Source organism: Talpa europaea, assembly GCF_964194135.1.
Source record: "Talpa europaea genome assembly, chromosome: 7".
NCBI classification, from domain to species: Eukaryota; Metazoa; Chordata; class Mammalia; order Eulipotyphla; family Talpidae; genus Talpa; species Talpa europaea.
In genome coordinates, this window is record NC_140074.1 from 7,743,746 (window position 1) to 7,814,632 (window position 70,887).

The window sequence follows — 70,887 nt, forward strand, 5'->3', positions numbered from 1 at the left end:
TGCACTGTTTTTAAAAGAATGGAGCAGTTTTCTATTTCCAATGTGGAAAAAATCTCTGTGATAAGTAGTTAAGGGTGGGGGGGAGGGAGAAGCAAAGTACAGAACAAAAGGGTTAATACAACACCCCTTGTGTAAAAATTATTTTATGGGCATATGTTCATGGGCAGAGAATGTCTTTGGAAAGACACAAGTGAGTAGCAGAGACTGCCTGTAAGGAAGGAGCTAGGATGCTGGAGTAAGAAAACTACATACTTTATACCTTCATATACTATGTGCAAGTGTTAATCATCAAAAAAAAGAAAAAGATATATTCAACCAAAAAAATCACAAAGTGAAAAAGCAAAATTTTCATCTGATATCTGAGTTTAAACGTCAACTCCTTCACTTTCGTGGCAAGTTCAATTCCTCCACCTCAGTTTCTCCATCTGTAAAATGGGAGGAAGAAGAAGAAGAGTATAATAAGGAGCAGCAACCAAGGACATGTGGGTGTGGGTGTGGAGCAGGAGAGGAAGCAAACACAAAAGGTTAACAAGGGGCGAACCCAGGAAGGGTGTATGGGAGTTGGCTGTAGATTGTTCTGTTACCTTTACTGTGATCTTGACTTTTTTTTCCCCCAAATAAAATTTTTTTGCAAAAAATTGCTGATTCCTGGTTTCCCACCCCAGACCTGTTAAATCAGAACGCGCGAGGTGCGGCTGGTAAGCCAGGCTCGCCCCCCAAGCTTGCTGACTCGACTGGAGCAGAGCTGGGGTCTGGGGTCCGGAGCCAAGCGAACCCCAAACAGGCCTCCAGCATCTCACCTCAGGCAGCTTCTCGCCCTCTTTGGGGCGCAGGTAGAGAGGACCCTTCTCCTGGCAGCACGTGCCGGTAGGGCCCTGGGATGAGAGGGCAGGGGTGGGGTCCCCTGGGTGGTCCTGGGGGAGACCAGCCCGGCACTTCCCCGAGTGGGGCTGAGCAAGAGCCGCGGAGCCGGGGGTGCCAAGCCCCGCCCCCCACCCACCGCCCGGCGCTCTTGGCGGGGCCTGTGCCGGGACACGCAGGGAACCCCAGCCCTGGCCGAGCCCCCATCAGATAAAACCTCCGCCCCCGCGCTGGCAGCCCGGGCCGGCGAGCAGTTTACGTAAGCCCGTTGTGGATGGAAAAACAAAAGCGCCAGCAGGCGGTTCCCGGCCTGCTCAGAGCCGCGGGGGCCCCAGACGCTGGCTCACCCCGGCGAGGCTCCGTCCTGACAGCGCCCCCGAGGGCTCGAGCGAAACTCTGGGGGACCCGCGTGCTGGAAGACGGGCTCTCGGGCCCGCCCCGGGCCCCGCCGCGCCCAGGCCACCCCGCGCGCCGCCCGCAGGCCGGGGCGCTGCTGCAGCGGGTCCTGCACCTCCCTCCGCGGGGGCTCGCGCCGGCCCGGCCGCCCTGGCCCCATCCCCGCCCGGCCTGGGCCCGGGAGCGGCCGTTCCAGGCGTTCGGGGGCCGCGGGGGTGATGGAGGTTTGGGAACCCGGCGGGACTCGGGCTGCGCATGGGCCGGGAGGAGATGAGGCGCCTCGCCTCCACGTGGCGCCTCCTTTCCAGCTCTTGAAGCTCAAGAAGCGCTGAGACAGCCCCCCACAGAGCTGCTGGGGAGCAACGGGAAGCCCCTTGCACAGGCCGGTTCCCGTCGCTGTCTGGCCGAGGCCAGGGTTCAAGTCCCAGTTCTGCCGGCTGCAGGACCTCATCCCTCAGGCCTCAGGCTCTGTATCTGTGCAGTGGGGCTAGCCTTAAGTTTTAAAAATGAAACGAGACATTGTGAATTAAATGCAAGAGTTAAATGCAATCTGACACGCTTACATCACACCGATCGTGATGTCTGGTGGAGAATATCACACGGGGACCTGTCACTCTAGACAGAAATGTGTCATGCCCACCTGCCCCTTCCATCTCCGCATGCACATGGGCCTTTCAGGGGGACCTTTCCGGACTCCCCTCTCATGGGTGAGTGTCGGGGTTACATTCCCTCCAAGTGCTCCTTTGTCCGCTCCTCCTGCCAGGCCTCCTCCCTTGTGTCACTACCCCGACTGGGTGTCTCCCTCATCAGATTATGTATGGCTCCCATCAGATCCCCCAGTTCCCTACAGTCTCAGGCGAGGCCCTGGGCACCCAGAGTCTGGCCTTTCCTCTACAGGGTCCCCAGCCTGGGGGTCAGGGAAATAGACAGAGATGTCTATGCAGACCAAGGATCAATGAAGAAACCCAGTGGATTTGGGAATCACTATGAGACCATTTTAAGAATGACAAAGGATCATGAGGGCACAGGCTGGCATTCAGCCTGATGCATGGTAGGTACACGCCAAACCATCATTACATAAAATGACATTATTTAATAGTGGAAAGACCTGGAATCAAATGCTGGCTCTGTCATTGACTTGCTATGTAACCTTGGGGAAGGGACTTTCTCTGGGCCTCAATGTCTCCATTTATCAAGGGAGACCCTAATGTTAAATGCCCATTCTAAAGCTCTGGTGAGAGACAAACAAGTCAATGCATGTGGAAGCACTTTCTAGACTATTCAAGGGCTAACCCCATCAGCTACAAACTATTCTATCAATGTTGGGGAGCTTCATGGGGGGGGGGTTATAGCCTCTGACACAGCTTTGGTAGCAAGCCTGATCTCAGGACCCAGTCTGGATACCCGCTTGTTTTGAGAACTGTGACAAATAGTTCTGCCTCAGTTTCCTCATCTGTAAAATGGAGGTAAAATACCTTCCTCCTATGTTGCCATGAGGAACCAAGCAGATCAGCAGAAGTAAGAGCAAAGACTTATTGTGCACTAATTCAATACCAGACAGAGGGTCTAAGTCATTTCTATACTCAGTAACCCCTCTATCTGCAGGGGGTACATTGCAAGACCTCCAGTGGATGCCTGGAGCCAGGGATAGTGATGATAGTATGTTTTTCCTACACATACATACCTATGATAAAGTTTAATTTACAAAGTAGGGATAGTAAGAAATTAACAATAACTAATGAAATGATGGAACAATTCTAACAATACGTTATAATAAAAGTTATGTGGATGTGGTCTCTCTCAAAATATCTCATTGTACTTACTATCTTCAGACTGTGGTTGATGGCAGGTAACTGAAACTATGGAAAGCAAAACAGTGGATAATTGTATTAATTCATCTACTGTCAGCTTACTAAAACTGGGGAAATTGAAGCAGAGAGATATCAAGCAACTTATTCAAGGTCACACAATTGGGAAGATTTGCTGGGAAATAATCCTGGCAATCCAGCTGGCACTGGAGCCTCAGGTCCCAAGTACCCTGGATCACTGCTCCCCAGAACCTGTATAAAGAGCTTGGCCATGGCGCACAGTCGGCCCTCAGCAAACAGTAGCCATTATTATGCTTCTATTAATATAGTGTCTTGATATCATCATGATCTTAATTACTCATCAATCCCTTTGCAGCAGGGCAAGCTGAAGCGCTCTGGGCCTGGGTGGGTGCCAGCTGAGAGCTGGCGCCAGGAGCCCGAATTTGGGCAAAGCTTTGTTTCCTCATCACACCCAAGGAGAGTCAGCACACAGGGTGGTTGGCAGGTGAGTCCAGCACTGGGACTGGCACTCAGGTGAGCACGGGTGTCACAGGTGGCCTTCTTTGCCCGGTCTGGCTCTGGACACCCACCCGGCTCCTGGAGCAGGGCACGGCTGGGAGAGGAAGGCGGGGGCAGACACTGGGCCTTTTGTGCCCTGCTCCCCACACGGCCCAGCCCAGAAACCCGTCCCCACCCCCGCCCCGGGCTGGGTGCAGGGTGCAGTGCCCTTCTGGGATAGAGAAGATTCCAGGCTGGAGTCGGGAGTCTGGCCAGAATCCTGGCTCCACTGCGTTCTGGCCGGGTGTCCTGGGCCAGTCCCTCCTGGCTCTAGGCCTGGTTTCCTCACCTCAGCACTGAGGCTTTGAGAGCTGGACCCAGAAGGGGCAAGGGTTTGGAAAGGGAGAGGAGAGGAAAATGGTGGTCCTGGGGGCTGGAGTGAGGGAGCGGAACAGGTGCCCGGCCCCCTCCACTGGGAAGACACATGGTGAAGGATTTTCACCTCCTCCTCGCCAGGTCACAATCACCCTTTCGTCCCATCCACCTCCCCCCAGCTGGCATCACACAGCTTAAACACGTGTACATCCAAACACTTGCCCATGTGTGAACACACGTCCCTGGACACACACACCCTCCTGATCACAACACACACGGACACACACTCCTAGTCATAGACATCACAGGGACACACACCCCTGAACACAGAGACACACCTCAACATGATCACAGTCACACACCTCAACAAACACCTCTCGGCACCCCATATGAATACCCACACAACAGGACAGCACAGAGATACAGCAGCGCAGAAAGCACACACACACACACCCCCACACAGACCTCACCATCCACCCCCATCACACACCACACCTTGGGCTCCAATCCTTCTGGAGGCCACTGGGGGGCAGAGCGAGCCCCTTGGGGAGCCCAGGATGGGTGCCTGGACAGGCACCTCCTCATCCTTTCCCGTACCTGGGGATCCCCTCGGGCTGGAGCACACCACTGCCCAGAGGTCCGCAGGGGTGAACCTAAAGGAAAGGGGAGCATCTCGGAGCACCCCCTGGGTGCCCGTCCTGAGCGCGAGCTTGCCATTGCGCTCTGGACTCCGCGCCTGGCACACACCTGGGGCTCAGAAGATCGCTCTGACTTTGACGCTGAGGAAAGCGCCCAGAACCTGGTGGGCGGGACGCCGCGCCCGGGAATTTCACCCCTCAGACCCCACCGGGGCGAGGAGGGAGAGGGGGGACCCCTCAGGGCAGGGCCGTGGCGCGCCGCCAGGGGGCACCCTCCGCCCGGCCCCTGCGGATGGGGGGCGGCGCGGGCTCGGTCGCCCCAACGCAGCGTCCCTCCTGCAACGTCCACGGTGCCCCCGCCGGGTCCCCGGGGAGCTCCCCGAGGTCCCGGCCCGCCCCCGCAGGATGTATCTGCTCACCACCCCGCCGGATCCCAGCTCGGCTCCGGCTTCCGCCCCCTCCAGGTCCCCAGGGGCCACCCCCACAGCTCCAGGCCCGCAGCCACCTGCCGGCCCGGAACCGCCCCTCGGCCCACCCCCACCCCAGACTCCAGACTCTGAGCACCTGTGAGGCCATCCCACAGTGGGGCGTCCCATCACCTCCTCCCGGGGAGCAGAGACGCCTCACGGGCGCCTGAATCAAGTGGCTACCAGAGAGGTGTCATCGGTGCTCACAACACTCCGCCAAGCAGGTGTTATGTTGCCCCTTCTGCAGCCTTAAAATATCAGCTCAGAGAGATCAAGCACTTGGCCCAGGAGCCCAGCAGCCGTCAGTGGCAGGAGAGGGTCTAGTGCCCATGCTGTGGCCTGGCCTCGCCCACCGTGGTGCCCACGCCCCGGGCTCGGGCTGTGCAGGTAGGACACACCGCCTGCCCAGACCCCACATTCCTGCTCACCTTCCCCCATCCTCCTCCTCATGGCTGTTTCCGTCACAGTGAAGGGACCCACCATCCAATCACACATGGTCTGACCCTCTCTCTGCTCCCCGGCTGGCTCTCTGTAGCCAGTCTTACTCCTCCTGCCCCTACCCATCACCCCGTTTCCTGGTGCTCAGGGAATAAAGACCCTTCACACTGCCTGGAAAGCTGCTGGTCATGTCTCCAGACCCACCTCCTACCACTCTGGCCCCTGCTTGGAGACCTCCAGCCACACCGGCCACCTGGACCTGCTAGGCCCCAGGGCCTTTGCACATGCTGCAGCTCCTTTTGCTGCATCCCCCCCGCGCCCCCTCCCCCCCAGCTTGCTGAGATAATTCTCACTTATCTGATCTCTCAGTGGTATCTTTCTCCGGGAAGCCTTCCGTTCCCTCGCCTATGTCTAAGTCCCCATGGTCCCACATAGGACTCTCACCAACACGAAATATTTACTTCTGAGGCTGTTGTACATTTGCCACCCACACTAGACTCTGAGTTCCATGAAGACAGACCATCTTGTTCACTGGTATCTCCAGTGACCAACACAGCAGGAACCTAGCCCTGTTGCTCCCTTGCTGGGTGTCCTTAGGTAAGTGTCTTTCCCTCTCTGAGTTTACCTTGCTCATCTCCAAAATGAAGAAGCCGGATGGGCAGTCTCCAACTCGGTTGCCTATCAGAATCCTGGAGGGACTTGTGGAAAATGTATAGGTGATCGTGATCGTCATCAGTGCATTGGGGGTGGGGAGTGGGGGAGGGTAAAAATGGTGCAAAGATGGGTGTTTATTGCATTGGCAATGATGGAAGCGGGCAGCGAGTACCTGGGGGTTCTGGGGGCTCGTGAGACTCCTGTTCACATTGCATCTATTCAAACTTTTTCATAATAAAAAGTTTTTCCTAAGAGAGCCCAACGTGGGCTCCTCCCTGGTCAGAGGCGGGGCCGCCGGAGCGGTTCTGATGCCCAGCCCTGGCTAGAGGCTCCGGAGACTGCGTCCATCCCCCAAGAATCCGCAGTGATCCTCTCCTACCCACACGAGTGCTCTGCAGGAGACAGACTATACCCTGAGCGTGTGCTCCTGCCCGCTCCCTCGTCCTCCCACCACCTCAAACGCTTTGAGGTCACTTGCCCGATCTCCCAACTCCAAAAGTCACCCCAAAGCACTGATCCTGTGAACAGCTTCCCTGCCTCAGCTGCACTCATGTCGGCTTCTGCAAGACCCTGGTGGGCCCACATGACCTAGGTGCCCCAAGACCTAGGTGCCCCCAGGGCCCGGCTGTGGTAGGGGAAGGACGGGAACAGGCTAGCTGAAATGAACTGAATTACAGTGAGATTATCTTTGTGGGCCCCGCGCCGTGTGATCCTGGGAATACCCTCCTCCCCTTGCTTCCTTGTCTGTGACGTGGAACATGAATCCCTGCTTCCCAGAGCCGGGAAGGACTCAGTGAGAGAGCAAATGTGCAGGAATTGCAAGGTGCAGGACTTTACCCCATGAGCAGGCAGACTTGCCCTAGGGCCCTGGGGCTCCTGTGGCCCCTGGGCTTCCTTCTGCTGTGGCCGCCCGTTGGTGCATCTGTCTCCCAGGAGTCAGGAGCCAGAGGAGGGGCTGGCAGCCCTCATTTCTGTGCCCCCTGTGCCCCTAGTCCACAGTGCCCAGCCCCGGGCCAAGGACAGAGGAAGGGACAGAGGTGGGGGAGCGGAAGATCTGAAGGGTATTCTTAGAGTCCCCAGGGACCAGAGGGGCCAGAGTGGCCCTCCCAGGGGCCTCAGCTGGTTGATGTAAACTGGCATGTCTACTCTTGCCAGCAAACACAGGGAGGCCACAGCAGCAGACACTTCCTCTCCAACCTGAGTATAGGGCCAGGCAGGGGGGCTGCTCAGCTGACCCCATCACTTCCCCTGATCACAGTCTCATTCACCAAAGGAGTCTCCCCGCCTCACTCTCTCCCCTGTCCAACTGGTCAGAGGCAGCTCCCCAGGGCCCCCAGGACCAAGACTGAATGGGTCGTCAATGAGACGAACATCACCCACCTCCCCAGGGACACCCAGGTCCTTTGCCTCCTCTCCTCTTCTGTGCATCCTCTGGCCTGTGCCCTGGCTGCTTCCTCTGCTGCATCCTCCCCTAGCACCCTCTGCCCAGTCACCTTTGCTTAGCTCAAGATCCCAGCCCAAGTATCATCTCCTCCTTAGAGGCTCTCCCCACATCTCGAGGCCATTCCTCACCCCTCCTCTGCAGCTCCCCTCCTGTCTCACCAAACCGGGGGCAGTGCAGGCCCATCTTCTCTGGTGGAACCCCAGGAATCCCCTTGGGGTGGACGCCATTGGCCCCATCAGATGGATAAGACACTGGGGCTCAGGTTGGCTAAGCGCCTCGCCAACATTCTTTCCTTCCAGACTGGCCCACTCTGGGGAAAGGAGAGTTGGCAGGGCGGAACAGGACAGAGGAGGTGCACGGCCGAGCCCCCGGCCCTGCAGACTCCCTAATGCCAGGCCTGAGTATGGGCCCCCAGAAGCAGGAGGCTCCCACACTCCCAGCAGGTGGAGCTCAGAGGGCCACAAATGTGGCCCTTTGGTGTCTGTCGCCAGGGTGCAGGGAGGTGGGGACAGGGCCCCAGAGCTGCAGGGAGCAATGGCGACAGCTCCTCCTGTCCCTCCCACCACCGATGGACATTGCTGGGCTGGCAGCCTCGGCGGCAGCACCTGCTTCTCTTATAGTTTCCTCTTCCCCTCACTGAGTGTCTCTCCGGACAGCAGAGGAAACATCTCTTTCTCCTGTTGTCTCTCTGTGTTGGTCTCGCTCAGTCTCTGGGTCTCCCTTTGTCACTGAGGCTCCCCTTCGCCATCTTGCGCTGTCTCAGCACCTCTCCCGTGTCTGCGACGCTGTCTCTTCCTCTTTCTGTCTCTCTGCCTCTTCGCCGTCTCTGTTATTGTTCTTTCTCTTTCCATCACTCTACCTGCTACCCGTCTCCCCCTCTGCCTCTCTTGCTCCCACCCCCGCCCCTCCTGTGTCTTTTCTCTGCTGTCTCGGCCTGGGTGTATGTCACTATCCCTTTCTGTCCCTCTCCCCCAGCTGTCTCTGCCTCCCTCCAGCTCCTTGTCTCCACCACCATCTTTCTGAGTCTCTTGCTGTGTCTCTCTCAGTCTCTGACTGGGGGGAGTGCACTGCTTCCTCCACAGCACCCCCACCCCCTGGCCCAACAGCAGGCCCTGCTGCTAAAGCTGCTCCCAAGTAGGGGGTGGGGGACCCCCGGGCGTCATTCCAGGGCCTGCTCCATCTGGGTGGCAGTGCTGACAGATGAGATAGGGATCGGGCTTGGCTCTGTCCGGGCCTGAGCTCGGGGCACAGCCTGGTGATGCGGGGGCGTCAGGGTGCCTGCAAACGTTTTGCATGTATGCACGTCTGGGATTGTGTGCGGGGCTCCCTGTGTGGGGTGGTCTGGGTGTCTGTCTGGATATATATTTGTGAGCACCTGGGCCTGTTTATGTCTGTCTGTGTGTCTTTGTGTGGGGCTGTCTGGGGCTGAGCGCCTGGGCCTGTGGGTCTGTGCATCCATGAGCGCCTCAAGAACGGACATGTGTGGGTGTCTGCAGGCACCCTGGGTGTCCCTGCGGTTGCAGTGTAGCCGTGTGGCTCATGGGAAGGGGCTTCTGCTCGCATTCTCTCAATGGCCATTGGTGAAGTACAGATTCTGTTACCCTATTTAGCAGGTAGGAAAGTTGAGGCTCTTCACGCCTATGCTTAGATGATTCAGTATGTCAGTGTCTGCCTGAGGTTGGGAACTTGGGGTCCGGCGGCAGACAAACCTGGTTAAATCCTGGCTCCTCCCCATGAGCTGCCTGCCCTCAGGCAAGTCTGCTAAGCTTGGGTAACCTGGAATTCATTCAGCAAAAAATGTCTATTGATCAAGAAAGATAAAACTAATCCATGGTGCTTGGAGTGAGGAGTGACCTTGGGAGGGGTTGACAGGGAGGGGGCCCATAGGAGACAGCTGGGTGCTATAAAGATCCTCGATCTAGTTTTGGGTGGAGGTTACATGGGTGTGTTCACTTAGAAACCAGTAATCAAGCTGCTCATTTCAGATGTGTGCACGCTATGCGCTCATACAGCAGGATAAAAGCGCACCAAGACATGGGGCGCTCCTGCTACTGGCCACGTATTAAACCACAGTAACCACAACGGTGTGTGTATCACTGACATTTCACAAAGTGAGTCAGTTCAGGTTTTAAGCACTCAGTCCATTCCAGCCCTAATCCCTCCCTCCACCCCTGTCCCGACCATGATGGCAGAGAAAGGGAGGCTGGGAGACCCCAGTCCTGGGAGGGAGCGCTCCCCCTGCCTAATATTGCCTGGCTGTTTTCTCCTCCAGGCGGCTATGATTTTCCTTCCAGGTTTTCAAATTGGTGGGTCATGGAGGGAGCGCAGGGCATTTTGCTAGGTGATTGCTGGCCTTCAAGAAGCTGGTAAGAGTAGACGGCAGTGGGCTGCCCCAGTGGCGCAGGGGTTGAGCGCTGGGTTGCGAAGCTGCCCGCAGCCTCTGCAGCGCTGGTTCGATCCCCAGCTGCTCCCCGGCCATTGGAGCAGGGTCCCACATGGCGCGCAGACCTCTCCTGCCGCCCGCTGCTCCCCTCAGCAGTGTACTTCGGTCCTTCTACCTGCTCTGCTCCCCGCTCTGGCTCTGGTGAATTCTCTCACCCTCCCGCGCTTCTGACTGTACCCAGTGCTTGTATAAATAAATAAATAAATCTTTAAAAAAAAAAAAAAAAAAGAGTACACAGCAGCAGGGCTCAGAGCAAGAAGAGAAGGGTGTGAGATGCCTGGTGGACAGACACCACATCTGTGGGTGCATTCAGCTCTGACAGGCAAGGCCTGGATACACACATGCCTACTCTCCACCTGTGAAGTCCTCACCGGTCACCTGTGATTCCATGAAATATATTGAGTCCCTACTCTGTGCCAGCCCATCTGCTGCGCCCTTTGCCACGCCTTACTTTGCCCACACTACAACTGGCAGGTGAGGATATTACCTTCACCTTCCAACCGAGGAAACTGAGGCTCAGAGAGGTGAAATGACTTTCCTTGGCCCACACTGTTCAACAGGAACGATCCCAACCTTGTCTGCTCCTCTCTAGATGTGCCTTTATTCTGGATCCCTGAGGTTTCCTGAAGCTTTAATAAAAGAACCAAATTTGTTTACTTTCTTCCTCTTGGGATTGAAAATTTGTGTATTGTTCATTAGGAAAACCAGAGTTTAAGCTGCCCTTTGGTGTCAGCGTTCATTCCCTGATGGGGAAAAGGCCCCCTGGGGCCTGACACATCTTCTGGTCCAGAGAAGAGCAGAAAAGGCAGGTGAGATGACCTCTGTGTCACAGGTATCCTGCAGGGCCTGCTTAGTTAATATCTGAAAGAACAAAGGAATTAATGGCATCTTGCTTACCTACCTGCCACCTAACATGTATCACATTATGATTCCTTCTTGTCTCTTCCTCCTTTCTAGATTCCTCCAGGGCAGGGACTGTATCCATTTCATCTCTGAATTTTGACAACCAGCCCGAATCTGACACAGAAGGAGCCCCACAGACATTATAAATAAACGTTCATAAATTCTTACATAGCAGGATTGCAGATAAATACTAGGCTTCGGTAAGATGAAGGCTGGTGAGTTTCACACCCTACTAAACTGCAGTGCCATCAACTAGTTTCAATAAGTGGTTTTATTACTGGTTAGATTTTACAAATTCTGATATTCGAACAGACTTCCACCTTAAAATTCTAAAACAACAAAGCGACCGTTGGAGGGGGTTTGATTTTTTTCCTTTTTTTTTTTTTCCTTTTTTCTTTTTTAGGACTATTCAAAGTAACAAACTTTTTTTCTTTTTTTTTTTCTTTTTTTTTTTTTTTACCTTTTTGCTCTGGTCATAAATATACAGAGAGAAAAAGAGGGAGAGAAAAATGAACAAGTCATCCAAAGTATGGAGATAAAACAGTATTCCTAAGGCACGTGGCAGTCTTTGAAAATACAGAAGCTCTAGCCAACTTAAATTATCTGTTGTTTTTCCTCACTCAGTCCACAAAACTGTACAGTGACACAAATGTTGTGTGGCAGGTAGGTCTTCCAAGTAATTCCTCAGGCCCCGCCGCTGCGGTGGCCAGACCGTCGGGCAAATTATTTTCTTCCTCTGTCTCCAGGCGAGATCCTAAAATGTGGTTAGTTAGTTGCTCAAAGCCTCTATTTTTAAAATACACTTGGAATTCAACTAAAGATAATTTCTTTTTTAAAGAAATTGTGGGGTGGGGGTGGAGGGGGTCACGAGTCATTAGAAAAGGTTGGTAAGAGTCGTTTGTGAGGGGCTGTGGGGCTCGTGGCCCTCCAGGTTGCCAGGCACAGAAGTTAAGACGGACGTCACAGTTGGCAGGGCCGGGCTCGTCAAGTCTGTGAGGGTGGTGGGCGTGCTGGAGGGGCTCAGCGAGGCGTTGGAGAGCTCCGAGGCCGGCCCCGAGGGCGTCCCGGTCTGCAGCGCCGCCTCCGATGACTTGTCCACACCGGTGTTTTCCTGCCGTAAGAGGTTGCGCCTGAACTTGGCCCGGGCGTTCTGAAACCAGACCTGCGGGAGAGGGGGGTGCTGGTGAGGGACCGGCAGGCGGGCAGGCCGGGGCCCAGACGGGCTGGCCGGCAGTCCCTGCCAGGATCAGCTCAGAGATGCTAATGGATGGGGTGCAGAGGGGCGGGGGAAATCAAAAGGTCGGGCTGGCATTATTTTGTTGTTAATAAAATAAAAATTTCCTTTTTGCTAATTGGCTATTTATTAATGGGTCTCTCTTCCTGTTAGAAGGTTCCAGAGCTGAGTAATGCTGTAGTATCCTAGCCACATGCAGCACTGGGACCCTTCAAGGTGACTGTCCCCAAAGGGGCTAGTGTGGAGGTGAGAACACACAACAGGTTGGAGGACTTAGTGTGGAAAAAGAAAAGGACTGGTTACTTGTTAAAATGACATGTTGCATCTATATAGGGCCTAAACAAAATAGATTCTTAAAATTCACTTGACCTGTTCCCTTTTGTTTTTTAAGGTAGTGACTGGAAATCTTTAAATGTAGATGATAAATGTGGCTCATTTCTACTGGACGGCACTGTTCTGGGAGAGGCACACCTAGCAAATCTTGGCCATTTTCCACAAAGGTTGAGATTCGCTTTTCCACCATCACCTTTAAGTGGGCAGTAGATCCCACTTACAAGATTTATTTATTTATGCATACAAGAGCTGGGGTACAGGCCAGAGATGCGGGGGTTGAGGGGATTCACAAGAGACAAGAGTGGGGAACAGAACAGGCAAACTGACTGAAATACACTGCTGAGGGGAGCAGCGGGCGAGTCAGGAGAGGTCTGCTGGGCCTTGTAGGTAGCTCCCTGGCTGGGGATTGAACTCGTGCTGCAGTGGCTGCAGGTAGCTTCATAGGTTGCATCTCAACCCCTTGTGCCACGAAGGAGGCCCAGATCCCACCAGTTCTTGTCGGTACAGTTTGTAAAGTGCTTCATGGGCAGTGTGGGGAAAACTGTTCTTACTAGAGTAAGATCATGCAGAACTTGGTCAATAAAGAGTCATGAGGAGGAGGGGAAAGGCTGGAGAGCCCCGTGGCAGCCAAGGCCACTGGGTTCCAGGCCTCAGGAATGGCAGAGCAGAGTGGGGACCCCCGAGGCAGAGCCGAGGAGGTGTGGCCTGTGGATTTCCCCTCTTGACCTGTCCCAAAACAGTTCAAGAGGAAGGTGTGGCAGTGGCTGGGAAAGGTGACCAGGGAGAATCAGGGTTTCCTTTCATTTTCCCTTGGGTGTTGATGCCTGTAGATACCCACACCTTGCACAGGAGCTGGTGCACACGCATGAAGACACACCTAGAAACTCATCTGACAGCCCCCCCAACACGTATGCTGCTATTTAACTGCCCAATCATACAGATGTGGCTGTACCCAGGTGCCCCTGAGGTACTTTGGGGGAGGCCTAAGATATCCAACCCATTGTGGAGACTTGAGAGGGGCGGGGAAAGGAGGCAGGGTGGCGGGTGTCTGTCTCCCAAACTAAAAAGCCCAAAAGGCAGGCCCCTTCACTTCCCTTTGCGTGAGGAAAACGCCCTGCCAGAAGCCTTCCCATAAAACAAAGGGCCTTGGGGAAGTCTACAGATTCTGGGGTGTCCAGTTGTATGTTTCCAGATGTGCCTGCATCTGCCTATCTTCCCAGTGCCTCAGACAAGGATGGGGAGGGCCAACGCCTGGCCCCACCCTCCCTTGGGGACCACCCCAGCTACAGGGGCCTGTGGCCTCAAACCCGCCTTTTTGGTGGCCTGATACAATTTGGGCTCAATTAAAAAGGCAGCCGCAAGAATCCGGAGTAAGGAAGGAGACAAGGACCCTGGGAAGTCAGGAAACAAAGCTCTCTCCCCACACGCTGCATCTTCCAGGAAGAAAGCACATTCTCCCTGGCTTCCAGCCCAAGCCAGCCCATCACCTCTTCTGGGGACTTGCAAAAACAGTACAGTGCTGCCCAGACCACCCTCAACGGCCTTCCCTGCCTGGTCTGCAGAATCTGCAGGGATGAGTCTCCATCCATCCAGCCCAGTGGGTGGCTGATGGGGAAAATGGGTAGGAAAAGGCCCCAGGGGCCCCCAGGGAAAAGAAGCAGCTCCTCAATGTCTCATGGCAGGTGGGGGCTGAGCAGGGCTGGAGACTCAGTGCCACCCTTTGCCACTGTCCTGCCTGAGTGCACGTCACCCCGTGAGCACCCGGTGTGCCCGACTCTCTGAGCGGTGGCTGGAGGGGGGAAGCCCCGGGGCGGGGGGGGGGGGGCGCTCGGCTCCTCTGCCAGGGCTCCAGGCCCTTGGGAAGGGCTGGAACCAGTTAGCTGCTGTTTGCTTTTTCTCTGGCGTTGCCCCTAACAGTGATTTGTAAACAATGACACCATCTTCCACAACTGCCTTTGCTGCTTTGCTGGGTCTGAGGCACTGGGAATCTGATGGACGGAAATCAAGAACGTAACTGCAAGCCAGGCCACTGGGGGGGTTGTGGACCTCTGCTCTTCACCTTAAGCAGGGCTGCACTGGAATTCTCTCCCACACATTTCAAAAAGTCCCCTCCCAAGAGGTTGTTAACGGGTGGGGGCCCTGTGTAAGTCATCTTCATGCCCCTGGGGACATGGCACCGGGCCTGCCAAAGATTAAGAATCCGTAATACGTTGAATTAATAGTAGTTAGAGCAGGTAGTGTGTGGGGGCCTCTTACTACGTGCCAGACCTCATGCCACCCTCTAACACGCACAGTCACAGGTCATCTCCATGGTGAGCCAAGTGCCGGGAGGGGGCCTATTTTTATCCCCCTTTTATAGAATTAAGAACCTGACAGACTGAGAGAGTGAAGTCACTCGCCCAGGTCATACACAGGCCAGACTGAGACTAGAATCCAGGAACCCAGGATTATCTGCCATAAAAAAAAAGTTCACACTCTCACTACCACATGATCCTGGTGAGGCAGCGAGTGAGAGGATGGATGGATGGGTGGACGGGTGCATGGGTGGCTGCGTGGGTAGGTAGGTGGATGGGTAAATAAACACATTAGCAACTGTGGTACAGTAGAAACACTTCTACGAGCTTCCAAGCCTGGTTCGGCTACCAACCAGCCAAGTAAGCCCTTACCTCTGGACCTGCCTCAGTTTCCCCACCTGTACAAGAGGGTTGGACCACACCACGAGATTTCTCTACCCTCTGGGGACTCTGCCAGGCTGAAATTCTAGGGCAGCTGCAAGAAGGAAGAAGACAGTTGCTCTTCCTACCCATTTTGATAACTCACGGCCTTTTCTTTCATTTGTGGGGGGCGCCTTAGGCGGGTGCACCAGGGTTCCCCAGGAAGTCCAAGGTGAATGAGGAAACCCACACTGTGATATGCTGTGTCCTCAAGTACCAACTGGCCCTGCAGGTTAGATTTGACTCACAGACCCTCTTCCCCAGATTTAATCATCAAGGAGACCAGGAGGACCCATGGGAAACCCACTTTGCCCCTCCCCCAAGCCCCTCAAGGAAAATAGTCAAAAAGGGGGGAAAAAAGCTTCATGCGCAAAGATTTCCACTGTGGCATTAAAAAAAGTCCAATAAATGGTGTCTCCAAAGTGTCCAACCAGACGGGGCAAGTGGAAGGGAAGACAGCCATGCCGTGCTGCCCCAGGGAAGTGTGACAAATGTCATGTGAGGAAAAAATGAGTGGCCTCTGGGACTGCAACTTTGTAAAGAAAATAATATTCACTCATAAGCACCAGGCATTGTCTCAGCCAAGTTCAAAGCGTTGTACACCTCCGATTTCATATTAGTGCCTTCCGAGGTAGACACTGATTTCCCTGCCAGGTGCAGAGACGGAGGCACAGGGCCCAGCCCTTGCTCTAACCCTAAACTGCACATCTGGATCGCTGCTTTCCTGTGTTCTTATTCAAGCCATTTTTGCCCAGTTCTTCTATTCATAGGGTAGTTCTATTATTTTATAAATTAAAAAAAAAAGTTTTCTGTAAAGAAGCAAAACTAATAAGCATCAGACGGGACATCACGAACCCTTAGTTCCAGCTCCAGAACTGCAGCTACTTTGCTGTGGGGCCTTGGGCAAGTCACTCCACCTCTCTGGGCTGCAATTTCTGCTAAAAAGAAAGGTTCATGCCAAGTCATCTATGATGCTCCATCCTGCTTAGACTGCCCATGACTAGCTGGGCTACCACCCACCCCCCTCACAGGCCTGTGAAAATGACAGAACAATGCTCATTCTCCCCAGGTGACAGGTGGGGAAACAGACACTGTAAGCACTGAAGAGAATGGCCCTTTAAATCTTACCTCCCCTGGGAAACCATCCCTGACTCCCTCTTTGTGTTATGCGCTCTCATTGCACCCCTGGGTTTTTCCTTCCTAGCATTTCTTCCATTTTATTTCTGTCAAGTTTTAAGTAAGGGTTCTGCAGCCAAGTTCTGGGAAATATCAGATTAGACACAGTTGAGTCTCTCCAAGATTTCTCGATGCTGGTATTAATGCTAATATGTTCTGCTCTCTAAGAGAAAGACATGGCTAATCTTTAGCATTTCCCAAACTCCTTTGCTCCTGAATTGTTGAAAAAATGTTTATAATGAGACATTTCAAACACACGGAAAAACAGAGATTAATGTAATTACCATTATTTATACAACGCCTTGTTGTATGTCTGTCTCCCCTTTTGGAGTCCGTGATCTGGTGGGGGCTGGTCACTGGCTCATCTCTGAAACCTTAGTGTCATGTGTCCCACCCAGCACATGGCAGAGGGTCGTCTGATGAATTAGCCAATGAACAGAGGAAGCTAGAGTTCTGGGCTCCTGAGTTCTCTTGCAGGTTGGTGACACTAATTAGTCATCTGAAGAATCTTTTTAAATTGTTGGTGGTCAAAATATATTTTCTTTCTAAGTCTCACCAGGAATGCTATGGAGACCCTCACCCATCCAAATCAATCAGCTCACTACTTCCCTCTCCAAGCACAGGGCACCTCAATATTCTGCCTTCCCAGGAAGAGATGACTCAGAGGAGACCTACGTGCTGAGGAACAGTCCCCACGTACTTGCAATGTCTCAACAGATCTCTGTCCAAGGGCTCATGCTGGCCACATTGCCCATTAGTGGAAAGTGAGCATTATAAAGTCTTGCTGTTGAGGGTGACAAATTTGAGCACTGTATGTGCCTAGGATTTTCCAGCAGAATTCCTGCTTTCCTGTCAGGACTGGCATCAATGACCACGCCTTCACCTCTCTCCTGTATTTTCTGCTGCATTCTGTCCCGAGACCCAAGGGCTGAGGGTCACAACCACTGTGCTGGGCTAAACCGGAAAGAACTTTGCAATCAGACCCATCTGGCTGGCATCACTTTCTAGCTGGGAAGCCTCAGGGCAAAGGTCTCAGCCTCTCTATGCCTCTGTGTCCTCATTTGCACAATAAAGATAATTTTTAAATTATCACCTACTCTGTGCAAAAGAGGTTGGTCAACTGAGCCCCACTATGTCAATTTGTGTGAGAGACGAATGTGCACTCATCTCTAAAATATATTTTATAAATTACTCTTATGGTCATTGTATCCCAGTACCTAGCGAAGTGCTGTGATCATCCCCATTTTGCAGTTGAGACCACTGTAGCTCAGAGAGGTTATGTCACTTTCTCGGGATCAGTCAGCAAGAAAGTGGAAGAGCTGAGTCTGGACCTCACATCAAAGTGACGCCAAATTCCACAGGGATGTTGCATCCCAGGGCTACCGTGTTGTTGTGCTCGTAACTCTCAGACTCAGTAAAAGCCTAGAACCCTCCCTACACACATAAACGCACTCTATAGCTTCTACCTGAACCTGCCCCTACAGGGTTGACAGGACCACAGTCTGCAGCGGGCACCCCAGGCCTAGTACCATTAAGCTGGTGCAGACAAGTGATGAGTAACTATTTTACCAGCACGCACCACGCTGGAGATTTCCCACTCATTGTCTCAATCCTTAGGAATTCTCAAGGTCAAAACTATTATCATCCCTGTTTCACAGATAAACTGGGCTCAGAGAGGAAACATTAAAGAGCCCAAATAGGGCCTCCCTGGTGGTGCAAGGGATTAAGACGCAACCGATGAAGCTGTCCACAGCCACTGCTGCACAAGTTCAATCCCTGGCCAGCCAGGGAACTACCTACATGGCGCAGCAGACCTCTCTTGACTCGCCCGCTGCTCCCCTCAGCAGTGTACTTCGGTCCATCTGCCTGTTCTGCTCCCCACTCTGTCTCTGGTGAATCCTTCCATTCCCCCACACCTCTGGCCTGTACCCCAGCTCTTGTATGCATATATAAATAAATCTTCAAAAAAATAAAGAGCCCAAATAACACTGCCGCTGAGGCACAGAGGATTTCAATCAGTCTGTTACCTTCCAAAACCACACCACCAGCTGCCTGGCCCAAGCTGCTTCCACCCCAACTTTCCCAGCTGGTCCCTCAGCAGCTTGGGAGAGAACCAACCCTGCCAATGCCTGGCTCCGGGGCCCTGGGGCTGCTGGACCCACTTCATCTCACTACTGTTTAAGTTTCGCATCTGTAAAATGGGCAGGAAAATGTTAGGGTATATGAGTGGGAACGATAATGCTTTGCAGACTGCTGCATAATCATGAGTGGCCGTGCTACTAGGGAACAGTAAGGATTTGTGCGGTAGAGCTGGAGGTGTGGGAGGAGGGAGAACAGGGGTCCTGAAGGCCCAGGGCTATGGCCATTCCCTCCGACCCAACAATATACAGGCCTAAATAACAGAGACAGCACTGGGCTGGCATAGGGGAGAAAGAGCAGTGTGCTTTCATCACCTGGGCCTGGACTAGGAGCCAGCTCTGCTGCTCACTAGCAGAGAGTGCCAAGTGGAAACCATTTGGACTCAGTTTTCTCATCCGTGCAGTGGGCGAGGAGAGAGCATCAGTTCGGACAAGAAGGACTCAGCCAGAAAATGCTTCTCAGGCCTTTCCAAATGCCTGACGCACAGACACCCAAACAGTCATTGGTTGGAGACACACTGTAACAGCCAGTGTGTTACCCCCTTGCCTGGCCCCCAATCCTGGCTTTCCTGAGTCCCCAGGGTAGACGGGGACATGCAGGGTGAGCAGCCTGGCCAGGATTCTAGGGGAGGAGGGGACAGGGCAAGCATTCTCTGAGGGCCCTCAGGCAAACCTATAGGGTAGGGAATCCCTCCCCTGGACTCCCAGACACCCTCAACCCACACACATACTGATCACACTCTGGGGAAGCTGACTGTGGGTCTGTCTCCACACCTAACAGGTGCATTTCTTCAGGGCCAGGACTGTGGTTCATTCACCTCCATGTCCTCAGGAACTGGTGCCAATAGACATTTGCTCAGAGGAGAGATAACGGTGCTGGACATCAAGCAACCGAGGCCAGCGGGGCCCGGCTCCTGCCTCAGACTCAGACTCCACAATGGGCACTTCCTCCTGGTTTCATTTAATCTGGCTGGTTGGAAGAGCTCTGTGCCCATATTCCAAATGACAAAATTATGGCTCAGAGAATGTAACTAATTTATTCAAGACACTGCCAGTGCAGAACAGAAACAAATCCACGTCCTGCTCAGTCCAGCTCTTCCTAACCCCAAGTCCCCACACACCATAGGGGCATGGTGCGGGAGGAGACAAAGTAGCCAGAAACAAGCCTGCTGGCCCTGAAGGCTCAGCCCAAATGTACCCGGGGGTGAGGGACTGAGGGGCCACCAAGGAGGAAAAGTCCCAGGGAAACAGATGAGGGTAGCCCGAGACCCCAAGCCCAGGCTGTGGGATAGGTAAAAGGGACTCCAACGGGCAGGGCAGGCATGTGGGGAGTGAAGGGGGCGGGCTCAGAGCCCAGCTTCAGTGCCCAATCGGCCAGCTCTCCCACACACCCTCCCACCCTGCCAGGTTACTTCACTGGACCTGAGAGACTAGGTTGCCTTGTACCCCTCAGTGATACACAGGGGTGCAAGCTGCAGGGCCAAGTTTCCTGGGTGGACTTCGGGGTCCCCAGGGGACTTGCCAACTTGCACCCGAGTCCCATCCAGCCACTGCTTCCATCCAGAAAGTGGTTTTTGTTTCCTGATTAGCTGACAGGAAAACTTCAGGCTGCCAGGCAGCCCTCCCTGTCCACCACTTCGCCCTCACCCCCTCGGGGTTGCCCTCAATCCCTGAAGACCTGGGGGTTGGACTGGAACCCAGCACCTGCCAGTCCTGTCCCGAGACTACCAACAGTCCCTTCATCTCTGTTTTCTAAGCCAAAACCACACATTTCGTCCCTATAATCATACTTTCTGAGGTACAAACTGCAAACTTGCTACACAGGGAGATATTCTCCTGCCTTATCTTGGCACAGATGGGGAAATTGAAGTCCAGCAACCAGAATTATCATTCTTGCCAGTTATTATTAGTTAATTAAGCTAGTTAATATTATTGGCTACCATCCACTGTGGACACTTACAGCATCTCAGTCGCCTGCAGTCTAGATCATTTATTATGTCCATTTTACATGTGAGGAAAGCGAAGCTCACATGAGTTAAGTGACTTGCCCAGGACCATGAAATGAGGAAGAGAAGAAGCTGAAGATTAAGAACTCGCAAGGGGGTACCGGGAGTTTGGGTTATTCAGGAGTCTCAGATTCCCCAAACTAGGGCTAACATCCGTCTTGGAGGTGATAGCGAGCCCTTTGGGAATGTGTTGGGAGCTCCGAGTCTTCTCCAACAAGTAGGACTCTGCTTAGTTTCAAAGACACCCATCTACTTTCTCCAGTACCCCGGAGCAGCCCTGAGCAAGATCCTGGGCTCTCCGGGGACTCTGCTACAATCCCTTCCTCCTCCTGTCCCCCACCACACCTCGCTGCTGGGACAGCCTGGGAGACTACAAAAAGGAAGAAGAAAAATCTAGGGAGTGACAGAAAGAAACTGGAGCTAGGGGCCTCCCTGGTGGCACAACGGGTTAAGCCAGCACTATGAAGCGATCCGCAGCCCCTGCAGCAGGAGTTCGATCCGCAGCCCCTGCAGCAGGAGTTCGACCCCCAGCCGGCCAGGCAGCAACCCACATAGCTCAGCAGACGTCTCCTGTCTCGCCCGCTGCTCCCCTCAGCAGTGTGTTTCAGTCAATCTGCCTGTTCTGCTCCCCACTCTGTCTCTAGTTAATCCCTTTACCCCTTGCATCTCTGGCCTGTACCCCAGCTCTCGTATGCATAAATAAATAAAATTAAAAAAAAAAAAAAAGAAACTGGAGCTAGAAAGAGGTTAAAGCAGTTGCCTTGGATAGGCGTCCTGGGCTAAGGGGCCAAGGTGCGGGTGGTGGACTCTCAATTTATCTAAAATACATAACCCTTTTGCAACAGGAACCTATTTGCCTGTCACTGGAGGAATAAATAGCAACTGAGAATCGTTTACAAAAAAGAGACAGTGTGGAGACAGGGACGGAAGGAAATACACAGAACAAAAATCGAGGAGCAAGAGTCGTGATGACATCAAGTTGGGGAAAAACTGAAACACAGATACAGATGAGATGGGGAAAGAGAACAGAGAAAAACAAATAAAAAAGGGAGACACAGGGCAGAAGGTGGTTCCAAGGCCCTCGGTGGCCGTGGGGTTCCACCCCAAGCCCGGGGAAGCCGCCAACGCCCCCACCCTGAGCCTGGCCCCGGCTGACCTGGAGGACCCGCTTGGTGAGGCCTGTCTTTTGCGCAAGCTGCTTCAAGTCCTTGGCGTCGGGGTTGTGGTTAATGGCAAAGTAAGACTTCATGGTCCGAAGCTGGTGGTGCTTGAAGGAGGTGCGCATGCGCTTGGTCTTCTGGCTGCTCGGGTAGGGCTGGTCGCGGTCCAGGTGCTCCGCGTCGTTCTCATTGCAGCTCAGCGCTGGGGAGGGGACCAGAGGCGGCAGGTGAACCTCCAGACCCACCCGCCGCCGCCCAGGCTGCCAGTCCACGCCCACCGCACCGGCCCTAAATGTTTCCAGCCCAGGGACCACACTGCCTGCTGCGCCCTTAACTAGGACGAAGATATTATCCCCATTTTGTGGATTTATAGGGGAATCTGAAACTCCAGGGACAACCCGCCCAGGGCCCCTCCATTAGAAAATGCTGGATTCAAATCCAGCCGGAGGGTAATACAAAAAGTATTCTAAGCCATCATGTTACAACAACAACAATAATAACAGCTACAACTTGCTGGTGGCTTTTTCAACTCTAGATGATGTGCTAAAGGAGTTTACATGCACGTTTGCATTGAATCCTCCAAACAACCTGCGAGCCAGGCTTTATTCTTTACAGATGTTGAAATGGAGACTCCGAAAGGGAAGTCTCTCCACTGCAGACGCAGCTGGGGGACCTCCAAGTCCACGCTCTTCCTGTTTCCCCCAGTCTCCCTGAGGAGGGGGGCTGTTCCCATGTCTCCCCACCCCCCAGGGTCTGAGGCAGGCACCTAGAAGTCGCTGTTGGCATCTCTGGACTCACTTTCACTTCACCCCCAACAGTTCCCACACCCCAGAGTACTGCATAGCCCCTGACACGGCACTGGGCTGACAGAAAAATCGTACTTTTACAGTTGAATCCTCACCACTGCCCTGTGCGGCAGTTGTTTCTCAGCTTTACCAATGGGACCAGCGAGGAAGTTACGTGACAGAACTCTAACTGGAAAGGGAAGGGAGCTGGAGGAAGAAATTAATACATTTTAGACACCAAGGCTGCGCCTCTGATTTACAGACATCGCAGGACCGGCCCTATGCTGCAAGGGGTGACTCCTGCCATTCACCCCACTTTAGATGAGGAAACCAATGGAAGAGAAATGAAGTCAGGTACACCCAGCCCAACACTGGCAACCACTGAGCCTACATTCAACACTGAAGCCCTCTGCGCTTCCTTCCACTCCACCACAAAGGCAGGCACAAATGAAGCGCGACTCTCTATGGGGACACCATTTCCATCCAGAAGGGGCCCAGCTGGGACCTGGCTGCCAACGCAGGGGAGGCACTGGGGTGAGGGGGCAGGGGCAGAAACCTGGGGCCTCGGAATGTTGCTTGGCAACCTGGGGACTAATGGGGGGAGGATGCAGGACCCCTCTCCTAGATCCCCCCATCACATCCCCAGCCAGCCCATACAGCAGGTCTGACTTGGGGAAAAGCCTCGTGGGAGATGAATTCAGTCCCCCTAAAGTGGGCAACTGGGAATATATTTGCTGTTCCATCACATGCCCATAATAGAGCTGCCAGAGTTAGCAAATAAAAATCCAGGTTGTCTGGTTACATTTGAATTGCAGATAAATAATGAATAATTATTTAGTATGTCTCTAGCGTTGCACAGGACATATCTCAACTAAAAATGTGTTTGTCGTTTGCCTAAAAGTTCAAATTTGCATGGCATGCACTCTACAAAAAAAAAATGTTGTTTATTTAAAACGCCAAAACTTCAGAGGATACGCTGACCCAAACGAATTATTTGTTGTTTACCAGTAATTCAACATAACTGGGCATTCTGCATTTTATCTGACAATGACATTAGACTACTCCTGTTCTGGGGTGACCTACTCACCCCCCGCCCAGGTGGGGAGTAGCCCCTTAGACAAAGAATTTACAAGACATGGGTCTTGTTCCTATGAGTTGCCCCCAAGCAACTGCACATCCTTAGGACACCGTCCGGAATGCACCCGAGTCCCCCACAAGGACTGCACTCCCACCAAGAGTGCCCAGAGTAAAGAATGGGGTCCGGCAATTTACAGGGGATCAGAGAATTACTCCAAACGTGATCTGTGGAAACTGCCCTGCCCTGGGCTCTGGGGAGGGACCCTTTTCTTGCCCCCAGTCCCCAGCTCCTTGGGGGTGGGGCAGGCCTCCCCACAGGGGATCGCTGGGTCCATCCCTCAGCCCAGCCCCCACCTGGGCCTTGCTGCTGTTAATGAGCTCCGTGGGGACCCCAGCGCCCCAAACACCCAAGGGAAGTGCCCTGAGTGAGGTCTAGATGAGGGGAGGTGGTTCGGGGAGGAAAACAGAAAGGGCAGAGAAAGGAAAGAAAGAGACAGGGGTGGAAAGGCGAGGGCTGGAGAGCGCGGAAAGAAGGGGGGTTGGGGGAGAAGATGGACAGAGCCAGGAAAAATAAAGACAGGAGAGACAGTGGGGAAGCAGCGGAGGTGGGAGGACGGGAGACGGCTACAAAGACAGCAGGACACCGGGAGACACGCAGAGAGCTCCGGAGGGGGAAGCCTAGGAGGGCCTGGGACGGTGCGTGCTGCGGGGCTGGCACAGGGACCTGAATCCCAGGTCTCCGGGAGACCCAGTCCCAGCCCCGGGCCTGCTCCAAAGCCTGACCGGTGCGAGGGGTGGAGAACAGGAAAGGGTCCGAGGCAGGAGGACCTGGGCACAATTACTGGGGGGTTGCTGGGAGGGCAAGAGGAGTTCGGCCTCCGCCTCGGTTGGCTGGTGCCCCAGGCCCCCTCACTCCCGCCCCCGACGCCCCGGGCCAGGTCGAGATTCCCCAGGATCGGATCCGGGGAGGAGCGAGGGGCTGAGGGGCGGGGGAGGACCGCGCTTTCTCTCTCCTTTTTTTTTTTTTTTCCTCTCAATTAGGCCGATTCAATGGAGCTAAAGAGCTCGTAAAATCATGAATAATTTACTCGTGATCTGTTATTAACCCATCGGGTTTCGAGCTCTTGTCGCTGGGACTGAACCTGTAATCAAATCTGACTTCGCCTCATTTTACTAAAGACGAGATTGTAGGTTCAATTGTCTAAATAATGGATTGGAATCAAATCAGTAATTACGCCGCCAGGCACACACACACAAAAAGCTGGGGCTGGGGGAGGCTGGCGTCCGGCAGTCCGCGCGGGACTCGGTGGCCGGGGTGCACCAACCCGGCGCCAACTTCGTGCTGGGGCCCCTCGCGGGCTCGGGCCGCCCCGCCAGCCTGTGCCCCTGGCCCAAGGCAGCCCCTCTCAGGGCTGGGGGTGAGGGGGAGGTTTCAGTTCCGCCTCCCGCACAAGGCGACGCCTGCCCAAGGGACACCTGGAGAAGGGCCTTGCGGGCTCCCAGCCCCAAAAGGACTTGGGGACCCTGTGGCCCCAGGCTCCGCCTGCCCTTCTCTAAGCCACCAAAGGTCCAGGGCACCGGACGGTGCCCCTGCTGCGCTGCCTGGGCTCACTGCCCTTTAACAGGGTGCTGGTCCTCCACCAAACTGTCCCCCAGAGCCTTGAGTTTTTCAGGAGGTCACTGTGGCGGGACCCCTGGTGTGGGCCAGCCACACCAACAAGTTCGTGTCCTCACTGTCGCAAACATGCAAGGACAAGCCCGTACACCGCCCCCCCCCAATGGCTCCTTCCGTACCCCCACCCCCAAGGCCCACACTGCCGCGATTTCTCTTCTGCCCATGCCGGGAGGGGCAGACAGGACAGAAGTCCTACAGGGCAGGCCTGGCTGGGCCCAGAGCGGTGAGGGAGCTGCCCCCTTCTCCCAACCTCTTCCAGGGAGCGCGGGGCAACGAGCAGCACAACCACCTTGTGCTGGGTGCCCAGTTTCCAAGAGTCCTGGAAGCCCCAGCCAAGACCAGAGAGGTGCTCTGCTCCAGGGGAGAGAGACAAGAAGGGAGAGAAAAGGAGGGAGAGAGAGAGAGAGAGAGAGAGAGAGAGAGAGAGAGAGAGAGAGAGAGAGAGAGAGAGAGACTGACAGAAAGGGAAAGAGACACGGGGACCAAGAGCGCAGGAAGGGATAAAAGAAAAGAGAGAGGGGACAAAGTGGGGAATGTCTTGAAGAGGCGCCAGCTCCCCTGAAACTCAGCCTCCAGCTACATCCCTGTTCCCTGGCGGTCCCCCCAGGGAAGGTAGGGGAGCAGCAAAAAGCACAAATAAATCTCTGTACCTTGTACCTTTCAGTTCTAAACCGGGGTGCAAACCCGCTGCTGGGGGAAGACATAATCCCACTCCCTCCCCGCCCTGCGGCTGAGGCCGCCAGCTGCTTCCTACGGAGGCCCACCCCACTTGATAAATAGGCGAGGCTTTGTTTGGGGGGACCTGGCCTGGATTTGGTTTAGTCAATTTTCAGGGTGATGGATGAGGGATGGAAATTTCAGAGAGCGGCATCTCTGGTACAGCCTTCAACAAATCTTAAATCCCACTTCGCCATTTTCTAGACGGGGGCCGAGCGTCCCCCGCAGCTCTGCACAGGGAGACACACGCCCGCGATCCTCCAACAAGCAACTTCGTTGGAGCGAACAAGGGACCCTCGCGGGCTCGCATCTTCCTCCCCAGCCAGCTCAGATTTTTAAAGATCCAAATAACCCTGACTTCTTTCCCATGGCCGCCCTCGCCGCACAGCCCTGGGTTTGTTTTTGTTTTGTTTTGTTACCACTTGTTCGTTGGACTAAAGGGAAAAGGAGGGGAAAAAAAAAAACCACGAAATGCCCTAATCTGATTCTGTCGCAAACGAAAGAAAGAAAATCATTGCAAATAAACTATCTCGTTCAGAAGCCCCGCGAGTCATAAACCTCTCCCGGCCGTGCAGACTTCGGGCAGATGTTGAAGGTTCAATGTGCGGGCCTCAGAAAATCCACAGCTGTCCTGAGCCGGGAGGGGCGCGGGAGGGGGCAGAGCCTCTCCCAGAACGGCCTGGGGTTCAAAGACGCAGGAAATGCGAAACGAGCCCTCCACCCTGCCCCGGGACAGGCCGGGCCTGCTGCGGTCTCGGTCTCATCCCCGGGCGGGCGCCGGTTTCCGAGGGTCAAGGCTCCCGTCCAAACGCCCCGCTGGCGCCCGGAACTGGGAGGAAGGAGTCCGGGGGGGAAAACCGAGACCTGGCGGAGCAGGGGGGTCAGGCCTGGCACCGGCCTGCCCTGACTCCAAAGGCTCCTGGGCCCACGTTTTCCCGAGCCTGCAGCCCTGAGGACATTTTAATGACCCGGCTGCGCGCCAGGCCAAGCTCCGCGCCCCTGGCCAGCGCCAGTTCTTTCTCTTGGGACCCTTGCCACCCTGCCCCGCTCACCCACCCACCCACCAGCTTCCCCGCCCTCGGCTGCACCACCCCAGCGACTGTTCGACTGTTCGGTGTCAGCTCCTCTCTGCTTTAGCTCCTTGCAATTTGGATTCAGCAAAGTGGGAGAAAGGCCCAAACCAAAACGCCGCGTCTAAACATTTTCTCTGCGATGAGGCCCGGCACAGACAGCGACACACAAACGCACCACGTCCTCCCGCTTTCCAGCCAGGGGCGCGTGGGCCAGAACTCGGGGGGCTCCTGTCCCTCCTGCCAGCTCTCCGGGTGCTGAGGGCCTAGGGCAGCTAAGGGCGAGCATCCAGAGAGCAGACATTTGTGCGCTGAGATCTGCCCGGGCCAGAGGCCCAAGGAGCCCCAGACATTTCCAACAGCACCAGACTTTTCGCCCAACCCTACCTGGGGAAGGAGGGGGCGCTCGCCGCGCCGAGCACTCACCAGCGTTGTAGGCCGCCAGATCCGCCCCCGGGCCCGGGCTCTTGCGCTTTCTCGGCCGCCCCTTCTGCACGGTGCCCACTCCATTGTAGTAGGGAAGACCCAGCGGGTTGGCCCCGGCAGCTCCCAGCCCCGCGCTCTTGGCCGCAGCGGCTGCTGCTGCCGCCGCAGCCACGTCGGCGTGGTTGAAGTGCGCGGGGTATTCGCCCTGCAGCAGCGCCTCGAAGTGCAAGCGGCAGTAGACCAGGCTGTCCTTCATGCCGAAGTGGTCACCCGTGGTCAGCATCTTGTTACACGTGGTGCACGTGAAGCAGTTGAGGTGATAGACCAAGTCCCGAGCACGCATCACCATCTCCGAGGCCGAGATGCCTAGGTGGCAGCGGGCGCAGCGCTGCACAGAGAACCGCCTGTAGGGACCACCGAGGGAGGGACTGTGGGGACACACGGTTGGGTACCCCCCATACCCCTCCTCTGGGTGCTGCCCTTGGGGGGATCTCCTCTTAAGGTGGTGAAGGGGGTTTCTTCACTTAGAGGACAGAGGAAGTGGGAACTAGACTTGACCCAGGTATGGACCTACCTTGAAACAGTTTCCCCTAATTATTTTCATGCCTACAAAGGCGCCTCCTTTACCCAGAGCCTGCGCACGCCCTAGGAAGCCTTTGCCTAGAAGTGGGAGAAAACTCCTCACTTGCCCCTTCCGCACACTTTGCTGCTGCCCCACAGCCAAGTCAGCTCACGGGCATGCTACTGCCCCTGGTGAGGTGGAAGAACCACAGAGGAGAGAGAAAGGAGAGGGCACACAAACAGACCCTAACCCTAAGCCCAGAAGGAAGAGACAAGCTTCCCCGGACCTGCTGGCGATCCGGGCTCTTTACTCCTGGCCAGCTCCCATGCTCTCCTCCACCAGGACCCAGAGAAGCCCCAAGCCCATCCCCGGAGCTGCTCTCCCTCCAACTTTGTTCCATACTAACCCATTCTGCCTGGGTTTGGGGTTGCCTTCTGGCTGACCCCAGAAACTTCAAAGGGAAGAGGGTGCCAGAACCCCCAACCCAAGTGTATTTACAGTCTAAGCTCAGAAAAGGGCTGCTTCTACTTTTCACCGGGTCCTGCCCTTCACAGATCTTTCCAAGAGTCCCCTACGTTGCTGTTTTAAAAGGCTGCGCCCAATTCATGCTGGTTTGAAGAAGGGGGGTTCTAGGGAGGGAGTCCTCCCTTGACACTGGAGGATAACAGGTACAGGCAAGGTTTCTCCAAGATGGGGGGGTGCAGAGGTGGGGAGCTACCTGTAATAGTCTTCCTTGCAGTAGATGCTTCCATCCTTGCTGAAACAGGTGAGCTCCGACTCCAGGTTGAGCTTGCACTCGCAGCACTTGAGGCAGCGCATGTGCCACTGTTTGTCCACCGCCAGCAGGTAGTAGCGGTCAGAGATCTTCCCCCCGCAGCCAGCGCACAGCGCAGCCCGGTCACTGCTGATGGACGGCATAGTCTGTGGAGGGAGGGAGGTGGGAGATGGCAGCACCGGCGTCAGCCTGCAGTCCCACCGCTGCAGGGAAACGGGCACCCGCAGCTCCCTCCAGCCTTCGGGCTAGACCTCCACGCTGAGGGGGCCTCCAGGCTGTGCGGCGGCTTCCTCCACCCCCAAAGGCCCACATCCAGGAAGCTCCGAACCCTGGTGGCCCACGCAGAGCAAAGCGGCCACCGGCCCAGGCCAGGCTGCTGGCCTCGACAGATCTCCCTTCTTATTTCCCCCTCCAGTGCCCTCCGCCCTCTTCCAGGAAGGCTGGGGTTGTGTTGGGGGACTGGGGCGGCGGGTAAACTCCAGTGAAGCCTCCGAAAGCTCCTCCCAAACTATTTCTTAAGGGAGTCAAGAGGAGAGGCAGGAAAAAAGGTGAGAAGACCATGAAAAGTCGCCCTTCCTGCAGAGTGGGAGACCCGGCAGAGTCCCTGGCCCCCGCTCCAGAGATAGCTGGGTTCTTGAGCCAAAGGTTTAACCCCGGGCAGGTCTGGCAACCTCTTCCCCGGAGCCTGCCCTTCTGCCACCCGGCAGGGGCCTCTTAGGTCCTGGAGCAAGTGAGTGGGGTGAAGAGGCACCCTCAAAGTCTCAGAGTGCCCACAGGCCGGTTCCAAACCCTCCCCTAACCAAACTGACAGGCTGAGTGGGTTTAAGCCCAGAGGAAGAGCTGGGAAGCCAGAGGCACCCAGGCTGCAGCTCCTGTTTTCCAAGTGGAGGAGCTTCCCCAGCGTTGCCAACCTCCCCGGGCTTCTAAAGGTCACTTCTGGGCCCAGCTCGGGCAACTTCTCTGCCCCGGGGTGGGGAGATCTGAGGCACGAAAGTAGCTATTCGGGGCTAGGCCCCATGACCCAGGTGTGGAGTCCAAACTGTCTGTCTCCGCGAGAGCCAGGCCGCAGCCTGAACTCCGAGTCCCGGTCTGGCCGCGGTGGGCTGGCCAGGAGGCCAGGGACGCAATCAGAGGAAAGTGCTGGCCCTGAACACTTGCACCCCTGAACCTCCGCTAGGGAGGGAACCCCGGAGCGGCCGGGCGGGCCGGCTGGAGCCCGAGCGCCCTGGGTGGGTCTGCCCTTCCGCCGGCGCCGCCAGCCGCAGAGCCGAGGGGAGAGCGCACGGCTGCAGACCCGAGCGCCCCGCGAAGTGAGAAGAGAGCCCTCTCGGGCCACGGGCGCGCCTTCGCTCCCACTTCGGGAGAAAAGCTCTCTTCCACGCTCCGGGGCTGAAATGTCGCTTCCAACCTCGCTTCCGTCCTGCGCCCCAGCAGCCGGGTTTCCCCGCAGCCGGGAACGGCGGACCTTGCATCCTGCCCGCGGATCCCCGGCGCTCAGTCCCGCACTGCACGAAGGACGCTCCCCAAAGCGCCCCCAAACTTCGGAGAGCAGAGGCGCAGAGCGGCCCGGCCCTGCCCCAGCCTGCGACTCGACCCCGCAGCCGCGCGCCTACCGTCTCCGTGTCGCCGCGGTCGATGGCGGAGCTGATGGCGGGAGCCTCGCTCTTGGCCCTGCGGTCCATCTCGTCGATGACCCCATGCACCTCGGGGCCCGACAGACTGTGGAACAGCATCGCGGCGGGACCGGCGGGGCCGGGGGCGCGGCTCCTCCGCGGCAGGGCTGGCCCCCGCTCAGCTGCCCGGCGCTCCCGGCGCTAACGGACCCGGTGCATCGCCACCGCGGCCCCGGCCCCGCCCGAGCTCGGCTGCGCCCCCAGGCCGGGCTCCGGGCCCCGGGCGCCCGCGGGCCAGGACGCCTCCCGCCGAGGCGCGGGGGCAGCTACATCGCGGGGCGCCTGGGCGGCGGCGCCAAAGCCAGGGTCACGAGGGCACCGGGCGGGGGCTGGGGGCTGGGGGCGGGAGGCGAGGGCAGAGGTCGGCGCCCGCCGAGGGCGCTTTCACGCCGCGGGCATCGCTCGCCGGGCTCCGGCGCCCCGGGCGCAAACGCACCCGCGCAAACTCCGCCCGGGGCTGCGACGGCTGCGGTCGGGGCTCACCCCGGGGCGGCGCGGCGCCCGCGGCGGCCCGGCGGTCTGGACCCGTGCCCTGCCCGGGGTGCGCCCCCAGGCCAGGACGCCCCGCGCGGGCGCCGGGTCGGCGCTGGAGTCGGGGTGCGCCGAAGCCCGCGAGCCGAGCCGAGCCACCGGGAGGATTGACGAGGAGGAGGAGGAGGAAGAGCCGCGGGAGGAGGAGGGGCGGGGAGGCGGGCGGGCGGGGAGGAGACGGAGGAGGAGCAGGCGAGAGGAGGAGCCGCCGGCCGCGGGCCCCGCCGCGCGCAACGCTCTCCCGGAGCGCGCCGAGCCCAGCCCGGCTCTGCAGTCCGCGCCAGCCCAGCGTCCGCGCCTTTTCTACGGCCGCGCCTGACATCACGTCCTGCCGCCCCGCCATTGGCCGCCGCGCCGGCCCGGGCCGCGCGTGCTGCGGGAGGCGGGAGAGCCGGCGGGGGGAGCGCGCGGCGCCGGCGGAGCCGGTGGGCGAGGCCGAGGGAGGGCGCGGGGCGGGGGGAGCGCGGGGCTCGGAGTTTTTAAGCTCCCGACAGTTTCCTGCGATTTCCTCGGCAAGGAAAATGCAGCCCCCGCTCCCCGCCGCCCCCCTGCCTGGAAGGCGCAGCCCGAGGATGCTCGGAGAGCGCGGACGCCCCTCGCTCCGGCGGGGAGCCGCAGCCGCAGGCACCGGCGGGGGAGGCCGGGAAGCGAAGCCCGGGGCAGAGCTGCGGAGCCCGCCGCCGGCCCGCGGCGCGCCCTCCGGGCTGCCGGCAGCTCTGAAGACCCGACGAAGCCGAAGCGGCCGGAGCGGGCTGGAGCGCTGACTCCCAGGAGAGGGTCAGAGAGCATCTTGCTTGCAACGAGCGAGCTGGGGCCCAAGGTGCGGCCCAGCGCGTGCCTGACTCCTCCTCCCGGGTTTCTCCCCGGCCTGGAAGAGGGAGTGTGAGCCTGGCTGTAGGGACTAGAAACGGCACGGTTTCCAATCCCAGTTTTACCATGTGCATGCAGTGTAACCTTAGACATGTGCCTTAACTTCCCCTAGCCTCTTCATGATCTCTTAAGAGGGACAAAGACGGCCCCTCCGCGAGGAGATGATGAAGGAAAGCGATCAGGGCCGTAAGATGCCTGCAACAAAGTAGGCACCAAACAAATTCTTTCATCACTCTCTTCCCTCTCCAGCAACTCCTACTACAAACTTTCCTACTCCAGATACATTCGCTATCACCGGGTTCTTAAAGACCCCCGGGCCATGCTCGGCCTCGCTGGGTGCATCACTACAGACCCAGCAGGGGACGCCAATCCATCCTGCCACCTGGCTGCACCAACTCTCCAAGGACCAACAACCTATATAGCCTGTGGGGTGACTCCCAATGACCACCCCAGCTCCCAGACTTCAGGCTCAACCCAGAGTGTCCTCAGATGTGTGGTGACCGTGGGACTGAGGAAATAAAAAATGATGGTAGAGAAAAACCAAAGGAGCGAATTGGAGACCCATCTCCTGAGCCTGCTTTGGAAGTGGGTCCATTTGAAGCGATGAGCTGGCCAGAATCTCTGCAGTTTCTCTTGCAAGGCACAGAGTTGAGGCCGTGCAAAGTCTTGCATTCCACATGTGGTACAGAACTTCCAGGTGTAGTGCCCAAGCGCATACACTTGTGTTCATGTGTGAAAACACATACTGCATCTCTGTTAGCAAATCACCGCTAGTACAAAAGCAGAGCTTCATTTGCACTGGTGTGCACAGGTTTGCACGTGCATATGAGGTCTAAGGGTGCAGTGCCAGGCGAAAAGAGGCATCTGTAAAGCAGAAAGCAATTGCACGCTCAGTTTTACCTAAGTCCCTGTGTATGTTTCTACCAGGCCCTGATTTGTGTATTTGCAAAAACTCTTGAAGTTCCAAGCATGTGTACATGCTGCTCAGGCACAGATGCCCCAAAGGGAGGGAAGGACCATAAACCCAAAGACGCGCCTGCGCGTGTGTTCACACAGACGTGTGCTCCGGCGCCTGCACACTGTCCGCGCCCAGGCACGCGGACGCCCACACGAACACAGCGTGTTTTACTGATGCATGTGGGTCTCTTTCTTTCAGAGAAAGTAGGGGAATGAAAATCTAATCTGGGAGTCACAGGGGTTCATCTGGAGGTCGCCCAAGGGGTAGGAAAAAATTGTAACAACGCGGGCGCGTTTGCCTTTGGTGCAGTTCCGCGCCCATGCTGGGTGGATGGAAAACGTCTTCGAGAACTCGAGGGGCTGTCCCAGGAGCCTGGGGGTGGGGAGCCACTCTGTAAGTCTTGCCGCGGGCACCCGAGAAACGTGGAAGCAGCACCCCGCGGCTCTTCACTCCCCCCACCCATGTAGGAGCGCGATTTCGTCGCCACCTCTCTGACCAGCAGCCACAGCCGCCGCTGCCCGACCCCCAATTCCCTGGCAGTCCGGATTCCCACCGGGCGCGCCCGCGGGTTCACCCCTCGGCGTCGGGCGGGGAGCGCCCGACTCTGCACGCGGCTCCAACGCGTCTCCCGCGGCAAGGCGGGCACTGGGTACCGCGCGGGGGTTCAGAGGCCGGTAACTTTGCGGGGGGGGGGTGATGGGGGGGCGCCACACAAGCACCGAGCCCGGTCCGCGGGGACTAAACAAGGAGAGGAACAGGCTGTAAACACACACCCCGGCACGTGAGTGACACACACACAGTGGGAGAGCCGCTGCCGAGGCGCAGGCTGGAGGTGGGGGGCGCAGCACCCGCAGGTAGAAGCCACGCTCCGAGGCGCCGGCACCCGCGGCCCCTCCCCCAGCCGGGAAAAGACTCCCTAAGTCCCTTAAACCTGCTTCTTGCGGGAGGTGACAGGTGAACGGAATTCAGGTCTGGCCACTCGCGCCGCTGCCTACCTCCCCACCATCTGCTTCCTCGCAGGCGCGCAGACCCCGCGCATAATGAGGCAGCAGCCTCCAGCCGGCCACCGTGACTAACTCAGAACAAAAGCGCTCCCTCCACGCCTCCTCCAACAAAGGGGCCACCAGTCCCGGCGCTCCCCCAAGGCTGCGGGGCTCCCGGCTGCCGGCTGCGGAGCTGCCGCGCGCAAACTTCCCGGAGACGCCCGGGCTGCAGGCGCCACCGGGCCGGGGCCGCGCCGCGAGGACGCACGAGCCGCCCGGAGAAAGTGAGGCCGGGCCGGGCCGGGCTGGGGGGGCGGGAGGGAGCCCCCGAGCCGCGGAAGGAGGGTGATTGATCAGCGCGGCGTTCCCCGCGCTCCGGCCCGTTATTAGAGGCGGCCAAAGCAGGGCCGCGCAATAACCTCGGAATCGCCAACTAATTGACGCTGCAGGCAACTACTTCATTGTGCGCGCTGGTTTTATGTCTTCATAGCCGGTGATTGACAAGGTGTAATTAGTCATCTCACTCGGTGATAAACATGGGCACCCTCCTCCCGCGGCATCAGGCCGTGTGTACCAGCAGAGGAAGCGATAGTTGACGCTGATATACCATTAAATCAAAATGAAGACGTTCAGAAGTGTGTGTTTGCTGTGACGCTCTGATGGTTTATTTCTCAAATACGGCACCAACAGATTTACTTGATTTGCAAGTTAACTACAACATTAACTGGTTTTATTTATTTTGCCTCTTCCTTCCTCTTCCTAGGCAGGGATGTTGCTCTTGGAGAATGTGAAGACAGTTTGCTTCTTGACAAGCGAGCGAGCCGGCGCCCAGATTTTTGCAGCGTCTCCGAGTCTCCCCCGAGGGAAAGGCAGGCAGAGAAAACGCCGGTTTGGGGAGCACCGGGGAAGGATTCCGCGCAAGGGGAGATGCCCTCCTTGGCCCCAGAGGATCCTGTCGGGGGTCCCCCTTTGGGCACTGCCAATCTTGAAACTCTGAGGATGGGGTTGAGGGTTGGGGTGGGTGTGGGGGGAGAGCCTCTTGGATAATAACTGCTAAGAAGAGGCCAAAACCACGTTTCTTCTCTGTCTTCAAGCGAAAAGGACCGTGTTCTTAAAGCTGTTGGCTGCAGACACAGGGCCAGTTGCCTGCCTCCTTCCCTGAGAAAAGTGTAATAATGTTTCCTGTTCTTTGGATTGCACCATTCAGCAAATTACACTCCTTGCTCACCAAAGTGGGTTTTGCTTAGGGAAGTGTGTGTGTGTGTGTGTGTGTGTGTGTGTGTGTGTGTGTGTCTGCGCTAGCGCACATGTGTGTCCCTCTACAGAGAGGCTGCTGCTATAGGCGCTGGTTACTCATTCCAAAAACCAAGAGGTTGAAATTTTACAAAGGGAGGGCGCAGCGCTGGTTGGGCAGGCTCCCTGGGATGGTTGTGGTCTGTCTGGACCCTGTTTAGAGAATGGGGGGTGGTGGGGGGAAAGTCCATTTCCAGGGTATCACAAATGTCCCCAGGAGCCCCCCAGTGGAGTCTGCTTCTTTGCACTCCACCCACTTCTCTCTAACCTCTGTCTCTTGTTTGTGCAACAGCAAATGACGGGTGAGTCCTTGCCTCTGTGCAGGAATGTGGGACATCTCCAATAAAATGATGGGGTGAGGCTGAGTCACAGGATAGCAGAAAATGGGCACCCCCTTTCCCCAGGCCTCCGAGCCTTGTTCAGCAAAAGAAGGAGTGATTTATACTGATGTGAGAGGTGCCCATCAGCAGCAAATCAGCTCAGGCATGGCTACCTCTTTAGGAGATCAGCTCATTGCCTTGGTCACACTTACAGAAAAATCTGCAGGTCCTCACCATTGACAATAAAAAATCAGTAGGGCCTTAGTTGTGAGGAAGAACCCCACCTCTGTGGATAGATAAGCCACTTGGCCCATCTTAGGCAGAGAGGCACCCAATTCCTCCTCCTCTTCTCCCTGCAGCAATCTGAACAATTCCGAAACCCGCCTCCCAGGGCGTCAGCTGAGCAGGTTGGGGAACTAACCAGGGCTCTCTCTCTAGGGCCCTGTTAAATGCACTGAACTTAAAATGAAACACGAAGTGTGAATTTCAGGTTTGAACATGATGCATCAGGAAACGTGGAGGTTGGCAGCCCTTTTCCTACCTCCTGCCTTTCGGTAGCAGGTATTAATATTGTATTAAATGTTATGAGAAAGTAAGGGCTGTGGAGAGAAATGTGCTCAGATGCAATTTTGTCAAGGTTTTTATCTGTGATTATGATTCCAGATGTAGAAACTCCCGGAGGAGGGAAATGAGGGGCTGCTGGCGTGTGACATGTGTTTTAAGGTGTTTGGCAGTGTTTCTCAAAGTGGTGACAAAACGTTCAATTTTATTACAGGGAATCGGTAAAAGAAATACGAACACTGGGTCAGAGATTGTTCACTTAGGCAAAAAGATTTACCATTATTGATTAGGGTGGGGAAAGTTTGTGTCTGGGTCCTTCTTAAATCACATTGTCAACCATGCAAATCTGTCAGATGAGATTGTTCTTAAAGAACAATTGTAACAAAACACACAATAGCTCATTGCATTTCCCCACCTTGTAATTTCCATGGAAAGATGTAAATTGCCTTGGGAGAAAAAAAAAAAAAAACCAAGAGAAAAATCAACCAACAAATGTAAATGTTGCAACAAGATGTCAATCCCTCCTCCTTCCCCTCTATAACTCCAGCCACTCCTTGAGGGTAATTTCTTTTTAATCTAACCCAGAATAATAATAGTCCAAAAAGGATCATTTTGCTAATCTGGCTTTTTTTTTTTTTTTTTTGGTTGAGGCATAAATAACAGCAATAAATTTCCTCACACAGGGAACCACATTTTGATGAAAGGGGAATCGGAAGGATTTTGTTTGAAGAAAGCGAGGATGGGGGAGAAAGCAGCTCAACTCTTGACCAGTTGACAACTTTTGGGTCTGCATGCTCCTCAGACTGGAAGAAATTTCCTACCACCATCTTTCTTCATTCAAAGGCATCTCTGCCATCGCTCTGTGACCGCAGGACACCCCTAAACTCTATTTCTAGGCAAAGGTTTCCTCATAAACCTTTTATGAGCTGTGCATACACTAATCGATGCCTGTGCCCAGCCAGCTCAGACTTAACTAAGGCGGGCTTGATAAACACTTCCACAGAACAAAAAGAGGGGTTTTGGACTAAAGATCTGGACTTGACTCCTCCCTTGGCCCCCAGTCAGGGGAGGAGGGTTTCTACAATATCGCTGAAGGCATAACTTTTACAGACAACCCCATCTGTATCAAAGTCAGCATGTCTCTCAGCCCAGTTCACCAGGCCCACACAAATGCAGCCCCAGTTTTTCCTTAATCCAAGCTAAAGAGTGTTGATTTTATCTTCCCAGCCACTGGCACCATTTTCCCATCACAAAACACCGTAGGCTCCCAGCACATACTGCTCCTTCCTTGGAAGGAAGAAGGTTCCTTTCTTATGAAGTGATCAGCGTCTGGTACATTTCAAGAGGAACAGTGAGGTTGCAAGGGAATGTGGCCACCAACTCTTACCCCTGAGATTTCATTAGGAGCCTTCCCCTGGCCCAACCCTCCACTGGTCCCATTAGCAAATCTCTACTGCTATTTGGGAAACTGGAATTGTCCCTTTAGGTGAGGAATGATTCATTTTCCATATAAGCATTAGGTGAAGCCCAGTCCCTTAGCTAACCCCCCCATTTTTATTCATCCATTAATTAAAACAACTAATGTCCCATTGATTATCTTTGCATGAATGAAAATCATTATAGGTCCTTGCAGGTATATGGGAAATTCTGTTTGCATAAGTATTCACACTTTGATTTCCTATAGACTCATTTTCTCGGGCATAAAGAAATTTACAAAAAACAAAACAAAAGCAAAATCTCTTGGCACTTTGCAAGAAACCTTGAAGACTAGTAGTAATGAGCTTGTGCCCATCTCTTGCGAGAGAAATAGTCAGATGGCTCGCGTTAGAGCTAAATTGTACTATCAGAATTCTAGACAGTTAAGGCAAACATTGATAAGTCATCAAAAGCAGGTTTTGAATTTGCGTTCATGTTGAGTCAGATGTGCTCATCCAAATTTACTTTTAAGATACCGTGTCAGTACTCGAAAGTGAAAAAGGCAGGGGACAATCAGCTCTATTTGGAATTTCCCAGCTAGTTGGCCATTTCAGCTTGCATCTCCATTTCTGGGGGCTGCCATAATTAGAGCGATCTATTTTGCATTTACTTCTCTTTGCAAGCACTACATTATTCACTCTTTCCTGTGCTTATTAAACAGTGCCACCTGCACCAAATTCAACAAAGCTCTTCCATCAGTCAGCCCAGCTAAGGATCCCGGACCATATATTATCATTAATTGAAGCTCAATTGAATACTTGACGATAGAGGCATGAGTAAAAGCAACACATTTTCTAGGACCTGTTTATAAAAATGTTCTTAAGCAAAAAAGAAAGAAAAATATTCCACAAATTGTCATCTTTTGCAAACTCATTTCACTCTCTCTGTACAGTAATTCAAGCAGCAATTAGCAAGTCTTTTAATTAATGAACTATTCCCTGTATGTCGCCAAGGTGCCTGCAGCACAAATATTCTCCTTCATAAGGTACTAGCAAATGCAGTCAATATTTTGTCACCCAAAGCCTTCGAAGCTGACCACCTCGATAGTCCTAATGCTATAAAAAGAATCTGAGGACCCAGACACAAGACTGGAAAGCAGAGGGCAATTTTCAGGAAACTAGCCATGGATAGTCTGAATTCACAGAGAGGGAGTAGCAGAAGGAAGGGAACCAGAAACAGAGAGGAGAGAGAGAGAGAGAAAAATGAATGTATAGAGATATATCAGTGGTTAAAGAAAAAGGTACAGAAAGTTTCTAGCAATGATGGGATCACCTCCGAGCTCGGCTAGGTTATAACCAACTCCATTAAATGCTGATGATTTATACATTTTTAAGAGCCTCAAACCTCACTATGCCTTGTTCTTTAAAAAGCTTTCTGCTTTGTTCAAAATACTGCTTATCTTTGGCATTGTCAACAGCTCTGCATCTGGGAGAGATTAATTAAGTGATAGGTCAGACACAATGAGGTGAAAGGGCATGTCCACCCAATCAGGACTGATTCATCCATTTGTAGGTGGATCAACTTTTTTGAGAGATGCCAATTTCAGTCCCATTTTCCAGGGGGGATTTATCAATAGGAATGCCTGAGCTCCCCATGTGAAGGCTTCTTAGCTGGAAGAGATTTTTGTGCAGATAGGAAAATCTAACATCTACACTCTGTCTTTTGAAGATGTGAAATGAAAACAGAACTATAAATTGTATGTTTCGCCAATCTGAGTGAAAGCTGATTTTTCTTGAACACAATCCTTCTACAAAATAGCTAATTGGATGATTACACATAAGATAGCCATGCAGCACAATAACAAAAATGAAAAGTTAGCTCTCGCTGGTGCCCCTCCCCAACTGATTCTCATCACCCCTTCCTTTCAAAGTCCACTTGGCCATTCTAGAAGGCAAAATGAGAGACAGAGACAGGAAAGGGAGTAGGAGAGAGGGAGAGACAGATTGAAAGAGAAATAGAGAGGTTTTCTCGGTGTCAACTGAATTTTTCCAGACCAATTAGAGTTTATCTTTAAATCTCCATCCCATCCTGCCCCCCACACACCTTTCCAAATAGACCTTTAGATTAGTGAGGAATTAGTTAATTGGAAAAGGCCACGTGGCCAGTCCCCTCTGTTCTTGACCAGAAGGGTTTTAAGGATCTTAGACCCCACTCTCAGAAATGACCCCTCCCTGTCTCTCCAGCAGCAAGTGAGTCAGTCTTGGTCAAAATTGTGGTTTCGTGTGTGTGTGTGTGTGTGTGTGTGTGTGTGTGTGTGTGAGAGAGAGAGAGAGAGAGAGAGAGAAAGAGAGAGAGAGAGACTGACTCCCAGCCTGTGAATAAGGCTCAAGGGTCATGTAAAGTGACAAAATTTTTTTTGACAGATCCCAAACAAAATATTTGGAATATTTTTACTTTATTCTTGAACACCCCTGCAAATGAAGTCCACATTTTCCATGGTATTTTTTTTTTTTTGGAGGGGAAGTAAACAATGGTTTGTTTCTTTGCAACTGACCAGCCATTTCCCCTTCTCCAAAGAAATGTAGAATGCCAGTTTCTTAACTCTTCAACCCTTTACATCATCTGGGATCTACCTATATTTATAAAACGGAGCAGAAATGCTTAACAGCCTGATCAATAGCCATTGACCGTCAGTGCACCTCACACCCTAACGTGCACAGCTTGATCATGTATGTTTGATCATTGAAAAATTCAAAGCATCTTGCAGCAGTGTATCAAGCTTCCCATAAAATGATCTATCTATTTCTGTGGTCTTAAAAAAGAGTGTGAGTTTCTCTCTCCCCTGCATTCATCTGTCTATCCATCTATTTATCTACACACACACACGTGTGTGTGTGCATGCACACACACACCTCCCTTCCTGGAGAATTTATTGCTCATATATTTGATGAAGAACAAGGTAATTAACTGCGAGGCTGTACATCTGGGCGGCACTTCATATCCACTGCAATAATAAAACACTTTTTTCCCATTTTAGCAGAAGAAAGGCTAGTCCTGCCCACAGATTCAGAGGACCCCAGAGTCTTCGTCTGCAAAGCCTCCATGTTATAAATCCTGCCTCCCTCTTAAGTGATGGCACATACAATTGCACCAAGGGGCACTAAGTTTATCTGTGCAAAAGTATCATTGGAAAAGCATGTCCCTTCTCGGAGCTTCAGCTTCAGCTGGTTCCTCCATCCCCAGGTAGCTTGGCAGCAGCAAACGGACACAAGGATCTAAGGTACTTTTCCTGGGAAGGGCCACATGCATTTAGGGATCTCAAGGGCTGGTGTCCTGAGGGTACTAATCTCAGTACTCACTCTCTACCCCCAAAGGCCCTGGTCCTGCAGACTTTTCTGATATACTGAGGTCAAAGACTAATTCTAAGTTTCTGCACAAAGTACGTGGGATCTGTCCGAACCATCCCAACTGTCCAGCCAGAGAAACACCAGCTGACAAGTCTGCTCCAAGCTCCCAGCACAGTCTTTCTAACCAACCCCGGAGACCACCCCCACCCTACCCCCAGCCAGCAAAACAAATTACCTGCAGAACCTCCCATTTCGGGAGTCCCCTGCTCTGTATTCCAAAGCGTGCCCAGGACAAATTACTCAGAGTTCTTCTATCTTAAAGCAGCAGCATCTGGGCTGAAGCTCCCTCCTTTATACAGGGGGGCCGACTTCCTATGATAATACGTGTAATATGATATGGAATGACAGAATGCATGACAGTTGCCCATAACACGGAGAAGTCAGTCAAAGGACAGAGGGGACATTTGGATAATTACCATCCATTGGCTAGTCAATCACGCGAACAGAGAGAAACTGCACAAAACCCACAATGGAGTTGGGAAACAAAAGAGACCCGAGCCAGACTCAGGATTAACCGGTCTAAAGCGATCTAAATGCTTTTGTATCTGAAGAACTGAGGCTCCCGGGCTGCCCCCCCCCCCAATCCCAGGGAACTAATTGCGGGGATCAGAGTCAAAGCTCGCTCCCTCCTTCCCTATCTCTTTGTAGACTGCTCACCACGCAGAAAAAAAAAATGATTTCTCTCTGTGTTCATTAAACTATTTTAAAGTTAAAGAGGTGGGGGGAGGGGCTCCATGTGGCCCCTCAACCCAGAAACTGGGATTCTTCAGTCTTCCCAGAGGCTGGGACAGCCTCAGTGGGCCTCAATTCTTTGTTTCGGGGTAAAGTCTTCCCTCCTAGCCGGGTGCACCTGGGCTGAGGCTGGGCAGCTGCCCTTTGCCTGGAGGCTACAGACTGGGGTGGGGTAGTGGGGTGGGGGGAGCCTGCTGTGGATGAAGAGGCCCCGTAGCTGGCTCCTGCACCAGGGAAAGACTAGGTCCACCCCCGAGTTGAAAACTCAAAATGAGTCTGCACCCTCGGGACCAAGTGGGGAGACGGGGTGACAGTCCACGGTGTCTAGCCTTCAAAATGGGATAGGACGAGGGGAAAAGGTGGTTGCAAATTGTAAGAATTTCTCTCTGAATTGGGGAGAGAGAAAGAGGAAGAAAATTCTTCTCAACTGGGGCAGGGAGAGACTATGCTTCACCGGGGAGAGGAGGGAGAAGATTCTTGCCTGAGAAAGGCAGAGGCAAAGAGGTGGTTCCTCAAAAGACAGAGGAAAAACGGTCCTGGGCATTTTTGGAGACTCGGAAAGGAAGGAGGGCAGCGAATTCCCCACAAGATAAAAGATTTGGACCGCGATCTCCGCGCCTGAGATGCCCCGGGTCCCGCGCCAGGGGACGGGTCCTCCCCGCGCAGCTCCCAGCAGCCCGCGCCTCCCCAGCGTGGCGGGGCGGCGGTTCGGGTCCCGGTTCGCGGGCGCCCCTACGCGTGCACCGCGCAGCCCCCAGGACCCCGGGGCGAGCGGGGCTGCTCCTTACCTTTCCGAAGCCTCCGCCGCGGGTGTGGCCGGCTCTGCGGGCGGCCCCAGGCCAGGGTCGGGGGGCAGGGGGCGGGGGTGCCGGGCTGGTGGGGAGCGGCAGGGTGAGGACTGGGGGGGCTGGCACGGTGCCCAGAGGGGGCGACGGGGCAGTTGGCAGCCCCAGGGCCTGCGGGCGAGCCCGGCCGAGCCGGAGGGGGTGCGAGATGTGGGGGGCCGGGGAGGGGCGCCGGGGGCCGGGCCGGGGCGCAGGGGGCTCCCTCCGCGGGCCGGCGGGGCGCTCCAGCCTGCGCGGCGGGCCCGGGCGCCCGGGAGCCCGGCGAGGCTCCGGGAGGAGGCCCGCGCCCGGGAAGCCGCGGACGGGGGCGCGCGGAGCCGAGGGGCTGTCTGGTCGCGGCGGCCGGCAGATCAGTCAGGGCCCGCCGGGCCGGGGCGGCCCCCGCGGCGGCGGCGCTCGCGGCTCCGGGCTGGCCCCGCGCTGCCCGCTGACGGCGCCCCGAGTCCGCGCGGGCCGCGCGCCGCCGGCCGGGCTGCGGTCATCGGGCTGCGGGCGCGTGCGGCCGGGGCGGGGGCGCGGGCGCGGGCGGGGCGCGGCGCGGGGGGAGGCGCGCAGCCCCGGCCTCTCCCCGCCCCGCTGTCCCGCGCCCGCTCCGCGCGCGCCTCGACCCGCCCCCGCGCTCCGGCGCCCGCGCCCGCGCCGGCCGTTCCGTCCGTCTGTCCGCGCCCGCCGCGCGCAGCCTCTCCGGCTCGGGGCTCGGGCGCGGGGCTCGGGCTCCGGGCCTCGCCGCCTCTCCCCGCGGCCCCGGCGCGCCGCTCCCCCAGCCCGGCGTCTCCCGGGAGCTGCCGGCCGGCCCGGACCCCTCGGCCTCGGTTGCGCTCCCCGCGGTCGCCCCGCTCTCGGCTGGCGCTGCCGGCCCTGCTTCCCCGCCCTCGCTCCGCTCTCCTGGGGACTCGCCTGCCTCTCTGTCCCTCCTGGAGCAGGAGGAGCCCCAGAATCCGGCGCAAACCATGGCTCTGCTCTGAGACCTTGGACAAGTCACTTCCTCCCACCTGCAGGTTCCTTATTTCTGCACGGAGCCAGCCGGCGCTCCTGCTGGCGTGGCAGGGAGGGGTGGGGAGCGCGCGGGAAGCGCTCGGCGATTCCAGTGTCCTCCCTTGGGCGGTTACGCTCACCTCAGTGCCGAGCCACTGTGGCTGGCGCCTGGCCTCCAGGGCTTACCTCCGCCTGCGCGCCACAAGCCCCCTGTCCCCAGCCTGGAGGACCGAGGCAAGTGTGAGAAGGCCAGCTCAGCGAGGGAAGTGTAGGGCCCGTCCACCATTCCAGAGCTGGAGCCAGCATCTCAGGCCCTGCTGGCTCCTCCCTCCCTGACACCAGGCAGAAGGATGAGGCTCTCACCTGTCCTTAGACCCAAGCAGGAGAATGCCTGTTCCTCCCTGCCTTCTAGTAGCCGTGTGTGTGTACACACACACACACATACACACACACACATACACACACAGAATGACTTTTAAGCTTCAGAGAGGTTTCCTGGGTGGAGTGTGGCGTCAGATTCAGGCAGATGTGGGTTTAAGATCACTTATTCAGTGAAGGCCTTGGGTAGAGAGAGCCTTGGGTTATTGAAAACAATAACCACCTCCCTTTCACACGTGTGGTTAGGCTCACTGGTGTGCACAAGGGGCCCAGCCTCTAGAAGGTCATTCCTTCTCTCTAGCTGTTAGTCAACAAATACTTATCGTTTATTGCCTGATGCTTTTTGCTGGGCACTGAGGAGACAGCAGTTCACCAGGCAGGTGAGGCTTCTGCTCTCATGCACTTGCAGTCTAGCTGGGGAGTCAGAGCAACAATTCCATTGCGACCTCAGGACAGCTGTGCCAGCGGGGAGTGGAGAGTGCAATGAGACCCCACATCCAGGGAAACTGACTTGGCTGAGGCCTCAGGAGGGGCTTCTTTAAGGTGGGTGACACGGAGCCAGGAGGGACTGCACTTGGCAGAATGTGGGATGGTGTGCTGAAAGGCTTGTTTCTAGCAGAGCAACAGACATGTGCTGTTTGCGGGGTGGGGGGGCCATGTAGGGGGAGTGGTCGCCTGGTCTGTATAGCTGCTGCAGAAATGTGGGGTGATGAAGCTGGAAGGATGGGCAGGGCAGGTGTGGAGGGGGAGCAATGGACAGACTGTGAGGGGTCCCGTCTTAGTATATGGGAACCTTGAGTCCTGATTTCCCCTTTTCTGAACTGCAAAGAGGAAGCCAGAGTCTGTTCCCACACGTGTCCTTGCCTTTGGTCCTTCTGGGGAGTCATCGCTCATCCTCTGCTCTGCTCTGCCCAGCACTGTCCATCACCATCACTACCTGTCTTGCCATCTGTGCCCCCACCAGGGTGGCCCCCCTGAGAGCACGTACCCAGGCCCCTTCCTCTATGTGCCCTTACAGTTAGCCCTCATCGACAGTTGTTGTTCCACTGAACTCACAATAGCCCCGAGGGCCCGCTGTGTGCCAGGCTCTGTGCTGGCATTGCCCTTGCCTTCACAAAGTGATCGTTTTGTGGGGAAGACACTTTTGAACACACAGGCCCTAATGAACACAGGAGATTTGGGACAAGGGGATGCAAGCCCATTAAGGGCAGGCCCATCCTGGGTTTGCTCACCTGGCATGGTCTTGAGGGTGTGGCATAGTACCTGGCACAAGGTAGCGGTGGGCACTAGGTCACATGTATTGAGAGGACAGAAAAGGAAAATGAAGTTTTGGGGGAGGAATGGGCAGAGGGGGTCAATTTGATGGTGGTGAATGGTACTCGAACTTGGGTGAGGTGTGGTGTGGTGTCCACATTGATCAAGGCGTGAAGTTGTACTGCTGAAGCTTATAGTGCTGTACACCAGGGGTAAATCATTTTCAAGTGACATTTAAATGCAGAAGGATAAGTAGGTGATAAGTAGCTGGAAAGGTAAACCAGAGGAAGGATGAGGAGGTTTGCCTATGGAGATCTAGTTAATAACAACATGCAGACAGGAGGTCTGTGGCCAGGGAGGGAATCCTCAATCCTGCTTAATTGAGCTCCTTCTCCAGGCAGGAAGGCAGGTACAGGGCACTCTTGTGAGGTGTCCTTGGTTAACCTTCCAGGCATCCCTGCCTTGTGGGTCCATTGCCTTCTTTTTTTAGAAAAAGCGCTGGGGTCCAGAGAGGTTAAGGCAAAGGCCGGAGGTCACCCAGCTCGTAAGAGCCTGCACTGGATTTGAACCCAGGCCTGCCTGTTCCTTTTCACTAAGAGGAAGAAGCAAAAGAGGAGGCGGCAACAGAGGAAGGAGATGACTGAGAACAAAAGAAGAGCTGTGGCAAAGGAGTGAGCTCTGCGAGTCATTTTTCAGCTTAAAAACAATTCCCATTCCCCAGCCCTGCAGAGGCTGGCGGGCGGATCTGAGGCAGAGCTGGCCCTCTGACTCGCGGGAGCCTGCCGAGGGGCCCCAGCCAGCCGCTTCAAAGCCGGCCTCTTCAGCATGGGTGCTTTTCAACTTCACACGGGAAACTTTCCAGGGCTGACTTTCTGCACTTTGTTTCCAAATCAAGAGATGGGGAAGTCCCTCTCAGCCCAGCGGGGAGGAGAGCTCACCCAGAGACTTGCCCTGGGGTTCCTGGCTGGGCCCGGGACTCCCCTACCTCCCAAGGCAACCTAGGGGGAGGGGCTGACCTGCCCCCTGCCCTTGTGGGGTTTCCAGGGAGAAATGGGGAGAGGGATTGGCCTGGGAGTCCCTCCTGGGGGCCAGAGGCCTCTCTTCCTGTGTCTTCCCGGTCTGGTTTGTGCCTGGGTTGCTGGAGGCACTTGCTGACGTGGTGCGTCAGTCTGGACGCGTCTCCTCCAAGCCAAACCTCACCTCCTGTCATCTTCCCATCCCCATTGCAAGAGGCAGCCAAGGCCTTACTAACCCTCAGCTCCGTCTGATTTTTGGAATTCAGATTTGGATTTTGGATGTACATCAAGAGGCTGGCTCCATGCATTTTAATTAAGCTGTCTTTTTTCATTTATTACTAATACACTCCTCTTAACTATGATTTATTTGTTAAACAAAGCACCATAAGCCGTCACTTATTCATCTTAATTTCAACAAAATTAAAGTAGTTGCTGTTAGATTGCACCTAATTGCACTCGCAATGAAAAGAACGGAGATGTTAATCAAAATAAATTGAAGATAAACAATAAAATCATTACATCTTTGTGGCGGTAAGTGTAACTAATCAGTTTTGACTCCGGTGCGACCGAACAGGACTAATGAATGTGTCACTGAAGCGCACTCATTAAGGGAAGCCTCTGCGGCCTGGGTCCTCAGGGCAGCAGCCAGCCACCCTGTCCATGTGACCCTGAAGGTCCCTGCCCCTGGGCCGGGCAGAGGGCTCTAAGGATCAGGGCGAGCAGGGGAGGTAGCTCATAGAATGGGAGACTCCTAGGGGTGTCCCCCTGGGGCGCCCCTGCTACAGAGGGTTTCTCTCACTCTGATGAGAAATCAGAAGAATCCAGGCCCATTTTTGGACAGTCCAGGTAATCAGGGAGGGGAAGACGGGCCAGGAGGGAAACACGTAGGCAGATAGCCCAGGGGCCAGAAGATTTGGACCCACGCTAGGGGGACAGAGTAGAGAAAAGCCCAGCAGAAGAAACGAGGAGAAAGAGAGAGACAGGCAGGTCCAGAGCAGGACGGGAGACAGAGAAGGCGCAGAGCAAAGCCAGGGTCAGACTATCAGGCGGTGTGGGCAGAAGAGCCTGTGAGGAAGTGGCAGCTCAAACAGGGTGATGGAGGCGGGATGGGGGCCAGAGAGTGGGGAGAGGGAGGCTGTAGAGATAGCCCCCGGTAGGTCTGCAGAGGGGACGCTCTGTGGTCCCCATAAAATCATCTCTGCTTGGAGAATAAGACACACCGTTCCGTCTTGAGTCAGTTAAAGCTCAGGAAAAAGTTTCAGGTTAGGATTCTGGGGACAAAGTGGACCTCAGGAAAATGTTCAGGCATCAATGACCAGGACAGGACTCCTGAACTGGGCTCTGGGTAGGAGGGAGAGGGGGTTGTGAGGGGTGCAGGCAGGGGGCCACCTAGAGTTCTCCTGGACTCCTCCCATTACAGGGATTTCATTGGGCCAAAGGGTTCCAGACTGGGGTCTCTTTCTCATGTCAAAAGCTTTTGTGCCAGCCCTTGGGTTGCTGGCCTAAATGCAGAGCCAGAGAGATGCCAATTGAGGTTCTCTGACTGAGGTTGCCTCTCAACATCCACTTCCCAAGTGGGAAGGACCCCAAATGTGGGCAACTTTGGAAAATGGAAACATCTAAGATTTCGGTGAGATTGGACATCCTAGCAGACAACATGAAAGATACGTAATTTTTTAATCCCACGTGTCCAGCTCTGGCCTGGACACAGGAAATGAAGGACAAATCAGATACGAGCTCCCAATCTCAACTTCCCATTATTAAAGTAAGGCTAGCAATAGAGCCTACTTCATGTGTTTTTTAATGAGGATTAAATGAGAGAATATATTTAGAGCTTTGAGCAGTGGATGGCCCTTCAAATGTGCTTTAGGTGTTTGTTGCATAAAAATAAAATCCCCCCTCCCCCGCTCTTATGGGCTGCAGGGTTCAGTAAAGGAGAAAAAATCATTAGCAGTCAAGTTCAGCCCAATGGGCTAAGGGCTGTTGCAGCTATACTTCAGGATGCTTTGGGGTCCAGTGTGGAGACAAAGCTCTTGCTGAACAGTCTGGACAGAGGAGTCAGAATCAGTCAGATGAAAGGGCCTCCCTGGTGGCGCAAGGGGTTAGGCATCAACTCTATGAAGCTGTCCGCAGCCACTGCAGCTTGAGTTCGATCCCCAGCCAGGGAGTAACCCACATGGCGTAGCAGACCTCCTCTGTCTCACCCGCTGCTCCCCTCAGCAGTGTATTTCAGTCAATCCATCTGTCCTGCTCCCCACTCTGTCTCTGGTGAATCCTCTCCTCCCAAAACCTCTGGCCTGTACCCCAGTTCTTGTATGCATAAATAAATCTTTAAAAAAAATACAGTCAGTCAGGTGAAGACCGCAGGGAAGGGGAAAAGCCTATTGTGGGTGAAGCAGGTCATGTGATCAAAAGTATGTGGCTAAGAAATACCAGGTTATGCTGTGGGGTGTCAGGTGTGTAGGCATTGAGGTGAGGCCGGAGGCCAGGGGTGCAGGAATCATTGAAGAGCACCCAGGTGGACACTCACTGATTTGGGGGGAGTGCTCAGCATACATTTGCTATATTTGGGGTCTTCTCCCCTTTAGCCCTTTTCCCTCCCAGCCCATGTGGTTCTGGTAGAGATGACACCTCTAGGTGTCTTAGCTTGGGGGAAAGGAGCATGTGAGCTAGACCCAAGGCCATCAGTGCATTATATTGGTGTGGCCACAGTGATTGATTGGTGGAGGGATAGGTCATCAGGCCCAAGGTGAGCCAATCCAGGGGTTGGACTTAAGGACCTGGGAGAGATCTTTGATCCTTCCTGCTGCTCTCTAACCTAACAGGATGTAGGAGCCCAGGGCTGAAGCCATCATCCCACTGGCATGCAGAGGCTAAAATTAAAGCCAACGAAGCAGAAGGCAGAACCACAGAGCAAAACAAGTTCCAGTAACATCGTTTGAGCCCCGACTCCAGCTGGGATGAAGCTAGCCCTGGCCCCTGTACTTTTTGGTTTCATGAGCCAATAAATTCTTTTTTTGTATAAGCCAGTTTGGGTTGGGTTTTCTGTCACTTGGAACAGAACATTCTAGCCTATATAGGCTTCAAACAGGGAAATGACACTGTATGTCATGTGTTTAGTAACATCACCCTGGTCATCATGGTGCAGTAGAGGGACTGGAAGGGGTGAAGTTGGAGGCAAAGAGACCGGAGGATGGGCTGCTGTAGACATCCCAAACAGGGCTTGTGACAAAGAGCAGGCAGAGCTGGGACCGGCACCTTCGCTTCTTGTGGTTGCTGTAAAAAATCCCTATAAGCTGGGTGTCTTAAAAAAACAAAAACAAAACCAAAAAATAGAAATTTGGGTCTCCCTGATGGTGCAGGGGTTAAAGTCTCAGAGCTATCAAGCTTTCCCCAGCTACTGTGGCCTGAGTTTGACCCCTGGCCAGGGAGCTGACCCACATGGCACAGCAGACCTCTCGTCTCACCCGCTGCTCCCCTCAGCAGTGTATTTCAGTCAGTCTGCGTGTTCTGCTCCTCACTCTGTCTCTGGTGAATCCTCTCACCCCCTGCACCTCTGGCCTGTACCCCAGTTCTTGCATGCATAAATAAATAAAAATAAATCTTTTTTAAAAACCCAGAAATTTATTCTCTCACAGTTCTGGAGCCCAGGAGATTGAAGTTGAAGTGTCAGCAGGGTTGAAACTGAACGCTGTAGGGAGAGTCCCTCCTTGTCTCTTCCATCATCCACAGGCTCCAGCAAGCGGGGATCTCCTTGGTTTGCGCCTGCCTAACTCCCATCCTGACTCCCATCTGAGTCTGTCTCTTATAAGGACACCAGATGTAGGACCCACTTGTGTAATCCAGGATATTCTCATCTCAAGATCCTTAATTAAATTGCATCTGCAAGGGCGCTTTTGATTCCCCCAGAAAGATCACATACATAGGTTTCAAAACATGGACATTTCCTTTAATGAGTCACCATTCAACCCACCAACAAATCAAGGGAAATGATCACCAGACCCAAAAGACCAGAATGAATATTGATGATGCCAGGGGAGGTGAAATTAGTGAGAGGGCCCCAGGAGACAGAGGCTTACATCTCCTAACCGGGAGGCATTCATCTGGCAGGCAACAGAGATCTTTCGGGAAGGATTGCTGAGCCATTGTCCTAGTTCCCTAGGGAATCTAAGATAACCAGGGAAGAGCTAAGAGTGCTTTGCATTTTCAAAATCCAGAATCCAGGAGATTCTGCAAAGGCAGAGTTTAATGTCACTCAGACAGAGATTCCAGAAAACTCAGGGCTAGTGAGAGCACCTAGGAGAGAAAGCAGTAGTTACCAGGACCCCACATGGATTCCTCAAGAGCAAATCCTGCCATATCAGCCCCACTTCCTTCTTTGCCAGGGTCACTGGATGAGTCTATCCAGAAAGCTGTGATGGACGGAGGGAGCCCAGTCTCCCATGGTCTTCTTGGAAACAGGACCAAAACAGGGTAGCATAGATTCAAAGATGAGTAAGAGGTTGACTGCCCATGATGAAAGGGTGTTGGCTGATCGAGGTGCCTCCTGTAACAGACTGCTAATGGGGTACCCTTAATCCTCTGTACGAGGTCCTGTTCTGCCCACCCAAGTTACATGTGGTGATGCCTAATAAAGATTGCATGGTCCACTTGGCCCGTTGGCAGATGATCTGAAGAAGGAAGACTCAGAGACGACGGTGGGATAGAACTTTTTTTTTTTCTGGCAGGCACTAGACAGGCTCTGGCAGAACAGCAGAGAATAAGAGAGAGAAAGAGAGAGAGAAGAGACAGAGCATCAGCCCTCTCAGAGCTCACTGTTCCCGGAGAACTCCTGCAAACACATTCGGAGAAATAAAGATGCAAAAGAATCTCGATAAGATGGGGTTTACAGGGATGGGGTTTACAGAGAGGAAGCAAGGGAGATCAGAGACTCCCGTCCTTGGGTCCTGCTTCCACCACACTGGTCGTGTCAGCTCAAGAGAAGAGAGACCTGGTCAGCAGCAGCCAGTGTGAAGTGGAGAGGTGGCCATGTGGGAGAGGAGCTGATTGCAAGACAGCCTCTTGACTCATAGAAAGCAGCAAAGGAAAGGCGCTGAGGCTTCCGAGGACCACTGGAGTGAGAATGGGAAGCTTTGGGATCAACCTGGAGGGAAGTGGAAAGTCAAGCTGGGGCGGGCAGAGCAGCACCCCCGACCCCCACCCCAGGCCTAGAAGCAGCTGGCTGTGCCTTTGGAGACCTGGGAGTCACCCAAGAGCAGGGGGACTGTGTGGGCAGGGAAGGTGGGAGGTACAGAGCAACCAAACACACTGAGAAACTTTCTACTCCCAGACCAAGGAGAGAAGAAAGCCTACAAAGGCAGGAGGGAGGAAGGTGGCAGGATGAACCTCCACACCTTCTCCCGGGCACGCTGTGCCTGGCTCTCAGGGGGGCCGGCCAAAACAGAAGGAGCCATTTCCAACCCCAGTTTTCTAAGGTGCTCCCTTCCCTTCTCAGAGCCTCTGTCAAGTGGGTCAAGAGGACAGATGGAAACTTTGAAAGATTCGTGCGCACCCAACAGTCCTGTTCAAACACAGAAAGATGAGGAGGCAGCCTCCAGATCGCTGCTGCCCATATGTGCCTGTCAGTGATGTTTCAGTGGCATAAAACAGGACCCACTTTCTCACAAGCATCTATTCAGTTAAAGAGGGATAAGCAAGCTCTAAGGATGGACACCTTTTCCACAAGACACGAGGCACACCAATGACGCTCATACATGTGTGTCCCACCTTGCCTAAGACTCATAATAAGGAAAGGGAATTTAAGTGAAGAGGAGAGGTGTTTGGCTTGGCCCACCTAGAACCTCCTCTCAAGTGTCCTCAGCTGGGAATGCTGAGGACCCTGCTCAGAGGAACCTGACTCCCCAGAAACCCCAGCCCCCCACCCCTCAGAAACTCCATCTCCTTCAGCCCCCTGCCTGGTAGGTGACAACCCCGGTCAGCACAGCTCTCTGTACTGACCATTTGCTCTGTGCCAAGCAGAAGGCTCAAGGACTTCCAGGCATTCATGCAATCTCCCTGTTAACAGAGTCTGTTACTCCCCCTTTAACAGAGGAGGAAGCTGAGACTCAGGTGACAAGTGGCTTTCTCAAAGTCCCAGAACTGGCAGAGCAAAGTGTCAAGTTTTCCTATTCCTGATCTCATAGTCCCAGTCCAGAACACTGATCTGCCTGGTTGAAGAGTGTGGAGAGTCAGTGGGGCTGGGCAAATGATACTTGGGGAGGGTCTCCAGGTAGCAGCCCGAAGAGGTGATCCTCCCTGAGGGTGGTGCCCCAGTGGTGTATCATCTTCATCTAGGAAGCTCCATGAATGGGAGTGGTCCCTAAATTCCTCTTTGAAGTGAGAGCCAAAGACAGAAGCTGCCTCCCAAGGGACAGCTGGATGCCTTGGATCAGCAGAGGGCTAGGAACACACCTGCTAGCTAACCAGAGAGGAGGCCAGCATGTCCACAGGAGACTTGGGTTGGGCACCAAAGCCTGGTGGTGGGTAGAGCCTATATCAACTCTGCTGGGTGAGGGAGGAGGGATGGAGAAGGACCCCCATCAGGCTATGGTGCTCCTGTTTCTTTTTTTTTTTTTAAGATTTATTTATTTATGCATACAAGAGCTGGGGTACAGGCCAAAGGTATGGGGAGTGAGAGGATTCACCAGAGACAGAGTGGGGAACAGAACAGGCAGATTGACTGAAATACACTGCTGAGGAGAGCAGCGGGCGAGACAGGAGAGGTCTGCTTCACTGTGAGGGTTGTTCCCTGGTCAGCCGGAGGATTGAACTCATGCTGCAGAGGCTGTGGACAGCTTCATAGGTTGCGTCTTAACCTCTTGCACCACCAGGGAGGCCAATATGGTGCTCCTGTTTTAATGGAAGGAACAGTGGCTTTCAAATGCACTCTATCAATATTAAGCATATGATCTAGCAGTTTCACTCTCTCTTATGTATATATTTAAGAGGATTCAAAGCAGAGACTCCAACAGATATCTGTACACATGTGTTCCTAAGAGTATTAGTCACAGTGGACAAAAGGTAGAAGCAACCCAAGTGTTCATTTACAGATGAGTGCATATGGAATATTATTCAGCCTTGAAAAGGAAGGAAATTCTGATACTTCCTACGACGTAGATCAGCCTTGAGGATGTTATGCTAAGTGAAATAAACCAGGACAAATACTGCATGATTTCACTTATATAAAGAACCTAGAATGGGCAAATTCCTAGAGAAGGAAAACAGAATGATGATTGCCAAGAGCAGGGGGTATGGGGAATGTGGAGTTATTGTTTATTGAGGATAAAGTTTCAGTTTGGGAAACTGAAATCATGGAGATGGTGGTCGTAATGGTTGTACTTGATGCCACTGTGCTGGACACTTAGGAGTGGTAAATGTTGTCCATACTTTTTAAAAAAAGATTTATTTTTATTTATTTATGCATACAAGAGCCAGGATGTAGACCAGAGGTGTGTGTGAGGGGGTTGAGAGGATTCACCTGAGTCAGAGTGGGGAGAAAAGCAGGTGATCTACTGAAATACACTGGTGAGGGGAGCAGCAGACAAGATAGGAGAGGTCTGCTGCGTCATGTGGGTTGCTCCCTGGCCAGGGATCCAACTCATGCTGCAGTGGCTGGTGATAGCTTGAAAGCGTTGAGACTTTAACCCCTGCGCTACCAGGGAGGACCCTGTTGTGCGTACTTTACCAGAACAATAACAAAAAAACCCCAGAGCTGACATTTTCTAACACAAGCTCTTCCTAAATAAAAGTGAAGACAAAAAAAACCCAAAAAACAAAACCAGAAGCATGCCATACAATCTTGGTGTCAGGCGCTGTGCAGAGTGTGTTCCACACATAATCTATTTAGTCTTGAAATGACCATGGTGTATTTCTCCCAATTTCTCATAGAGCCTCACCCAGGCCCTACAGCTAGGAGCTAACCTGCACCCATGGCCTTGACCCCCTACTCTTGGGCAGGAAAGTGCCTCACCCAGGAACAAAGGTGGACATTGCCAGCTCTGCTTATCAGGCTCCCTTGATAGGGAGCAGAGGCACTCTGCAGAGGCAGAGTGAAGAGGTGGAAAAAAATCGAAGTCTTTGGCACACAGGACCTGTGGGCTGGAGGCTGGCCCGGAGGGTCCGTGAGAGGCCAGTGGGGAGCCGACCCCTATGGGGACACCCTTTCATCTTGGTAAGTCCCGGGGACAGCTTCTCCACCCCTGTTTAACTGCCTGCTGGGAGTTGCAAGGAATTGGACCATGTCCAATAAATGTTTTATTCCACTCTGAGCGGGCCCTCTTGGGCAAAATAAGCTCCTTTCTTCTAGAGGAAATGAAGGGGCAAACATTTCTAGGGCACTTATATAGGCATTTGTCTTTTTCATTCCAAACAAAATTACCTTTGATGCTCAGAGAGGGAAAGTGACTTCCCTGGGCCCACACAGCAGGTCAGCCCCCAAGGTCCAAACCCAGGGTTCCTGTTCTGGCCCAACAGATACTACGCTCACTCTGCAGACATCTGGGAGTTGGGACTGTCTCTCTTCCAGCCTCTGTGTCCACCTTGCTTGGTCTTTTAGTGGAGAAACACTCAACGGATTTAAGAAATCCCCATGGCATCAAATCTGTCGAAACGCTTTTCCCAGCCCTGAAGGGTATCAAATGGTTGAATCATTCAATATCCATGTAGGTGACATTTCTTGATGTCCATGATGGGACTTGCCTCCTCTCCCATCAGCCTCCGCTCTCCCTCCTCCCCCAGTTCCTCCTAATCGCTGTACTTTTTCTTACTCCCCCCCTGCTTTCACCCCTGCCCCCACCGCCATGCCCCAGAGGCCCACCCAAACTCTCATCTTTGCTGATCTAACCACACTAATCATTCTCAGGGCTCAGCTTAAACGTCACTTCATCTGGGAAGCTTGATCCTCAACCCCATCACCACCTGCACCCTCCACCACACCAAACACACACTCCTATACTCACATACACATATACATCCTCTCTCTCATACACACGCGCACGCGCACATGCACATGCACTATCAACTAGTGTGCACGGGCAATGTCCTCAGTGCCTAAAACTGCAGCTGGCACAGAGCAGGCCCTCAGTAAACGTTCTCTGTAAATGTTAATTGATTGAATATACATAACAATATATCCAAATTCAGTTAACAATCCAGGATTTGCCACTAAAAGGTTGAAGAGGCCTGAGCAAGCTGCTTGGACTCCCCAGGCTCTGTTTTCTCTTAGGTAGAATGGGTCTCACAGAGGCACCTCCTTCCCAAGGTGGAGCCAGTAAGGTCCACATCTGCATGAGGGCAGAGCCCAGTCCTGGCCAGAGCCAGGTGAGGGGTGGTGAGGGGCAGACACTGACTGCTGGCAAGAATGCCAGCCCCTGGCCTTCCAGCCTCACCTGCGAGAAGAATATGTGCAGAGATTAACATCAGCCTCAGACATCTAAGTGCCCTGAGCTAGAAACATGAGGCATGAAGTCTTGTGGTCTTCATGACCCCGTCAGCTTCCACCCTCCCTCCCTCGCAGTACTTCACAGTCTAGTGGGAAAGAAAGAGGCTGATGGACAGTGAAAGAGAGGGCTGTGGTACAGGGCATTCTCGTGGGTGTCCCAAGGGCGTCTTCCCAGACAAATGGGGCCAGAGTTTTGCCAACAGGGAAAAGGGAGAGTTTCCAAGAAGAGATTCGGGTGGAAGGAAGTCCTGCGAGCAGAGGGATGAACCTGGGCACAGGTGGAGAGGTGATTTTGGAGAACTGTGAATTGATCAGAAGGGCTGGGAGGCTGGTGTGGCGGAGGAGGCCCATGGGAGGCAGGGGCCAGCCAGGGAAGGGTGTGGCCAACCTAAGGAAGCTTTGACTGGGAAGCCAAGGTGGGGCATGGCAAGGCTTCAAGCAGATTGATGGTGAGTATCTGGAAAGTAAACAGGACTCGGCCTGGCAGGAGAGATCCCTTAGGAGGCATGAAAACACGCTCCTCCTAAGTTCATGGAAATAGAAGTCCAAGTTGAGTCTGAGAAGCAGGGAGACTTTGTGACCTCTATCTAGGGCAGTGTGACCAGTGGCTGGCCCCTTCTGAGCCTGAAGTTCTTGTCTATAAGTCAGGGACAAAAAGACTGACTTGCAAGAGTGCTGGGAAGATTCAGCAAGATTCTGGTTATGCAAATACCCTGCACACAGTAGGTACACAACCAAGTCTATCTCTTTCCTCTTAGAGCCTAAGGAAGAATTTCACCCAATCATCCAAAGGACTGGGGTGTGGCCCAAACACCAAGTCTGCTCTGTGCCCACGGGAAGCAGGCTCTTTCGAGAAGTAGCGGTCGGGATTTTGCAGAGCCCATCTGGTGTGTCTGACACCCCTATTAAAGATACCCTCTGAAATGGGTGGGGTGTCATCCCCTGTGCAGACCTGGCTGTCTCAGGATGGGCAGCTGGACCTTTGTGGTTGCACATCAAAGTTGCCAACCCTGGTGCCAGGGTTTATAGCCAGAGTCATGCAGACCCAAGGCCATGTGCTCAGGGAGTTGTCCCCAGTGCAAATCTGCCACCCATGCAGCACTCTGCCCTCCAGGACATGGCGGGGGGGCATGACGAAAGTCTCTGGGGAGATTCAAGGCATGCTGGGCACACACTGGAAGAAACCAAAGAGCTTACCATGTAGCTGGGAAAATGGACACCCCTTCCCTCCTAGGTTTGTTCACACATTACACATCACTCCTGTCCTGTGATGTCACTCTGTTAATATAAGCTACAGTTTTCTAAGCCTTACTGAGTGCCCAGCACTTGCTAGCTTTTTCCCTTGAACTCTTGCTCTTTATGACATTGTGAGGTGTGTACAAGTGTCAGTCCCATTTTAGAGACAAAGAAAATGAGATTCCAGAGGTTACATCACTTGCCAAAGTCACTCAGCTGGAAACTGGTAGGCCGGGACTTAAATCCAGGCCTATGGGTTCGAGATCCTTCACTCATAATGATTGAGCTATTCTGTTTGTTTAAAAAAGCCACTGTCTAGAATAGGGAAGTAGGCGAAGATGCTATCAGCTGGGCAGAAGCTGGGTTTGGTTGCAATCTGGGAGGCAAAGAGTAGGGTATGCAGGGGGGTGGGTCAGAAAACAGAGCCGGAGGGGCTGGAAACAGAGCAGGGACTGGTCTGTCTGGGGCTGTACTGCAAGAGACCAACATGGGAAGTGGAGAATGGGGGACCCTCTCCTGGTGCATCTTACTAGTTTGGTGCATTAGCCCAAACTAATCAATCAGTCCCTCCTCTGCCAATGAGATTTGCTGGTTCCCTATTAAGACTAAGGCCAAATCCCTCAGTTTGGCACATAAGGCCCTTCGTGAGTTCTCCATCCTAACTCCAGTTCCTGCACATCTGGCCTGTACCCCAGTTCTTGTATAAATAAATAAATCTAAAAAAAAAAAAAAGAATAGGTACTTCTCCAGAAGACACATGAATGGACTAAATATACATACAAAAATGCTCATCATCACTTATTATCAGGGAGATGCAAGTCAAAACTACAATGAGAAACAACCTCACACTTGTGAGAATGGTCTATATCAAAAAGACCAGAAACAAGTGTTGGCGAAGATGTAGAGAAAAAGGAACCCTCTTACACAGTTGGTGGGAATATACACTGCTTCAGTCTCTATGAAAAACAAAATGGAGGTTATTCAAAACATTAAAAATAGACATTAAATGGAGCAATTCTACTCATAGGTATATAGTCTTTCCGAAGACTAAAAATACCAATTCCAAAAGACAGGCACTCCTTTATTCATTGCAGCACTATTTATAGTAGCCAAGATATGGAAACAGCTTAAATGCCCAACAATGGATGATTGGATAAAGATGTGGTATATATAAGAGAATGCTATTCAACTATTTAAAAAAGATGAAATCATGTCATTTGTGATAACATAGATGGAACTGGAGGAGATTATGTTAAGCAAATTAAGTCTGAAGGAGAAAGACAAATATTGGAAGATTTCAAAGCAGGGCCTTCCTGGTGGTGCAAAGGGTTAAGTCTCAGCACTATGAAACTATCTGAGCCACTGAAGCACCAGCTCAATCCCCCGGTCAGAGAGCTACCCACATGGCGCAGCAGACCTCTCCTGTCTCACCTGCTGCTCCCCTCAGCAGTGTATTTCAGTCAATCCACCTGTTCTTTTCCCCACTCTGTTTCTGGTGAATCTTCTCACCCTGATAAATCTTTTTAAAAAATCAATTTTTTAAAAAGCAAAGGAATGAACAAAACCAAGCCAAAACAAACCCTTCGTGTCTAACTGCAGGATTGAGGCAACCAGAGCGGGAGAGGTGTAGGGGTAAAGGGTGGAGTGGGCCCAATGTTCTAGGGGGAGGGTTATTGGTGCTTTGGTGGAGGGTGTGGTGTGGTAATAAACATTGAAGAGGTGTGACCTGTGCTCCTATAACATATACAGTATTGTAAACCAACATTTTTGCAATCAAAATAAATTTTTAAATGCTAAAAATGCTGCAAGAAAAAAGAAAAAGAAGAACCAACTCAATTAAATCATGTTTTTGGAGGTCTTGCCTAATTCTCCCACATCAGGAACAAATGCTCCCTGCTTTGGACTCCCAGCATCTTGGACACCCCCACTGTAGCCGTGCTCCACAGAGGACTATTAACTGACTGGCCAAGTGACTGAATGGGTGAATGAATAGACCAAAGGGTGTCCAGCAATAATCTGCATATAAGATGGAAAATGATTTCTCACTGCATTTAACATAAAATCCAAACCCCTCCCTGGAGCCTGCAAGGTACTGACTGCAGGCCCCTCATTCCAGTTCTGGTCCTTTCAGACCATGAAAACACCGCGTTCACTCTTGTGTCAGGCCTTTGCACCTGTCCTGCTCTCTTCCTGGAACATTCTGTTTCCAGAATGGAAATTCACTGGACTGGCTCCCTCTCCTTGTTCTAGCCCCAGCTAAAATGCTGCCTCCTGGAGGAAGGAAGTCATCAGTTCCCCCCGAAATCCTGACTACAGGCCATCCCCACTGCTCGCTTTAATGCATTGCCAGTTGAGTCCTGTTCAAAACACTTTCCAGCTGAAGGTATTTAGCTCATTTATTTGTGCGCCCCTGGTCTGCTCCCTCCTTCTAAACTATCAAGTTCATGAGAGCAGAGACCTGTTCTGGAGGTCTCCGCCAATGTCGCCCAGAGTAGTGTCTGGCACGCAGCAGGTGCTAGATTTGTGTTTGTTTAATGAATGAGTGAAAGGTAAAATATGACACATTATCTACGATGGGAAAAGCCTAAATGAGGGGGGCAAGACAGGAGTTTCCCGCCACCTGATCTTGACCCTCTGGTCTTCCCATTGCCTCCCTAAGGCTTGGGGACACTTAGGACACTCCCACTCTCCACCACGCACCCTGTGAAACCCACCCATTGAGTTCTTTCCTACATCAGAAAAAAAACTGGGGGCAGGAACAGAGAGGACCGCCGGCCACTCCCTGCTCACCTAACTCCTGGCTCCCAGGGCAGTGATGCAGCCTGAGCTCCCGGCCCAGCAGCTGCAGCCTAATCACCAGTTTGAACGCCAGACTGGGTGTTCCTCCTGCTCTGCCTTTGAGGAGAGGGCACCGGGCGGCCAGACCCAAGCAGGCTGGGCAGACATAGACTTCAAAGGCTGCATCTTTAGCTGCTGGTTGCCAGGCAGTGGGAGGCCAAGGGGCTAGAGGCAGGGTGGGGTGCAGTTCCAGCAGGCAGGAGGCACCCACACGTGCTGGGGTTGGGGAGGGGGCTGTCTTCCTTGCTGGGGCAAAGCAGGTTTTACATTTCTTTCCTTCTCTTGGAAAGCAGACCAGAACTGCTCGGGGGCAGCTGGGGAAGATTCGTCACTGGTCTGGGACCCTGTATGGGACTAAATGGAATGTGACTCATGTGCCCCCCAAGCCCCTCCCCTAGCCCAGTGGTATCCTTGTGGTGTGGGGAAACCAACCCACTCATTTTGTCATGTTGGTTCACTTTTTTCCAAGGGCCGCTTAGCAGCCTGTAAACAGGCTTTGAATTTGCACACTCTGTGACCTGGCTTCTCTGCTTTCAGGGACACACCTCATGGAGGCCAGCGCAAGTGTGTAAGATCCATTCAGTGATTTACTCCTTTAGTGGTTCACACCAAATAGTCCATCAAGATCCTACCATAGATCAGGCACTGAGCAAGGCACTGAGTTGTTCTCCTGAACACACAGTGAGAGCAGAGGTTAGTGAGGGACAGAAATTTTGAACAGCCATTGACAGAAATCCCTACTAGTGCTTTAAGTGAGATGTGCAGGACACGGTGGGACAAGGTACAGGAACCCTCCCAGCAATGTTTCTATAAGTTGAGACAGCAGCCCCGAGAGCCAGCTGAGGTTTGTATTGAGGAAAATCGTGTTGCATCTTTGTCTTAAGTCTGTTCAGGAGGCTCTACTGTCCACTGGGTGAGACAGAACAGAAATTTATTCCTCCCAGTTCTGGAAGCTGCAGAGTCCCAGATATAGGTGCCAGCTGACTGGAGGTCTGGTGAGGGCCATTTGCTGTTTTACAGGCAGCTGTCTCCTCACTGTGGCCTCATATGGTGGAAGGAAGGGGTAAAGAGGGCTTTCTGGGGTCTTTTTCTTAAAGGGCACTAATCCCATCTTTAGTGCTCCATCCTCGTGACCTAATCACCTTTCCAAATATCCTCGCAATGGGGAATAGGTTTCAATATATAAATGGTGGCAGAGCGGGGGGAGCACAAACATTTAGTCTATAGCAACCTATTAAAAAGCATGAGGCAGCCATGAGGAATGAGGAAGCCTGTGGGTCCTCCAGCAAATGATATTCTCAACACAGTGTGATTTTGTTTTTAAATGTGTATGGTATGCTTAATTTCAGAATACTAATAATTGTTGTGATATTTGTGTGTGTTATTAATATTTGCGTGGGGAAAGACTGGGAGAATATGCTCCGTATTGTTGACAGCTGTTATTTTGAGGGAGGAGAATACCTGTGACTTTCACTTCTTAAGCGCTCAGATAGTGTTTGAGTTGTTAAAAATAGACAAACATTACCTTGGTGTAAGAAAAAAAATAAAATAAAGGTTCAGGGGGAAAACTTATGCCGATTACTCTTGAGACTAACCCAACCTCGGGAATCAAGGCCATTGAGAGTGCGGAGTCTTTCTTCTTGAGGACAAACTTCCTTCCTCCTGGGACTAAAACCTCAAAAGAGAAGGGTTATCGGTAGTTTGTGGGTGAAGGGGTGCTGAAAGGGCAGCAGAGTGCAGCAAACCGGATGTGATCTTGCAAGCTGGCTTGAACTGGGTTCTAACCGCAGCTCTGATGTTCATTCTCGAGCTGGTTATCTGGGAAGGTGATGGGGCCTCACTGTCTTCTCCCATAGGAAGGATGTAATAATCTCTTCTTCACAGGGTTGTTTGCAGATTAAATGAAATGCTACATTAGAATTTTCTTGGAAAGTGACTGCTCAGTGGTTCTAAATAGAGGGACTGCCTTTGCCAGACCTGGAAGCATCATATGGAATTGTTGGAAGAGGAGAAATAATTTTGTTTTTGGCTCTTCTTGCAAGGAAGTGGAGTTTGCTTACATCATCCACCTAGGAAAATCCAGCAACATGTCTGTTTGGTGATAAGAAGCAGGAATCTCAGCATGTTTTCCCTTAGCCTCCCTCTCTGGCACAGAAAAGGTTGCAGAGTTTGTTGACTGAATAAATAAGCAAACAACTCCAACCTACAGGGACTGATGGCTGAACTGTGAAACTCAGCTGAACAATTCCCTGACCAAAATCTACATCTCGCTCTCCAAAGAGTCTTGGTGGAATTCAGAGTGAAAGGTCTTGAGCCTAATCTCACCAGGCACTTCCATATTAATAGTTTGTTGTATCATGTGGAAACTGGGGCCTGTGTGGACCTACCTTGGGGCTCAGGGCCTATGCAAGGGCTTCTGGTTCCGTGGCAAGCTTTAACTCAGGAAAAAGAGAATTCTTGTGAGAAACTCAAGTTTGAACACACTATTGTGGCCTGCTATACAGCCGGCGCTGCTGTAAGTCATTTACCTGGATTCCCTCTTGATTCCCTGAAATACAAAATGGTGTCCTGCCCCTTTGACAGGTGAGGAAATGGAGTTCCACTGAGGGTAACTTGTTCAAGGTCACACGACTAAGAAGGACTCCACCCAGGGCCAGTGGACAACATGAGGACAACAACAGGCCCTTCACTTAGTGCCCACTATCGCCTGGCTTAAAGTGGCTAAACCAGCTCACGTAAATCTCCTGAATCTCCAGGGCAAGTGCCAGAATGTCACTGCTCCGATGGGGAAAGCAGGCGGAGGTGCGGCGGCTGGTGCAGCACAGTCAGGAGGTGACACAGCCGTTAGATGGTTGCACTTCTGTGAGCCTGAATCCTGATGTTGAGGTTTTCCTACAAAGCTGATTTCCAGTCAGCAGGTGGGTGGGTAAAAGCTGAGCCCTGGGGGCAGCTGGGGACTCAGAGCTTCCCAGAGACACATGGGTGCCAGATGGGCGGTGGTCAGACTGCTCCTGGGCTCCACCTGGCCACCGGAGCGGGGAGGGCTCCTGTGTCCCTCCCTCTCCCCTCCCACCCCCTCCGTCAGCACAAGTCCAGAAGCCTGGCAGGCTGGGCCCAGCTTGGGCTGCCCTTCCTGGCCCAGCCCTGCAGGCCTTCGGGGAGAAGGGAATAATGTAGGCGCACAGCAATGAGCAATGAGCACGGCAAGCCCCACCACGGTGGAGGCAGAGGCTGAGGAAAGGGGCGTCCATAGAGAGGTCTAGCCTCCCCTTCCCTTTTCTCTTCTACCTGGAAACCACCGGAGCCTTTGAAAACACCAATCTGATGCTACTTTCTGTTAACAGCCTTCAGGATAAGGCCCTGGCTCTTTAACCTGGTTAGCAAGATCCTCTGAGCATGACCAGACTTTTGTCTTCCTTTTGAGCCTGATTTCCTACCATATTCTCCACTCCCACTCCAAATACACACACGTACATGCACACACACATGCTATTCTAAACAACTTCCTGGATGTGGATAGCTGGACCAGGCTCTCTTAAGCTTCTATGCCTTTCCCTCTGCTGTTCCTTATGCCTACAATGTTTGCCCCTTCCTTGCTCAGCTAGCTTCTACTTGACCTTCGCAATGACCTTCATAACCAGGCTCTGGCAACACCTTCTAACCCGGTCCAACCTGCATGAGCGGCCCTCCTTGGCGCTCCAGCACCCTCCTCCCTCCATCACTATTCCTGCCAGGTGGGATTTGAACTGTTCTGCCGAGTGCCTGCCTCCTCATTAGACTATGAGCTCCTCCTCTCGGGCTGCGCTGAACCTGGTAGCTTCCCCTGAGCCCAGCCAGGCCCTGCGGAGGGCAGGTTAGGGCTCGACCCAGGGTTGCTGATGGAGTTAATGGATAAACCAACCGGGGAGCCCCAGAGGCTCTCCCTTACTCGTTATCTTCCTCTCTCTTCCTCCAAAGCTGTGCAACTGGCAGCAAGAGGGTTAAAGCGTGGAGATGCTCCAACATGTTAGCAGCATGAGGACCAGGTGAAAACAAATGGTTACCAGGCTGCCACACCACATCCGCCAGGCTCCTGCTTATTCCTGGCACCACATATGGGCAGCACACTTGCCCGCCTGCCTGCCTGCCTGGAGAGCAGGGAAGAGCTGAGAGGGCTCTGGGGCTGCAAGGCTCCGAGTGTGTGTGAGGGTGTGCCTTGGGTGGGGGGAGGGGGAGGGAATAAAGGAGAAGCAAGAGAGATGAGACGGGAAGAAAGAGAGTGATGGAGGATGAAAGAAAGAAGGCAGAGAAAGTTAAGTGGAGGGGAGGGGATGGGAAGGGAGTAAAGATGTTGGGGATGGGGGAGCAGTGCAAGGCAAGGGGAATATGCACTATTCACCCACAGGATAAATGAAAGCGAGACTGTGACTCCTTATTCGTGAGAAAGCCATAGACAAAGAATTCAGGCAGAAAATGGGACTTTCGGGGGGCATGGACTCCAGAGGGAGAATAAGACAGAAAACTGGACTGTGAAGGTGCCATCAGGGAAGGTCTCCCGGCACACCCTGGTTGCACTCTGGGGTGACCACACTTAGACCCTGTCGCTCAGCAGTCCTCAGCAGCTCCTCATGCTTCTCAGTGCATTGGTTAAATTGGCTGTGCGTCTGGGTGGGGTCTCCAAGCTTGGGTTGGAGTTACATCTCCCCTTAACCAGACGCCTGAGGATCTTGGACACGTGTGCGGACACGTGTGCATCTTGGACACGTGTGCCCATGTGGGCCAGACAGACCTTCGTTCCCAGAAGGTGGCTGGCAAGTGGGTGGATCTTGATGGCCAGTGTGGAACTTTGCATTATTGCTTGAGATTGGGCCACCAGAATGGTGCCGACGTGTGGATTTGGATTGACTCAAAATGTTTATACTCATGGGAACTCGGCAAAAAATATTCACCCATTGCCTGGCATGCCCTATTTGGAGTCCCACTGCACCTACAGATTTGCCAGGTTGGGGTGGGGAAGGAGTATCTCATTGATGAGCACCAGCCTTGACCTCCCTGCTGGGAACCTCCTAATTGGAAACAAACTACAGGTGCAGTGAGTGAAGCCATCATGGATGCCAATCCAGAAAGTGTCCTTTTCCCCTGGTCCCCAGTGTCCTTTGCCCACTAACTACGGACCTGGGTTTCTTTACAAGTTAAGATGTGTCTCCTGGCTCATTAGTCAGGGAAGGAGGGAATCTATGAGACATACTGGAGGAAAGAGAGGATATTTGGGCACAGGGGTGACAGAAAATTCACAGGGGAAATTAGCATTTATTCAGATCTAAATGTGAAAGATAAAACAGTGAAGCTTCTAGAAGAAAAGAAAGTTGATGATCTTGTAACCTTTGGTAAGCAAAGATTTCCTAAACAAAAGACAAAGAAAATATTGATAATTGAACCACATTAAAATTAAGAACTTCTGTTCATCATAAGACACCACAAAGTTGACAACTGAGAGGATAGTTTTTGCTCAACTTTAGATGGAATTGTGTCCTGATAAACCCACTGAGCATTAGGAGTATATCAAAATTGTGTCTACTACACCCAGCCTGCAGAGCAGTGTAGCTTAACCTCACCTACCTTAAGGTCCACTTACATTAGCCTACAGTAGTAAAAATCATCTAACACAAAACGTAATTATTATAAAGTGTTGAATATCTCATGTAATTGATTAGATACTATAAAGTATCAAACAAAAAATACCTGGCAAAACAGTGCATGGCAGAATATTAGTTGTTTATCCTCCTGATTGAGTGGCTGACTATGAGCTTTGGTTCACTGCATTATCAAAGAGTATTGCACCAAATATTGCTAACCCAGGAAAAGATCAAAATCAAAGTACAGTTTCCACTGAATGCATATGGCTTTTGCATCACTGTAAAGTCAAAATATGTAAGTGTAACCACTAAAATCAGGTACTGTCTGTATTTCCAGTGCATTTAACTAACAAAGAGTTAGTATCTACCATATATAAAAAGAACTCTACAAATCAACAAGAAAGAGATGGACAATCTAATAGAAAACCAGGCCAAAAATTTCACAGGGAACTTGACAAAAGCAGAAACCCAAATGGCCAATAGACTTGTAATAAGGTTCTCCATGTCGTCAGAAATCAGTCACAGTGAGCACAGAGAGATGCCACCTCACACCCATCAGGATGGCCAAGAGTTAAAAATCTGAAAGGACCAAGTCGTGCTAAAGATGTGGAACAATGGAACTCTTGTATTCTGCTGGTGGTAATGTAAACTGATATAACGATTTTAGAAAACTGGCATTATCTTTGAAAGGTGACCAAATACACACCGGACATAACCATTAGTAAGTAATAAGTACTCAGTAATAATGTGAGCAAGAAATGCTCAAAGATTCTGGAGACAGAAGGTAGAATGGTGATTACCAGGAGGTTGGAGGAAGTGAGAATGGGGAAATATTGTTTCATGAGTACAGAATATCATTTTGGGAAGTTGAAAAAATGCCAGAGATGAGTGGTGGTGATGGTTGCACTCACTTCATGCCCCTGAATGGTACCCTGAACAATAGTAAATGTTATGCTGTGTATATTTTATCATAATAAAAGAAAAATAATGCTCATGGCAACTTTTTTCTTTCTTTTCAAAAAAGATTTATTTTTATATATTTATGCATACAAGAACTGGGGTGTCGCCAAAGGTGCGGGGGTGGGATGAGAGGATTCACCAGAGACAGAGTGAGGAGCAGAACAGGCAGATCAACTGAAACACACTGCTGAGGGGAGCAGCAGGTGAGGCGCGAGAGGTCTGCTTTGCCATGTGGGTCAGCTCCCTGGCTGGGGATCGAACTCATGTTGCAGTGGCTGGTGATACCTTGACAGTGCTGAGACTTAACCCCTTACAACACCAGGGAGGCCCACATAGCAACTTTTTTCAACTGGAAATGACCCAAATATTCATTCGTAGTGGATAAGTGATGACAAATTCATATAATGGACTACTTTGTAGCAACAAGAAAGAATAAATCCTACAAATATCATGCTGAGTGAAAGAAGCCAGACATGATTCCATCCATGTCAAGTTCAAAAACAAGCAAAATGAATCTACAGTGTTACAGGTAAGGAAAGTGGTCATGTTCAGGGGGGAGGATGAGAGAAGGGGGGTTATGTGCTGGTTATGTTTGATTATCTTGGGGAGATGGTTATCAGGTATGTTCACTTTGAGAAAGTTTATCACATTTATGATTAGTGTTTTGTATATCTTTCTGTATTTACGGTATACTTCAATAGGAAGTTTAGTTAAAAAGAAAAAAGCTGACCTCATTGTGTGGTGGGGGCATGGGGAGAAGAGGGCATAGTAACTATGCCCTCTGAACCCTCTGCATTAGGTAGGGTTGTCTGGAGAAACAGAACCAATAGGAAATATATTCAGTATAAGGAAGGAACTCCCAGGTTATGGAGGCTGACACGTCTCCAGATCTGCAGTTGGGGAGCTGGAGACCCAGGACTCCTGATGGTGTAGTTTCTTTTTTTTTTTTAATTTAATTTTTATATTCCCCATACAATTACAACCCCCTTATTTTGACCCCAATCCCTCATTTCCCCACCCCCCCACCCCCCATAGAGTGTCTCTGGTTCATAGTTGTTTGTTGATTTTGATATTTTCTTTCTTATAGTTATTCTTTTTCCTGGTCCCTTATTTAAGTTTTCTAGATTCCTGCTCTGAATGAGACCATCCGGTATTTTTCTTTTTCTTTCTGGCTTATTTCGCCTGATGGTGTAGTTTCAATCGGAAGACTGGATTCTCAGTTCAAGCCCAAAGGCAGAAAAAAGAGCAACACCCCAGTTCAAAGACAAACAGGCAGAAGGAATTCTCTTTTACTCAGTCTTTTGACTCTATTCAGTCCTTCAACTGATTGGGTGAGGCCCACCCATGTCAGGGAGAGCAATCTGCTTTCCTGATTCATACTTAACTTCATCAAGAAACCCTTTCACAGCACACCCAGAATAATGTTTGCCCAAATATCTGGCCACCTCAAGGCCCAGTCAAGTTGACACATAATATTAACCATTATATCTTCTTTGCGTTATTAGCTCAGTTAGTCCTCTCAGTCAACCTGTGAGGTGGGCATTTAAGCCTTAAGAAATCCTGTGTACTTCCTCATTCTCTATGCCCCTCCCCAATTTCTGCCAGGTGAACAAGTTTGGCTAGCCTGTGGAGGAGAGACTACATGCAGAGGAGTGCTGAGTTGCCCAACCAATGCATACTCTCTCTCCTCCTAGTCTGTGAACCCCTTGAGGGTAAAGAATCTAGCCTGATTTCTTTGCCTGACTCTGGAGCCATTAGCAGAAGGGCATATGAACACAGGGGTGGTGTTACTCATTAACATGGGACACAGCAGGTCCTCCCCGGTGGCGCAGCGGTTAAGCACTGGGCTGCAAAGCTGTCCTCAGCCTCTGCAGTGCCGGTTCGATCCTCGGCCGCCGGTGAGGGTCCCACATGGTGTGCAGACCTCTCCTGCTGCACCCGCTGCTCCCCTCAGCAGTGTACTTCGTCAGTCTGCCTGTTCTGTTCCCCATTCTGGCTCTGGTGAGTTCTCTCACCCTCCCACGCTTCTGACTGTACCCAGTGCTCGAATAAATAAATAAATAAAAATCTTAAAAAAACAAACAAACAAAACAATGTGGGACACAGCAGCCATGACAGTCCTATTAAGCTCATAGTATTTCTGGGCATGTGAATTTCATTCATTCATTCATTGGCAGAGATGGGCCAGCTGCAAAGCACACAGTTAAGGGGGTCACAGCCAAGTTAGAGAGACAAACTCACAAAGAATTAATTGCAGCAAAAGTTGACAAGTGCCTTGATATTTAAAGTGCAGCAGGAATTGCAATAAAGGTTATGGCTAAGAATGAAGACTTTGGCTTAAAAAAACAAAACAAAGCAAAACAAAACAAAACAAAACTGAGTTCAAATCCCAGCTCTGTCATTTACTTGGGCAAGATACTGAATTTCTTTCTACCTCATGGTGGCAGAAGAATGAGATCCTTCATGTCAATTGCTGCGCATAATTCCCAGTATCTAATAAAGACTTGTATTAGTCCTCAGGTTTGTATTATACTGGTGGAACAAAAGATAAAGTAATAGTGGTGATGATGATAATGGTCTACAGTTCCAAAATTCCTCATGCCCTGAAAAACAACACCAACACTTTCTTCCAGAAGTTTAGTGGCAAAACCTTACCTGACCTGACATGAAACTATTTATAGTCTTCATTTAATGTGTGAATATTCATGCATTTCCTGCAGAGACAGTAATGAGTTTTATTACGGGGTTTGCTCCTTGTTCTGCTCAAGTTCTTTCATAAAATATGAACTTCATATATTTTACAAAAGCTGAAAAATTCTGAATTTCAAGGCACATTCAACCCAAATGCTTACTATCCTAAGCATTTTACACACAGTAACTGATTTAGTTGAATATGTCAGCTCTTTCTCTTTGGTGGAGTAGAAAGGGAAAGGCCTGGTAAGTTTTGCAGGGAGGTGATAATTTAGCTGAATCTTAAGGCTGAGATTAACCATGGGAATAATGCAGGAAAGGGTGTTCTGGTTGGCAGTGATAGCCCATGCAAGGTCAACTGCTTTGCAGTGGTTCAGGATAAGTGGCAGGGAGAAGGCAGAGCACCAGGACTAGAGACTGGAAAGTGTGGCAGCGACCAGATCAATGAAGGCCTCATGTGCACAGCTGAGGAGTCCCCGGTCTATCCTGCAGGGAATGTGGAGCCCTTGTCGGTTTTAACAGGGGAGGAACAAGATCAGATTTGCATTTCAGGGAGATCCAGGTGGGTGAGATTCTCTTCCCAGTGCCTTGCTGAAATCTGGAATTGCTCTGCCTCCAGCCTCCCCCAATCTACCCAGACCACACATGGAAATGACGCCACTTGGCATAGTTCGCCTGGCACAACTCGACGTCTAGAAAACGTATCTGTAAGAATCGATCATGTCGTGGCAGGCAACCAGCAAGGAAGCCAGCAAGTGTGGCTTTGATAAGCTGGTAAGCAAGGTTCTGTGGGCAACCTCCCACCCTGACCTCCTCTCCTGCCCATGGCTTCCCTGGCATCATGGCTGGCCTGGCCCATGGTCTGGCTGGCCATCGAAGGGTTCACAGTGCAGGGGCTCCTGGTCCCTGCTCACAGCAGCTGTCATACTCGCTTGACAGCACCCATTTGCAACCCAAACAGCTACTGTTCACTTCGCAAGTTGGTTTCAAGTTTTGCTCTTTTTGTTTCTGTTTTTCATTTAGATTTTTGGCTGGTTCAAGTTCGACAGGAAATTTCGACTCCACTATTGAGGGGAGAGAACAGTGTCTTTGAAAGAGCAGATGATGTGTGTATCTTGTGATGGTATCAGTCTCAGAGGGGCCCTGGGGGGCACATACCTGAATTGAATCCGTCAGCCCAGTCTCTTGATCTATGGCACACACCCCACTGTCTTTATCTTATAAGATGCCCCAGTTTTTTCAGTCCCCTATCCTTAATTTATAAACTTGCCCCAACCCCCCAAGGCACCCGCTCTTGTATGTCCAATGTGTGGCCTTTCAAACCACACACATGTAAACATATACAATGCTTTGAGTGTGCTGTGAAAGTCGTATGGAGGTGATATTGTGTTATATGTCTAATTCTGCTTCATTGGACATTATTTGTAAGAAGGCACAAGTCATTTCCTGTGACTGGTGTAATATTTCATTGTTTGTATATCCCAGGTTCTCTCTGTCCATTTCCTTACCAATGGACATGCAGGTTGTTTCCTATTCTTTGTTATTTGAAGCAATGCTGTAATGAACATCTTTGCACTTGACTGGAACATAATCAAACACAATCAAACAAGTCGGGATGAATTCAACTTCCACCAGCCATTCATTGAGTTACCCTCAGTCTCAGTTCTACTACCTATTTAAAAAGGGGGGAAGTGAAAACAACCCCACCTTATAGGGCTTCTTGCATTTTATGCATTCCCAGTGAAATGAGCCTTTATCTGGCTTCTTCACTGCTTCATCTCTGTCCTTCCGGAGCCTGGCACAAAGCAGGTGCTCAGTAAGTACATGTTGAATGAAATGACTGTTGCAAGGATCACCTGAGATGCTGAAAGGGCCTTGGAAATATTAACCTACATATACAAATAGAATTTATTATTATTAAGAGTTATTTAAATAAAATAAAAAATCAAGGTTTAATTCCAAGAAAATGGGACATATTTTAAAGATTTACTTTTATTTATGTGTACAAGAACCAGGGTGCACTCTAGAGGTATGGGATGTGTGTGTGTGTGTGTCAGAGGATTCACTGGAGACAGAGTGGGGAG

At 52.6% G+C, this 70,887-nt stretch overlaps 1 protein-coding gene across 2 annotated transcripts; it reads right to left on the reverse strand.

Moving 5' to 3' along the window:
- Positions 1-11,799: 11,799 nt before the first annotated feature.
- Positions 11,800-30,506, reverse strand: LHX2 (LIM homeobox 2; the record flags this gene model as incomplete). 2 transcript variants are annotated; one of them, XM_084236130.1, is made up of 5 exons in its annotated part: positions 11,800-12,087; positions 21,683-21,888; positions 27,437-27,840; positions 28,717-28,919; positions 30,387-30,506. In XM_084236130.1, 5 exons carry the CDS (start codon positions 30,504-30,506, stop codon positions 11,800-11,802), a joined length of 1,221 nt encoding a protein of 406 aa, XP_084092256.1. The 2 variants fall into 2 exon arrangements, with proteins under 2 accessions (XP_084092256.1, XP_084092255.1); XM_084236129.1 differs by having other exon boundaries at positions 27,437-27,864.
- Positions 30,507-70,887: the final 40,381 nt, after the last annotated feature.